This window comes from Lolium perenne, chromosome 1 (genome assembly GCF_019359855.2).
Source record: "Lolium perenne isolate Kyuss_39 chromosome 1, Kyuss_2.0, whole genome shotgun sequence".
Classification (NCBI taxonomy): domain Eukaryota; kingdom Viridiplantae; phylum Streptophyta; class Magnoliopsida; order Poales; family Poaceae; genus Lolium; species Lolium perenne.
Window position 1 is genome coordinate 222,269,606 of NC_067244.2, and position 72,089 is coordinate 222,341,694.

Genomic DNA, 72,089 nt, shown 5'->3' on the forward strand with positions numbered 1-72,089 from the left:
GCCAACAGGATCCAACCAACCATGTGAGCAACCAGTCAGTAGCAAGGCTACTGAGGTCACATCACACTTAGCATCAACTAAAATGAAGCCAAACATAGCACATCACTATCCAGAAATGGATTCAGACTCTATTTGCTTGTAAAAGAATCATGAACAGCAAATTCATATACAAGCAAGTAATTAAATCATTACTGCATAAGCAGTTCATCATAATTTAATTAATACAAGCATGAATTTATCACAGATCCATGCTAAGCACTGATAGCAACATAATATAAGGCAACACAGTTTAATCCATAGCCACTAGAGCAAGTCTAGGTAGCTAAGATGAGCAACAGCACAAGTAAGCAACATCATAGTGATGCTTGAGCATCAGCATCACAAGATAATTGAATCACTTAGTCACAGTATTAGCCAGTAAGCTATCACTAATAATTGAATTGATCAAATGGATCAATTATAGCAAGCCAAGCTACACAGAGAGGTTAGCCAACAAGCAAGGAATGATCCAATGGATCATTGGCTTGCATAGGAAGCACTGAAGCATATCACAGGCATCACTGGCCTTCACAAGTGTCACAGATGCATAGCAGTACACCTAGACAAGCAAGTATAATATGCCAGTAAGCATAGCAAGCTCATAAGCATGAACAGCATGGCATAGCAAGCAATAAGCAAGCAACACATGACATGCACAGCCAGCAACACACACTGGCCAGTACCAGAGATTGGTAAATTGGCCAGAGCTTGCAGAAAATGAAAGCACAGGTAGCTTAAGCAGCAGTAGCAAGGCTCTGCATGATCACAGGATCATCAGAGAGCAGTAGAACAAGAGAAGAAGGAGCACAGAATCTTGGGAGGCGCACAGGCATGGAGAGGAGAAGGAGAAGGAGCAGAGCAACTTACACGCGCCTGGTGGCAGAGGCTATGGCATGGCGAGGCAGTGCTCGCGCGGCCATAGCAGCTGCAAAGCCAGGGAAGGCGCCGGCGTTACGCCGACGAACACCACCACAGCAGCACGGCACGGAGACGACAGCACTGGTACTGCGAGCAGCACCCGCGCCAGGTCAGTCTCAGAGGCGCACACGTCGACGGCGAGGGCGAGAGCTCGTCGGAGATCACCCAATCGCCCAAGGCGATTCTCCACGAGATCCCGAGAAGAGGCGATTCGCCAGGAGAGGAAGCAATCGGAGAAACCACGCGAACAGATCGATAGATCGTCTCGCGGCAATCCAGATTAGGTAGGTGGCGAGGTCAGGGAAGCACGGCGATGGCCGGAGCAAGGCGGCGGCCATGGCGGCGACGCCATCGCCAGGGCGTCGCGAGAGAGGTTAGGGTTAGGTCGAGCGAGTGAGAGGGCCGAGTGAGTGAGAGTGAGGTGGGCCGTTCGGCGCCACCGAACCCAAAAAGGGATTAGCCTTATTGGGCCGTCCCTGGGTTTAGGTAAATGGGCTGGGCCCAATAGGGGTCTAGGGGGTATTTTGGTCTTTTAACATTTAATAAAAGGCCAGAACTTTACCAAATTTTATTAAATCAAATACAACTCTAAAAATCCATTAAAAATTGGATTAATGAATGAAAAATAAATCTTAACAAGAATAAAATATGAAATGGAATTTATGAAACAAATTCAAAATTATGAATTTTAAGAATTCAAATAATAACTTGGAATTTAAAATTATTATTTACTTGTATTTAAAATTCAAGGAAAAATCTCAAATAAGTTCAAATACTTATTTTCAAACATTTCAAAATGAGATTCTATTATTCCAAGTCATTTCTTTTGAAAAAGGGTATTTTTCCCAGAAAAATACTATACTCCTTTTTATTCCAAAAACTATAGAGGTAACTCTATAATTTTCAATTATTTTTGGAATGATTAAGGGAATCAACAAGTAAATAGTTTTACTTTGAATTGTTGTACTTTGTGTGAATTAAAATGGTTTATACTTTTAAATCAATTGTAAATTACTGTCAAAGACCTAAATCTTAAACGCAACCCTAAATTGATATGACTCAGCGGGGTAAAGGGATACAACATAAAATAATACATCCATGATTGCATTATTTGGATTTTATAACATTGTCCTTACCGGGCAATGATGCTTCTTACAGAACCCGAGGTCCAGGTTCCATCAACTGCATTGAACGGCACTATCTCGCAGTCCACAGGCAAGTTCACCCTTGCTCATGTCAACTTGAGTATTTTCTACTACTTTAATGCAAAGCTATATACTTATCATTCCTGCATCGCAAATGAAATGTTACTTTCCAACTATGAATATGACTATGTGGCTGGCAATGGAACCATGGTATGTGTTGATATGGTGGAGGTTCCATTGCAATGGGTTATATCACCCTAGGATTAATTACCAATGCCGTCCAGTGATTCTAGCGCCGTACAAACCGCGTTGACCATGAGATCTATAATGGCTCTGGGGAAGCCAGCCGTATCTTTTCCCTTCTGCACGCTAACGGATCGGAGAGCCGGTGGGGTGCTGGAGGCACTGCCGCAATAGGTTGGGATATCCTTTTAAATCCCCATCCATTAGTGATGATAAGCTCTACGATCTATGAGGGATTGTCCAGAGTACACCATGAGTAAAGCCGTATTATCGGGGGAAGTCTACTGGAGGTGTACGGTTGGACAAAAGGGTGGGTTTGCAGTCGCGGAGAAGGCGGTGTGGGCTTGGATCTTTATACCTGGCCTCACACCAAAGGAAGTGTGAACGGGGGCAAGTCCCTGCGGATGGCAAAAAGGGTGAGATCTCTTGTGGGAAAAGTAACGCACCTCTGCAGAGTGTATCAAATTGTGGCTGTCACTCCTTATTCCGGGAAGGGAACTGCGAACGCGGCAGGAAAGGAACTCCACGAAGTTCTAGTCAACCTGTGAAGACTGACGGGCATAGTTTTCATAATAAAAGCAACCTTTTGAAGAAATGATTGCAAAACATGCATTGACCTGCGATTTCCTGATCAATGGTCGTAGCTAGTGCATCAAACACCTTTTTACTCTTTTAGAACTTGCTGAGTACCCCTGTACTCACTTTCTTTCGACACCCTTGCTAGACTGTGATCCGGAAGTGGAGGCCATCAACGATGGAACACCAGAAGGAAGTTACGAGCTGGTCTACGAAGAACCTGATCTTACCGGCGGAGTGGAAGGTGTAGACTATGGGATAGTCTACGGACCAGATGACACGGAGGTGGAGGAGTAGTGACATACCCTAGCATCATAGAGCCGAGCAACGTAGAACTTACCTAAATAAGTTGTTGAGCTCTCTTTATATTTGTTATGAGTTGTAATCGTACTTAAGTAGTATCTTAGGGTGTTCTCATAGGACCTGTGAGAATACCAACTTGTTAAGACAATGTTTGTAATAAAGTATGGAGTGTTATGACCTGCAATGTTTACGTTGTACCACTACGAGGGATATGGCAACTTGTGAAGAAGTCCCTTCGCAAAGATCATATCAACGACTTGTATACTACAACATGCGGTGGTATCTTTGGGTCACCGCAGCTGGTATCAGAGCAAATGTTGCGACCTTAGGTTGGAAAAACCTAGTATAGGGAAGAAACCTGTAGGAGTCTAGTAGAAATAGTAAATGATTCTCTAGAAATATGGTGATTATTCACTTGAGAATAGCAAAACCATATGTTTTAGTGCGATAATTATTTATTATAGCTATTATGATGCATTATCACTACTAATATTCTGTTTTTGTATACAGCCATAATGGCGAACACTTTTCCTAAGAGGACTTTGAGGAAGGTTGAGGGTTGGCTCGGTGATTATGATGGACCAATAACAGCTCTCCTGTGTGGGATGCTGAAGGAACTTCATTGTGACCCACGGATACCTGTTATCAAGTATACCTACTATGATGGGGAAATCCTAGCCAAGTGCAGAGTATCGGTCCAACTAACGGAAAAAGCTGGCGATGAGTCGTATAATGCCATACGGAGAAGCCAAAACTATCACCACAGCCTACCACATGGGCCTATTCAAGGCAATCCTTGAGATAAGGCAGCATAAGTCAGTAGAACTGCTATGTTCAGAGTTTTCTCATATACCTCATGCCGAGGAAGATGAGGATCCCACTCTAAATCATTTGGTGTTAGCACACAGAAGTCCTGAAGCTGCAGCACAGCACATGGATAGCTGTAAGTCTTTATTGACCACGATGTACCTTTTACACATGAAGATGAGAGGTGAGATTGACCACATGCTAGCTGAGTTCACAGACCCTGATAAAGTCCAAACTCGGATGCGTGATTTGAGGGCACAACCACAACATACTACACCTTTCTTTAGCCTAGACAGCTATGTAGATTTGAGTGACCAGTTATCCCATAAAGATCCACTCACACCCAACTTTGTTCCACATTATCCACATGTGTCAGCATCATATGAGTCTGGATATGGGGGAGATAATTCCAGGAACCTAAACTGCTCGGAGTCACCAATCGAGAATTCGACTGGTTGGCGTTTCGGGGAACCATTTGGAGATGAAGGAGAACCCATCACTTGTGAGTCAGAGGATGAAGGAGGCACTTCACTTTTCTTTTTGGATTTTCTATTTGTATAACACTCGCAACTATGTAGCTCTTTTTGCTTCTTTTCAATTTTCTCTATTTTTTTTTCTGACACAACTCCTTGATAACACGGCCAACAGAAAATATGCTAAGCACCGATAACCTAACGAGCAGCCTGTCGAGCGGTAAAACTAGTCTCTTCTGGGGAAGTTCCTAGTCACTTTATATCGAAAGGCCGTGTCTATGGTTGGGAACAAGCACACTGTACGCTATGTGGACTCGGAGTAACAAAAAATGACACCACAAGATAAAGAAACACAAGATGGTAGAGTAAACTCAAACCCTAAAAGACTAGATGGAAAGAAAAGATATGCAAAAACAACTACGAAAAGCAACTAAAACTTGAAATTAGAGCAATCTAAGGCTATGGCAAACCCTAACCCTAACCCTAACTTTTTATGGCTTTTTCAAGATAGGAAAACACTCACAACTCAACTATGGGGTGGATTGTGGATGGCTTACCGAGGAAAACTGGAAATCTGATACTAAGATGATAAGGGGTGTCCCGATCTTCTCAGTAAGCAACGGTGGTGATGATGATCACGGGGTGATGGCAGCGGAGAAACACGACGATGAAGTGGATGATAACTTGTATGACGCAACGAGATATCTCGATTGGTCCCTGTCGCCAATGCAACAGCTCTCAACCCTGCAAGATATTCGCAACTCCACACACTTGCGCACGTAGCCGCCGACCACGAAGCGGTAAGTTGCAACCGTCTAATTCCCAACGGAACAGCAGATCACACAAGACTTTTTCAGGATCTACACGATATCAAGCAATATGGTGTAGGGATTCAATAGTTTTGCTAGAGCAAACAACTAAGAACTAGGGTTTATCTTAAACGTGGTCTAAAGCAGCTAGGGGGCGTCCTGGGCACTTATATAGGCGTCCGGGACGAGTTCTGGTCGAAAAGATACAAAAATAACCGACCCAGAATAGATCTGGTCGAGACAGACTCGGACAAATCCGGTCTGAAATCCGGTCAACCGGGCCAGGGACCGGGTCGGCCGGTCTGGGGTCCGGTCAACCGGGCGGCAACCGGATAGTTGCGAGGTTTTCCGGTTTTCACCCGGTACGATAAATCCCGTCCGGTTGGCGCCCGGTCGACCGGGTCAGTGACCGGGTTGGCCGGTCTGGCGGCCGGTCGGACCGGGTGCTGGACCGGCCTGGACGTCTTCTTCTCCTCTCGCGCATGCCTCCCGCTCCTCCCTCACGCGTCCATGAGATATCTTCATGTCCAGCTCCATGTCCAGCTTCACGTCCATCTTGACGTCCGTCTTCATGTCCAGCTGCTCCTCTCCTTCTCGTGCGATGCTCGTCTCCTCTTGATACCTGATGATACATAAGTAATAGGACTTAGGCAGTATAAAGTTCTCATCAATCAAAGTACCGTTTAGAAACAAGTTCACCTGTTGTTTAAGTAGCTTCGCACGAGCACTTGTAATTGGTCCAATCCGAACTTCATTGGACTTGAGCTCCACAGCAGGTTCATCTTCATTTATCAATGACGGAGGTAGTGGTGTAGTAGGGATGTCCTCATCATAAACTTACTAATTTTATGCTCTAGAAACCTCTAAAGAATTATTTCTTAGATTTACACACGGTATAACAATAGATCTTGTAGATAGTTTATGATGTAAATGCAAAATAATAAATTACATTAAGATGCATAAATTAATTTGTGAAGTGTAGTATTTTTCTATCTGCCAAAATTTATGGCAATATCTGTTGTACGTAATAAAGAAAAATCTTACTCGTCCCAAATAAAATTAATAAACTAAAACATCATTTGCAAAATAATGTGATAAACTTTCAAATTTTATTGTGCGAGTACTTAATGTAATAACTTAAAATATGTATCGCTGAAAGTGTCATGTATTTGCTCGCAGATCATTCATGAAAGAAGTAAAAATGTTCAGTATAAATAAAAGACTCCATCCAAGTTTTGAAAGACTCAACATACAACAAGTCGGACGAAACAACCGGGAAACCAAAACAATCATCTTCTTACATTTCAAACCATTGTTCCACCAATGCATTGCGGAAAAGCACTCCAAGAAATATGTTTCCACAAGTGGTGAACCAGGCGATCCACTATCTATGCCATTAATAATCTCAAAATATTTTGTTTTTTGTATGAAAACATAGTAATAAATATGGAAAATGTAATAAAGAGCATCATTTTTTCTTTAATAGGTCACTTTTTAGTGCGCGGAAAGACCAAGTCGAAACTTCTTGTTAAATATGGGAAAAACTTTGTTGGAGTTGAAGAGCAAAACTTGACTTTAACGGTATTATGTTAGTTCATAAATGGACAACATTAAAAATGTGTGCAATTAAATGTTATAGCTTTGAAATATATTTGAGGTCAATAAGAACTGATATTGTTAAAATTTTAATGGAAATATTTTCATAATATATCAATTAGAAATTATTCACATATTCATCTGAAACATAATATGGATGGTCGTTGCATATTGCACCCTGTCCAAATTAGTTTTTTTTATTTGGGAACAGCATGAGTAGTTGGGAAAGCAACATAAACATATACTGAACGCGAATTTTTGGCACATGGGTGCTATGCATAAAGTCCAAAATTCGCAGTAATTTTAAATTTTGAAAGAAAAAAATCGAATTCTCCTGGAAACAAAATATGATTAAGTATTGTAGTCGTATAAAATTATTTGGTCTCGAAATGATTTTCATGGTATCTTAGGTAAAAAACGAAAGATAAATTTATGAAGAATATAGCCTAAATAGTACATGAACATGGAGCTTGTTCGATTTTGTCTTTTTTTTCAGGTTCCCAAAAGAATTCGGATTTTTTTTGCCTTTTTTGAATTAATATTTTTTTTAGAATGCATGGATGTATTTTCCTACATATACTCCTATATCTTCTTTACTTGTAGAGAGGAAGGGTTGGGAAAAGCTGTTGATCTATGGCTGGTGCGCACAACCGGTATGTAAGAGCATCTCCACCGGCGGCCACGATAGCGGTCCAGCTAGCATTTTGGGAGCCGGCATTAAAAATGGGCTCGTATCGGTGCGCCTCAAATAGCGTCGGCGGTTTTTCGAGTCCAATAGAAGCGCCGACAACCCTGTACCGGCCCCTTCGCGAAGGGCGCGAATCAGGTGCGCTGGCACCTAGCTGCACGGCGGTTTTCGCGGGTGGGGGTACCTTGTCAGCGAGTGGACGCGACGGTTCGCATCGAAAGTGAAAGATCGAGATGTCGCCTAGAGGGGGATGAATAGGCAATTACAAACTCTTGCGGATTTGTCTTGTAAGAATGCGGAATTAAACTATCGTTTAGTTTACAAGCACAAACCCTAAATATGCTAAGCTCAACTAAGTGTAACAATAGCAACTAGAGTTAAGCAAGATAGGCACAAGATATATGTAGCACAAGTGATAGCAAGATATATGTACTTCAAGCACGATGGCTATCACAAGGAAAGAGAGCTCGGGTATAGAAATAACCGAGGCACGCGGAGACGAGGATGTATTCCCGTGTTCCCTTCCTTTGCAAGAAGGTACGTCACGTTTGGAGGAGTGGAGGTCCCACGAAGGATTCCCCGCGCCACGAAGGCTCACCCTATTCTCCGAACCACACCCACGAAGGATAATGGCCCTTTCCTTATGGTTAGCTTTTCCTCCGCTCCGGAGATGGCAAGCTCCACAACCACTTCACAAGCTCCACGAAGGAGAAGCCCGGGCCTCTTCACAATCTTCTTGAAGAGATCACCGGAGCACCAATCACCAAGCCAACTAGGAGGTCTCCCTCCAAGAGTAACAAGCTCACGGTCTCTCACTCGAACTAATCATGGTAGAGAGCTCAACACTATGCAATGATGCAAAGCAAGAACACTAGAGGTGTTCAAGTCCTTCACACTCAAATCCCACCAAAGCAACGAATGCTAGGATGAGATTGGAGAGGAAGAACAAAGGGGAAAGTCAACCAAAGACTCCAAGATCTAGATCCCAAGAGATTCCCTCACTTAGAGAAGAAATGGTTTGGTGGAAGTGTAGATCTAGATCTCCTCTCTCAAATCCTCAAGAATGAGCAAGAATGGTTGGAGGAATCAAAGGGGAGAGCAAGTTCTTCAAATGGAACAATGGAGGAGAGAGAATAGGAAAAACTACTTGCTCAAGGTGGAAGAAGAAGCTATTTATAGCTAGGGAGCAAAAATACCCGTTGGGGAAAAAAGACAGAAACGCGCAGTAAAAAAAACAGGCAGAAAAACGGGCAGAAAACAGCCCAGCCGGCCACCAGGCCGGCCGACCGGAGCAGCAGCCGGACAGGCCAGCGTGCAGCCCGGCCGGACCGGTTCCCAGGCCGGATGGGGCGGGTGGGCCGCGTGGAGGAAGGCAGCCCAGGCGGAGCAGCGCCCGGTGGGCCGTGCGCGGGGCAAGTGAAGCCCACCGGCGGGGAGGCTGGTCCGACCGGGCTGCACCGGGCGGGCCGGTCGGTGGCCGGCACTGGGCCGGAGGAAGCGGCCAGGCCGGTTTCGACCGGGTGGGCCGGTGCCTGGCCCGGTCCGGTTGGCGCCCGGTCCTGGCCGGGTGGGCCGGCGCATGGCCTGGCAGGCCGGGTGGCCGACCGGCAGCCCCTCCTCCTTTTTTTCTTTTTCCTTTTTATTCTTTTCCCTTTTTCCTTTTTCTTTAATAACTAATGCTCTCGAACTCCGATTCGAATGAAACTAATTTTGTTTGGAAGATAACAACAAATGCTATCCTATAGAAAGTGCAAACTCAATAATCTGTAGAAGGGAATTTTATCATGAATATAAAAGGTAGAACCTTATATCATGAATAACCGGTAAAATCACCCAACCTCGAAAACGCAATAGAAGATGCATGCGAAATCAGTTTTCGATGAACTTGGGCTTGTTGTAAAGCTAGCAACAAGCTCAAGAACCTCACACAAAGAAACACCAAGAAGCAATAAGGATATGCAAAGTATGCAAAGGATTGAGCTCCCTAAGACGATGTGATCAAGTTACTCAACCGAAAGCCCCTCTTAATAGTGCGGCTATCTATCCTATAATCCGGTCTCCCAACATCCACCTTGAGACCGGTAAAAGGAAAACCTATCCAGGTCATACCTTTGCCTTGAGCATCCCGCTTGATCTTGATGATAACTCTTCAAGCTCTACACAAGCCGGAATGCCTCACTTGATCAATGTTGCTTCGTGAAGACTCACAAATACTCCCCCATACACTATGATGGGAAAGCTCCATTGATGCACATCTTCACATGTCCATTATCACCAAATGGACGGCAAGCTTCAAGCATGTGATTCACTCAAGATGCTCATCTTGAACTTGCCCAACTCAACCTTGTATCGATGGTCTTGATGCCAATACACAAGGTATACCTTTATCTTCATGGCATCCATACTTGAATCCAACACATGGAGTACAAGTAGTACCTATGGAATATTCCTTCATATAAACTTCAATGAAAACATTAGTCCATAGGGGTTATCATTAATTACCAAAACCACACATAGGGGCAATATACCCTTACAATCTCCCCCATTTTGGTAATTGATGACAACCACAATAAGAGGGTTTATATAATGAATATTAGAAACAAGTACGCAACTTATCCGAGAATAAGTTGTATACAAGAGGTTGTATTTGATATGGTCAAGTAACACAAAGCTACTAGCCCATATCAAAAACCGGCTCTACTCACACAACTACCACAAATGCACGGAATGTGAGTAGAACCAATATATATAGAGAAAAACTCCCCCACAATGTATGCACGTGTGATGAACATGAATTCATTGCATACATTGTCAAGATTAACCTTTGGGACAATTTCCACTATATATATACAACCATGCAAGACATATAAATATGGAATGCATGAGAGGCAAAACACTTAAGCACAAACCAAACTTAAGTATAAAACTGTACCCTTAAACCCTCTAAACTTCTCCCCCATTGGCATCGATTGTCAAAATGGGTGAAAAATTTAGAAGGCCAATATAATGTGAGTTCCTCCCCAAAGTGTGCACTTCTCATAATTTGAGTGGAATCAAATGCACATATCCAATGATGAATACTTGAAGGAAGTCAAACTATATTGAGGATCAAAGATTGCATAAGAATAACATGATGGAGAAAGTTTTCACAAATAAAGCAAGCAATCAAAGATCCAATTGGACAAACAAAGATATCATGATAAGAGAGATATAGTGCTCTTAAATAAAATAAGAAAACTCCCCAAGGTTCGTGCACAATTTATAATGTTTGCATTTGAATACAATATGCACAAACATGGAATCCTCACTCCCTATATATCATTTAGAACACAACTAAGATAAAGAGAATATGCTTATCAAGAACAACTTTAGTCCAACAATTACGAGATATGAGTGCATGAAGAAAATAAATAAACCAAGCACTCATAAATCTTCTTTACCAACCCACTAAAAACAAAGGGGTAAAAGATGGTCAGCAAAGAACAAGGATATCAAGGTGATGGATTAACGCTCTTATGTATACGAGTTTCTAAAGTGGACAAAGTGATCCATAAAGAAACATGCACACACAAGAGGTTAACAAAATAGATAAGACAACATATCCAAGATGAAGTCATAAGATATACCAAGGATGTTTGCTTAGGAAGCATATATAGCCTATGGCTCCAATTTTCACTTATGGTATATGAATGAGCTTCAACCAAGTTAGATCTCAAAAACATCACAACTAACAATAAGGGAAGTAGAGCTAGTTGGAGTGTTTTGAGAAAGGCAACAAGTATCATAAATATGGATTTATTTCGCAATTTCATCAATATTGCACATAAGAGCTCTTTGAGGAATTGATATGCAATAAATTGCTAGAGGGCATATTTGGGTAGGTGAATCATAAACATGATATATATATATATATATATATATATATTCCCAACATATGCATCTTCTCAAATTACTCAAATGTACAATAAGAAGTTTTACTTTAAAAATGATTTTTCAAGAACCGCAATATTTTCGAAATAAATAATTTCATGCCAAGATACAACCTACAAGAGGTTGGATGCTATATGAGAATGCATGAATAAGATACTTGTTACCGAGATAGCAATGGCTTGATATAGTAGATAAGAGTTCATCGATCATCCTAGCTTGACTCCAATTCTCATATGGTGACAACACCTTCCTTATAGATGAGACAAGCCTCCATTGCATCTCCAATGTACCTAAAACATCATTCAAGTACATCTTGGTCCCCAAACTTATTGGGTCCACATGGTTAGACTAACCACAATATATAGGACACACTCCATATAAACATGTGCATATTTAGATGAATTTTGAATTTCATGCACATCTTAGCCATTTAGGATTTGATGGAGTATATCCTACATAATGGATCAAAAGAAAGCAAGCATGCTACAAGTATAAACAAATTACATATAAGCATGCACCAAAACTTTTAAAGATCCAAGAAAGATATACTTTGGACAAAACCCCAAAAGAATTAAACAAGGCATAGAGGTGTCACAAAACAAATTTGTTGTCCAAATTATATCAAGGAAGCAAATCACAAAAGATTTGTTCAACAAAGTTCAACAAGTGAACTAAGAAGAAACCATTGAGCATAAAGGATGAAATAAAGCAAACATGCTCAAAGATTTATCTCATTCAACAAATAAAGCATAGAAGAAGGAATGAGATAGCAAAACTCCCCAAAAGAGCAAGGTTCGAACAAATAAACCAAACCCTCACTTTTCACAATGGCACAATGTACCATAAAGAAAAGGTATGTATTCCAAAACAAACACTTGATATGAATCAAGAGGATTTATCAAAGGATTTTTCAAAGGGACAAGGAAGACATATGGGAGCAACAAAGATTTCTTGGAAATAAAATAAGAAAGTAAGAAGCAATCCAAGGTGAAGGTGATCCATAAATTCAACCACATATAAGGTTATCAACTGTCAAAGACAATGAGTATATTGGAAATAATTTCCGGTGGTGAATTGACAAAGATAGTAAGGATCAACTTCACAATAAAAGGTATAGGATAAGTATATAGAATTAAGCACTATGCATGGATGAAGATTCTTGATAGCTTCAACTAGTCAAACAATCATGCACGGCAATGATTAGAATAACTTGAAGCAAGCGGTGTCCCAAATAAGATATAGAGATATGTATTTGAGGAAAAACCGTACCAAGAATTTCTTATTCAAACAAGAATTCACAAGATGAGTAATAAAAGATTTTTATTAGGAATGGAGCTTGTTTGAGCAAACATGCCACCTAGGAACAAGATAATTAAGAGCATCAACTCTAAGTGGCATAACCTCATATGTTCACATTTTCTAGGCTTGTGATATGTACAAGACATATTACTCCCCCATAATGTGATAAAACATTTCTTCTAAACAAGAGGCAACTAAAATTCGACTAGAGATGATTAATGGATATTTAGAATTTGAATTTCTCATGAGTATGACACACCACATAGTGACTAGATAATCTTGCAATATCAATACTAAGTGGTGGTACCCATGTACACACATTTTAAAGAAAGAGAGATGCACAAAGCATATCACTCCCCCAAAATGGGATGTTCCATTAATCACTTCAAAGAGAGCCAAATAAGATATCATCAAGATGCATTAGGCTCAAAACAATACACAAGTATATGATGAGTCAAACAAACATACTTGAATACACAAGATAGGCAAGTAAGACACAACACATACATACACATATTTGGTACAAAACCAAACATGTAAAGGGGCAAGTAACTTACAATAAACATGAAGAGTTGAGGTATAAGTCACCGCAAAGAGGAACATTGGATATAAGATATAGATGATGATCCATACGACTTGGCTTGGTAAAAATATAATATATGTGTTATCACCAGAATTTGACCGGATCAGAGGTGGGCTGCGATCAAGATTGGGCTTGAAGAATATACATGGAAGATATACATGAAGCGGCCTTGTACACGGAGTTTGGGCTAATTTGCCCTTGTATCTGTAAACATAGTAGGATACATGTCGGTTAGTTAGAGTTTGGCTCGTGCACGGTTGGGATTATTCCCACGTTAGAAAGTCTACGGACTATAAATATGTATCTAGGGTTATCGAGAAAAACAACAATCACGTTCATCACAAACCAATCTAGGCGCATCGCCAACCCCTTTGTTTCGAGGGTTTCTTCCGGGTAAGCATCATGCTGCCTAGATCGCATCTTGCGATCTAGGCAGTACACGTTTATTCGTTGTTCATGCGTTGCTCGTGCTGAAGCCTTGTTGATGGCGAGCAACGTAGTTATCATAGATGTGTTAGGGTTAGCATTGTTTCATCGTGTCACATGCTTTCGTCCATGCAACCCTTAGACGGCTAGCCGCCCTTACACCTATCTTAGGTGTAAGGGCGGCACCTTGCTTGATCATTATTTAGTAGATCCGATCCGTTATGATTGCTCCTTGTTCTTTAAGGATTAGTTTAATATCTGCATAGTTAGGCCTTGCAAACGGGTTGAAGGATCCAGTGGCACGTAGGGTGTAGTTTGCTAGTCCTAGATAGGATGTTCCGGGGATCAGCTTCATGTTGGTTTTTAGGCCTTGTCTAGGGTTGGTTTATTATCACCGTGCGTGGCTGCCAGGCTCAATCACGCGTAGGATGTTCCGATTATGCGGTGAAAACCCTAAATCGTCGTAGGTCGTTTTAGCTATATATCGATCAAGCAGGACCACCATGTGATCGTAGACCTCATACGAACCATGGGTGGATCGGCTCCTTGAGCCGATTCACAGGACAACCTGAGAGCCGATCGAGGCTCGTATTTAATGTTTACGTGTATGCCATGCAGGAAACTAAGCGAAGCAAATCCATCACCTTCCTGATCAGGTATAGATCAGGTGGCACGCCCTTGCACCAGCATCGGGACATGCGTACCAGAGGCTTTGCGGGCCGTCGCTCGAGGGACCAGGGCCAGCCGCAGCTCTGAGTTGTTCCCGGCTCTACGTGTTGCCCGTCGCTACTCGCCGGTGGGTTTCTGACGCCAACACATTCTGGCACGCCCGGTGGGACAGTCTTCGACATCAACTACATCGCCATCTACATCTGAGATGGCGGAAGGTACTCCAGTCACGTACGAGGATCTGACCGAGGAGCTCAAGAAGAAGTATGACGAGGTCAAAGCTATCCTCGAAGCCGACCTCATCGGCTCTTTCCAGAGGACCCGCTCACATGGCATCAGGTGGAAAGGATTCACGCCTGAAGGCGCGCTCGATGGAGTGGACCTGTCTACCCCTTCAGAAGAACGCACCAGGTCTCTGCGTCAGGAGATTAATTTCATGGTAGCGCATTCGCTACACCGCCATTCTGAGAATCTGGTGAACACGTTGGAGCGTGTCGCCCTTCGGGTGATCCAGGAAATCATGAGGCATCAGTACTCTCCGTCAGGACCTGCTCTAGGGACTCACCAAGGAGAGATACCACTCCAGTCCCGACCACCGCTGCCGTTCGCGTTGGCAGCACCAGAGGTGCCGAGTTCACCGGCATTCGTCGTCCACAAGATCGGTGGTGACCCTAGTGATTACCAGTTCTTGTATGAGGCGCCCAAGGAGATCCCTCACGGCTACACGTGCACATACGTGCCAGACTGCAGTACCTGGGCACTCACGAACCAGACTACAACAGCAGGGACTTCTGGAACAGCAGGAGGAGCTTCTGGATCAGAACTTGAGAAGCAGACGTGGCTAGCTAAGTATGCCACTCCGACGAACCTCTAGATCTCAACTCCTGCAGCTGGCTCAGATCGTGAGAAGCAGACGTGGCTAGCTAAGTATGCCACGCCAACAAACCTCCAAAGCTCAACTCCTGCAGCTAGCTCAGAGCTTGAGAAGAAAGCGTGGCTGGCTAAGTACGCCACTCCAGCGAATCTTCAGAGCTCGACTCTTGCAGCCAGCACCACGGATCAGATCAGTACAATCTTGAGAGACCAGTTCGGCATGGTGCCGAAAAGGAGGGCAATCGGCTATTCCAAGCCGTACCCCAACGAGTACGATTTGATCCCACTTCCACCCAAATATCGGCTCCCTGAATTCTCCAAGTTTAGTGGGTCAGATGGCTCCAGTTCAATCGAGCACGTGAGCCGATATTTGGCGCAGCTGGGCACGATCTCAGCATCAGACGAACTACGTGTGAGGTTCTTTGCACAGTCCCTCACAGGATCGGCTTTCGGGTGGTACACGTCGCTGCCACCAGACTCAATCCGGACTTGGAAGCAGTTGGAAGAACAGTTCCACATGCAGTATCATTCAGAGGCTTCCGAGGCTGGCATTGCCGATCTAGCACAAGTACGTCAGAAGCGCGGAGAAACAGTGTCAGAGTACATCCAGCGCTTCAGGACCGTTAGGAACCGATGCTATTCGGCTCGTTTGACTGAAAAAGAAGCAGTCGAGTTGGCGGTAGTGGGGCTCGCATCGCCGATCAAGGACATGGCTTCCCAAGCAGATTACCCTTCACTGGCGCATATGGTTCAGAAACTGACGTTATATGAACAGCGCCACCCAGAGTTGTACCAGGATAAATTCAAGCGTGCGGTAGTCCTGGTTGAGACAGAAGAAGATGAAGGCTCTGCGGGAGATCAAGAGGTAGCAGTGGCTGAATGGACTCTGGGGGCAAGCCCCGTGTCCTGCAAGTGGGTTAAGCCACAAGGTCCTCCAAAAGGGTTCGACTTCGACGTGACCAAAGCTGAGCAAATTTTCGACCTCTTACTCAAGGAGAAGCAGCTAAAGTTACCCGAAGGCCTCAAAACCCCCACGGCACAGGAGTTGAACGGAAAGCCATACTGCAAATGGCATAACACGTTCACCCATACCACCAACGACTGCAGGGTGTGGCGTCAGCAGATCCAAATGGCGATAGAGCAAGGGCGTCTAATCTTCAGCCAGTACGCCATGAAAGTTGACACTCACCCCTTCCCCACCGTTAACATGGTGGAGTGCACTTACCCTGGGAGGTGCCAGCCAGGTTTCTCGTTCAGCGTCAACATGGTAGGGCTTGGGCGCCACTCTGGTAAGGACAGAGACGAGGGCAGCCGCTCTCGTAGCAAGGACAAGGAAGAAGCCGTTCCGCGCGATCGGCTCCGACACGATGGCAAGCGCTACATCACAGAGGGAGAAGTGAAGAATGTACGATATCAACGACCTCTCTCTGATCATCTCTTCAACAAATATGTGAGTCGGTACGACCAACGCCGATGATATGACGACGGTGACGAAAGAGATCGTCTGGCTAGCAGGGACGCCAGGAGACATCGTCGGCATGATCGAGACGAGGAGAGATATGAGCGCCGTGCCAAGGACAAGACAAGAGAGCCAGACGACGTGGACAAGCACTGGGACTGTCCCTTCTTCAAACACTGCTGGGATTCAGGAATGAGCCGATTGCCTACAATCGGCAACTGCCCAGAATGTAGACAGAAAAAGAAGAGCACAGGAGACGTGTCAGTGTTCAAGCGTCTAGGACCTCTCCCATCTCGGAACAAGCAAGCTGAGTCCTCTCGGGTGGAAGATCTCGAGGTGTTAGGAGATGACGATGAAGAAGAAGAAGATAAGTACCACCGGCCAAGGTGGTGCCCTGATGGACTCAGCCGTTCCCAAAAGCGTAGGGTTCAGCGACTACGTGGCCTGGAGGAAGCCGAAAGGTTATACCTGCACACGTTAAGGAAGGCGCGGCCCGATCTGGCCGCGAAAATTCAACGAACCCTGGACGAAGAGGGTCGACCACAAAAGATGGAGTGGCGCCCCAAGCAAAGGAAAGCCGATGACGAGACATCGGCTGGTACAAACATGGTGTTCATTCTTCCAGCAGAGTTTTGTGCTCCTGGAATAGACGAAGCACCTGTGGCACAACTTGACTGCGGCCCACGGCCAATTATCTTCGAGAAGCCACGAGAAAGAAGCTACAGGCACCTGAAGGCCCTGTACTTACGAGGTTACATCAATGGGCAGCCTGTCAACAAGATGCTGGTGGACACCGGAGCGGCAGTCAACATCATGCCATACTCCATGCTACGTCGGTTGGGACGCTCTAGCTCAGATCTGATCAAGACCAACATTACACTGAGCGATTTCAACGGCCAAGCATCTGAAGCACAAGGTGTTCTGAACGTGGATCTGACCGTAGGGAGGAAAACCATCCCTACAGCATTCTTCATTGTCGATAGCAAGAGCACTTATGCTGTCTTGCTAGGGAGAGATTGGATCCACGCCAACTGTTGCATTCCATCCACGATGCACCAATGTCTGATTCAGTGGGATGGAGATGAAGTAGAGGTCGTCCACGCAGATGACTCAGCCAAGATTTCAACGGCTGGCATGAATGTTTGGGAGACGGCAGGCCAAGAGCCACTCTCAGGCATCACTTTGGACGACTGCGAGCGCATCGACGTGACAAAAAACGGGGTGAGGCTGGTCTTATCCACCGGCCTGACCGTGTAACAAGAGCAAAAGCTATGGACGTACGTGGCAAGGCCGATCCTTGTGATCGGCCCCAAAAAATAAAAAGTGATAATCTTGTCTCAAGCATGTCACGTAGTCATAGTAAAGCAAGACCACGATGTAAACCTTCATTGAGCAAGGCAATCAAAATGGGGGCCGATTCCAGCAATCGGCCCATATTATCCTTACCACACATTTTCCCTGTGTTCAGTGTCGATCTAACAGGTGACGGAAAGCTAGGGTATGGGTTTACATCGGCTGATGAGCTAGAAGAAGTCGACATTGGTCCTAGGGATAAGCCACGACCAACTTTCATCAGCAAAAAGTTAGATCCACATCTCAGGAGCCAGATGATAGCTCTGTTAAAAGAGTACCCAGATTGCTTTGCATGGGATTACACAGAGATGCCTGGGTTAGACAGGAGCATCATTGAGCATCGGCTCCCTCTCAAGAAAGGATTTCGGCCATTCCAACAACGAGCACGTCAGATGAAGGCCAAAATTCTCGAAGAAGTCAAGAAAGAGATCGAGAAAATGTTGACCGCTGGGTTCATCAGGCCATGCAGGTATGCTGAATGGATCTCCAGTATCGTACCTGTAGAGAAAAAGGACGGCCGATGGCGTGTGGCAATAGATTTCCGAGATCTCAACAGAGCCACTCCAAAGGATGAATATCCAATGCCTGTGGCAGAAACATTGATCAATGCAGCTGCTGGCCACAAGGTGTTAAGCTTCATGGATGGCAATGCCGGCTACAACCAAATCTTCATGGCTCCAGAAGATATACACAAGACCGCATTCAGAGTACCAGGATCAGTGGGCCTGTTTGAATATGTGGTCATGACTTTTGGGCTGAAGAATGCCGGTGCAACGTACCAACGAGCCATGAATTATATTTTTCATGATCTGATCGGCAAGTTGGTGGAAATCTACATCGATGACGTAGTGGTCAAATCTGTCTCCATGGAGGGACACTTGGATGATTTGCGACGCATCCTAGACCGAACTCGGAAGTTCGGACTGAGAACGAATCCAAAGAAGTGTGCCTTTGGTGTGACGGCCGGTCAGTTCCTAGGGTTTCTGGTCCATGAACGAGGAATTGAGATCGGTCTGAAAAGTCAAGAGGCGGTACGTACCATGCAGCCGCCTACCACGAAGAAGGAGCTCCAACGTCTTATCGGCAAGATCAACTTCGTCCGACGATTCATCTCTAACCTGTCAGGACGAATTGAGCCGTTCATGGCGTTGGTGAAGATTAAATCCGATGACGAGTTTCACTGGGGGGCAGAACAGCAGCAGGTGTTTGACGAGATTAAGCGGTATCTGACAACGCCGCCTATGCTAGTTCCACTTCAGCAAGACAAGCCGTTCTATATCTACTTATCAGTAGCTGACACGTCCATTGCTTCAGTGGTGGTGCAACTCTACGAGGGTGTTGAAAAGGTCGTTTTCTACCTCAGCAGAAGGATGTTGGATGCAGAGACAAGGTATCCTGAGGTCGAGAAGCTATGCCTTTGCCTGTTCTTCACCTGCACCAAGCTTCATCACATCCTTTTGACGGCAGAAATCATCGTCATATGCAAGTCAGACGTTGTCAAGCACATGCTGTCGGCTCCTGTTTTGAAAGGCCGACTTGGTAAGTGGATGTTTGCATTATCGGAGTTTGATCTTCGGTATCAGCCTGCGAAAGCAGTCAAGGGACAAGCGTTGGCCGATCTCATAGCTGAACGTATCAATACTAATATAGCAGCACTATCTATACGTGCATGGGCTATGTTCTTCGATGGATCGGCTTGTGACGAAGGTTGTGGCATTGGCATTTTGCTCGTGTCGCCTCGGGGGGCAAATTATTCCTTCTCCATCAGGCTATCTACCCCTTGCACTAACAATGTCGCCGAGTATGAGGCAGTACGCAGGGGAATGGAGTTGCTTTTGGAAGCCGGGGTAGAGGCGGTGGAACTTTTTGGAGACTCGAAGTTGGTGATCTCCCAGCTCACGGATGAGTACAAGTGCGAGAGCGAGTCACTCTTCCCATATTGGATGGAATGCCGCGAGCTAATGACAAAATTTCGGTACATCAACTTCAATTGGGTCCCAAGATCTCAAAATACCGAGGCCAACGATCTCGCACAGATGGCGTCAGGCTACAAGGACATACCAGACGGGTCAGAAGTTCAGGTGCAGTTCTTAGAACAGGATGACTGGAGAGCCGATATCTTCAATTACTTGAAGGATTCGGCTCGGGGGGCACCTAAACGGATAAGATACAAGGCCATGAAATATGTCCTTATAGGCGATGACATGTTCTACAGGACGTTGGAAGGGTTGCTGCTCAAGTGCCTGGGACCAACTGAGTCTAATCGGCTCTTACATGAGGTGCATGAAGGCGCCTGTGGAACTCACCAATCGGCTCATAAGATGAAGTGGCTGATCAGGCGATCATGATTTTATTGGCCCACCATGCTTGAGGATTGCTTCAAGTACTACAAGGGATGCCAAGCGTGTCAGATGTTCGGGAAGATTCAGATGGTACCCGCATCAGCAATGAATCCCATCATCAAGCCTTGGCCATTCCGAGGTTGGGGCATGGATATGATCGGCAAAATCCATCCTGCGTCGAGCAAAGGCCACGAGTGGATCCTGGCCATTACAGATTACTTCACCAAATGGGTGGAGGCCGTCCCTATGAAGAAGGTAAAATCAGAACATGTTATCAAATTTGTGAAAGAACACGTCATTCATAGGTTCGGGATTCCTCAAACCATCACGACCGATGGAGGTTCGGTCTTCATCTCTAAGGAATTCAGAAAATTCTGTGATGAGAAGGGAATTAAGCTGATCCGATCATCTCCATACTATGCCCAAGCCAACGGGCAAGCTGAAGCGTCCAATCAGAGCCTGATCAAGCTGATTAAGAGGAAAATCGACGAGAACCCTAGGGTTTGGCATGAAACATTGTCAGAAGCTTTGTGGGCCTATCGCATGTCATGCCATGGAGCTATAAAAACTTCGCCATACCAGCTCGTCTATGGGCAGGAAGCCGTATTGCCTTGGGAAATTACGGCTGGATCGAGGCGTGTCACGTTTCAGAATGACCTGACAGCTGAAGAATATGCAGCTCTGATGAGTGATACTATTGAGGATGCAACGGAACTTAGACTTTGGTCGTTGGAGAAGATTAAAGAGAACAAAGCCAGGGTAGCTCGTGCATACAATAAGAAGGTGAGACCAAAGGAGTTCCAAGTTGGGGATCTAGTATGGGAAGCAGTGTTGCCATTAGGAACCAAGGATAAAGCATATGGCAAATGGTCTCCTAATTGGCACGGTCCATACAAAGTCGTCCAGGTTTTGAAGGGTAATGCCTACATGCTGGAGCAGCTGGACGGTGCCAAGTTCCCAGCAGCTTTCAATGGTCAGCACCTCAAGAAATATTTCCCAAGCATGTGGGATGATGGACAGTGAAACATGGGGGCCGATTCATAAAATCGGCCAGTAAAAAAAATTATCACAGCCGATGCGCAGACATCGACTTGAGAAATATGAAAATATGGATACCAGTACAGCTGATGCACGGTCATCGACTTTAGAATAATAAAAAGCCGATGCATTGCCATCGACTCTAGACAGAACAAGCTCAATTGAGCAGGTTAGCAGATCAGTTTCAAGCCAGAACCCATGGCGTTTGAGATGATTTTCTCGTTGGATTTGCTGAATCTGTGCGTTTGAAATTGGAGGATGGCGTAGACACGGATGAGATCTGTTTGACTACATGAATAGGCAACCGATTTGGCCTTAAGATGCGTGTTATGGTAGGAGCCGATGCTCTGTCATCGGCTCTTTGTGCAGCAACTTCGTTTGACAATCGGCAAAATTGGCAAGAGAGCAAAAATTAATAGAGGAATATTTTCTTCATTAATAAAGGAGATTTTTTTACAAGGAAAGAGCCGATTGATCAAGGGAGGAAGAACAAAAGAAGGGCCTATTGGCCAATCTGCTACTACTACTAGACCTATACTAGTAGACCCTACTCTACGGGTCGTCGCTGCCCTCGTCGTCGGAGCTCTCGTCGGCGCTGCTGCCGGCGAGCTCCTCGTCGCTGCTCCCATAGCCCTCTATGGGAGCCTCCTCCTCCTCCTCATCGTCGCCGTCGTCGTCGTCATCCGATCCGGCGCGGAAGCGCTTCACCGGCGGATAGTCCTCGAGGGAGTCATCGTCATCTTCTTCTTCCTCCTCTTCGGAGGAAGTGTAGCCGTCCCAGGAGAACGAGTCGTCCTCGCTCGTCGCCTCCAGCTCCCCATCGGCGAGGAACTGAAGGTCGTCATCGCCACTGGTCAAGGACTTGTCGTCCTCGGACCAGACGTAGGGCTCGTGGTCCTCCTTGTCCCACTCCGATGCGGCGAGGATGCCGTGCGCCGCCAGCGAGCCCCACTCTGGCGTTGGCTCACGAGATGAGGAAGAATCGGAGAAGACTGACGAGGCGGAGGAGGACGAAGAGGAGGAGGACTGGGAAGAAAGATCCGACGAGGCGAAGGAGGAAGAAGAGGAAGACATGGCTACGGGAGATGGGGAATTTTTTGGGTGCCGATGGCCAGAACAGAGCAAGGGGATGAAGAGGCGAACTGTTCGGCGCGGTTAAATAAAAGGGGATATAGTGGAGATTTAATGCCACAGCAGTTTCCGAGGAAGTGGTGCCCAAAAGAAAAAAAAAACAACAACGGTCGAATCACGCGGAGAAGTTGAGAAGGCAAGGCATCATGATGAAGGATACTGCGACGGTTTTGCCCTGCCACGACATGACCCGACGAAGAAAAAAGCAGAGTGATTTTGGAATTATCAATTCCAAAACCAAGGGGGCATGTGTTATCACCAGAATTTGACCGGATCAGAGGTGGGCTGCGATCAAGATTGGGCTTGAAGAATATACATGGAAGATATACATGAAGCGGCCTTGTACACGGAGTTTGGGCTAATTTGCCCTTGTATCTGTAAACATAGTAGGATACGTGTCGGTTAGTTAGAGTTTGGCTCGTGCACGGTTGGGATTATTCACACGTTAGAAAGTCTACGGACTATAAATATGTATCTAGGGTTATCGAGAAAAACAACAATCACGTTCATCACAAACCAATCTAGGCGCATCGCCAACCCCTTTGTTTCGAGGGTTTCTTCCGGGTAAGCATCATGCTGCCTAGATCGCATCTTGCGATCTAGGCAGTACACGTTTATTCGTTGTTCATGCGTTGCTCGTGCTGAAGCCCTGTTGATGGCGAGCAACGTAGTTATCATAGATGTGTTAGGGTTAGCATTGTTTCATCGTGTCACATGCTTTCGTCCATGCAACCCTTAGACGTCTAGCCGCCCTTGCACCTATCTTAGGTGTAAGGGCGGCACCTTGTTTGATCATTATTTAGTAGATCCGATCCGTTATGATTGCTCCTTGTTCTTCAAGGATTAGTTTAATATCTGCATAGTTAGGCCTTGCAAACGGGTTGAAGGATCCAGTGGCACGTAGGGTGTAGTTTGCTAGTCCTAGATAGGATGTTCCGGGGATCAGCTTCATGTTGGTTTTTAGGCCTTGTCTAGGGTTGGTTTATTATCACCGTGCATGGCTGCCAGGCTCAATCACGCGTAGGATGTTCCGATTATGCGGTGAAAACCCTAAATCGTCGTAGGTCGTTTTAGCTATATATCGATCAAGCAGGACCACCATGTGATCGTAGACCTCATACGAACCATGGGTGGATCGGCTCCTTGAGCCGATTCACAGGACAACCTGAGAGCCGATCGAGGCTCGTATTTAATGTTTACGTGTATGCCATGCAGGAAACTAAGCGAAGCAAATCCATCACCTTCCTGATCAGGTATAGATCAGGTGGCACGCCCTTGCACCAGCATCGGGACGTGCGTACCAGAGGCTTTGCGGGCCGTCGCTCGAGGGACCAGGGCCAGCCGCAGCTCTGAGTTGTTCCCGGCTCTACGTGTTGCCCGTCGCTACTCGCCGGTGGGTTTCTGACGCCAACAATATGAAGATCCCTTAATTCTTCATGAAGTAGCCAAGTCTCCAATGCCCTCCACTTGTACCTATTGATCAAGTTTGAGATTGTTGGTCCCCAACCAAGTTAGGTCCTAAGAGGTTAGTCACAATAGGCTTGGCAACCCAAATGGTTCTTTTCTTGAAACCACTTTGAGTTCCAACAAACTTGGCAAACACATTGCCATCCTTATCCTTCCCTAGAGAATAATCATTATCAACAATTATAGGGTTAGATAAGGTACCACCTAAGCAAGAAGAAGCAAAGTGCCCCTTCTCACGACATAAGTAGCAAGTGTTCCCCTTTCTCTTCTTTATTGATTTCTTCTCTTGGGGAACAATATCTTGATTCTTCTTGGGAAGTGGCCTATCTTCAACTTGAGGTCGAGCATGAGCTTGACCTTGACCTTGTGGCCGTTTCCCTTGTTGTTTCTCACTCAAGTGCTTCTTCTTCTTCAATGGGCATGATCTAACATGATGCCCTTCAACCTTGCACTTGAAGCAAACCAACTTGGCCGGATCATCGACTTTATCTTGGCCCTTCCTCTTGTTGCTCTTGCTCTTGGACTTGTTCTTGTTATTGGAGTTGAATCCAAGTCCACTCTTGTCATTGGGGGATTGTTGCACACTTAGCATCTTGTCAAGTGCGGATTTCCCTTCATGACGCTTTTCTAAGTCTTTCTTCAAAGAAAGGACTTGGGCCTCGAGCTCTTTTATTTGCTCTACATGGTTAGTAGAAATACAAGTACTAGAGGAAGTAGAAGCTTCATTGTTAGAGCAACAAGGCAAAGTGAGTAATCCAACACAAGGTGTATCACTAGTTTGACTAGATGGATTACAAGGACTAGCACATGGCAATATAGCATTTGTAGTAGAGATTGTGCTAACATCCATATGAGGCTCACAAGATGTTACCTTAGTGATACTTGCCTCATGAGCTAATTTTAGCCCATCATAGGAAATTAGAAGATCATCATGAGAGCTTGAGAGCTTTTTATGACTTTCTTCCAATTCCCTATAATTGATAGTTAGCAACTCAAGTTGAGCCCTTAGCTCAACATTCTCCTCTAAGGTAGATGCTTCACAAGAATTAGAGTTAGTAGCACAAGCATCAACAATAGTTGTCTCATTTTCATGCATATAGGATTCAATTTTTTGTGTAAGCATAAAATTAGTATGCTTCTCATCTTTTAGCTCATGCTTGAGGAGAGTGAATCTCATTTCCTCATTTTCAACATGGGATTCCAACTCCACTATGGTTTTCCTATATTTATTCAAGGTATCCATAGAGTGTTCGAGATTAGCACGAGCTTCATTATTACCATGAAGAGAAGCATATACCATTGCCATATTATGCACCAAGGTATTATATTCTTCATCATTATCATCGTCATCATTCTCATCATTAGAGGATGTGTTAGGAGTCAAAGTAGGAGATACCTTTGATCCTTTTGCCATAAGGCACATGTGCAAACCGGAGAATGAAGATGAAGATATTCTTGAATCCTCATTTGAAATCGTGTCTTGATCCATAGAGTGTTCGGTTTCCTCTACATTGTTAGTCAACAACCAACTAGAGGAAATAGAAGCATTTTGATTATGGGAACAAGACAAGGTAAGCATATCATCATGAGATCTATGTAAGCAATTTACACATGATATGCAAGGACTATCAACACAAGCATGTAGATTATTTTCAATGCTAGATATGTTTAAGTCCAAAGAGGAAGCATTGCAATGGGATAGAGATGAAGAATCATCACTATTGAGCACAATATCAATATTGCAATTTTCCTCACCACTCACCATATCATTACCTCGTGTCTTGCTACACGTTGGTAAAGTGGAAGAAGATGATAACTCATCACGACCGGAGGTGGAAGCAACTTGGAGCTATTCATGATGTGAAGGGGAAGAGAGCTCCTCGGAGTCACCACCGACCAATTTAGAAGTGGATCCACCAAACATTTCCTTAAGCTTGATCCACATCTCATGAGACGATTTTCGCTTTATATATATCAAGAACCTACGAAAATCGGGTCTCAAGGAAAATAAAAGCTCATTAGATACTTGAGCTTCAAGATGTAAGTTTTTCTCATCCTCTAAAGATAGATTTTGAGAGTCCATCGGAGGAGAAAAACCGACATCTAGAAATTGCTCTATATGTGGACACAAGGTCCGAAGATGACAAAGCAAGCAATTTCTCCACAAAAGATAATTTGTGCCATTAAAGACAATTGTGTCATTGTGCACTATACTAGCCGACATCTTTACTCTCAAGGCGGTGAAGCCTTAAACAAGGAGAGACCTTGCTCTGATACCAATTGAAAGATCGAGATGTCGCCTAGAGGGGGGGTGAATAGGCAATTACAAACTCTTGCGGATTTGTCTTGTAAGAATGCGGAATTAAACTATCGTTTAGTTTACAAGCACAAACCCTAAATATGCTAAGCTCAACTAAGTGTAACAATAGCAACTAGAGTTAAGCAAGATAGGCACAAGATATATGTAGCACAAGTGATAGCAAGATATATGTACTTCAAGCACGATGGCTATCACAAGGAAAGAGAGCTCGGGTATAGAAATAACCGAGGCACGCGGAGACGAGGATGTATTCCCGTGTTCCCTTCCTTTGCAAGAAGGTACGTCACGTTTGGAGGAGTGGAGGTCCCACGAAGGATTCCCCGCGCCACGAAGGCTCACCCTATTCTCCGAACCACACCCACGAAGGATAATGGCCCTTTCCTTATGGTTAGCTTTTCCTCCGCTCCGGAGATGGCAAGCTCCACAACCACTTCACAAGCTCCACGAAGGAGAAGCCCGGGCCTCTTCACAATCTTCTTGAAGAGATCACCGGAGCACCAATCACCAAGCCAACTAGGAGGTCTCCCTCCAAGAGTAACAAGCTCACGGTCTCTCACTCGAACTAATCGTGGTAGAGAGCTCAACACTATGCAATGATGCAAAGCAAGAACACTAGAGGTGTTCAAGTCCTTCACACTCAAATCCCACCAAAGCAACGAATGCTAGGATGAGATTGGAGAGGAAGAACAAAGGGGAAAGTCAACCAAAGACTCCAAGATCTAGATCCCAAGAGATTCCCTCACTTAGAGAAGAAATGGTTTGGTGGAAGTGTAGATCTAGATCTCCTCTCTCAAATCCTCAAGAATGAGCAAGAATGGTTGGAGGAATCAAAGGGGAGAGCAAGTTCTTCAAAATGGAACAATGGAGGAGAGAGAATAGGAAGAACTACTTGCTCAAGGTGGAAGAAGAAGCTATTTATAGCTAGGGAGCAAAAATACCCGTTGGGGAAAAAAGACAGAAACGCGCAGTAAAAAACAGGCAGAAAAACGGGCAGAAACAGCCCGACCTGCCACTGAGCCGGCCGACCGAGCAGCAGCCGAACAGGCCAGCGTGCAGCCCGGCCGGACCGGTTCCAGAGCCGGATGGGGCGGGTGGGCCGCGTGGAGGAAGGCAGCCCAAGCGGAGCAGCGCCCGGTGGGCCGCGCGCGGGCAAGTGAAGCCCGGCGGCAGGAGGCTGGTCCGACCGGGGCCTGCACCGGCGGGCCGGTCGGTGGCCGGCACCTGGGCCGGAGGAAGCGGCCAGGCAGGTTTCGACCGGGTGGGCCGGCGCCTGGCCCGGTCCGGTTGGCGCCCGGTCCTGGCCGGGTGGGCCGGCGCATGGCCTGGCAGGCCGGGTGGCCGACCGGCAGCCCCTCCTCCTTTTTTTCTTTTTCCTTTTTATTCTTTTCCCTTTTTCCTTTTTCTTTAATAACTAATGCTCCCGAACTCCGATTCGAATGAAACTAATTTTGTTTGGAAGATAACAACAAATGATATCCTATAGAAAGTGCAAACTCAAGAATCTGTAGAAGGGAATTTTATCATGAATATAAAAGGTAGAACCTTATATCATGAATAACCGGTAAAATCACCCAACCTCGAAAACGCAATAGAAGATGCATGCGAACTCCGTTTTCGATGAACTTGGGCTTGTTGTAAAGCTAGCAACAAGCTCAAGAACCTCACACAGAGAAACACCAAGAAGAAATAAGGATATGCAAAGTATGCAAAGGATTGAGCTCCCTAAGATGATGTGATCAAGTTACTCAACCGAAAGCCCCTCTTAATAGTGCGGCTATCTATCCTATAATCCGGTCTCCCAACATCCACCTTGAGACCGGTAAAAGGAAAACCTATCAAGGTCATACCTTTGCCTTGCGCATCCCGCTTGATCTTGATGATAACTCTTCAAGCTCTACACAAGCCGGAATGCCTCACTTGATCAATGTTGCTTCGTGAAGACTCACAAATACTCCCCCATACACTATGATGGGAAAGCTCCATTGATGCACATCTTCACATGTCCATTATCACCAAATGGACGGCAAGCTTCAAGCATGTGATTCACTCAAGATGCTCATCTTGAACTTGCCCAACTCAACCTTGTATCGATGGTGTTGATGCCAATACACAAGGTATACCTTTATCTTCATGGCATCCATACTTGAATCCAACACATGGAGTACAAGTAGTACCTATGGAATATTCCTTCATATAAACTTCAATGAAAACATTAGTCCATAGGGGTTATCATTAATTACCAAAACCACACATAGGGGCAATATACCCTTACAGAAAGCGATGCGGAAAGGTTGGTCATTGGCGTTTAACGGTCTCCCGGGCAGAAACTGAGGCGGTGACGAGGGTGGTGACTGGCCACACAGCGTCCGCTCGCCTATGCCGCCATAAATGTGGGTAGTTGGCACCCCTATTAGTATGTACGCCGTCCACCGCCGCGGTGCTATCCTCTCATCTCCACCACCGTAGCCGCGCGGTCCTCTCTCGTCTCCACCACCGCCGCCGCGCCAGTCTCTCCTCACCATCTCAAAAATGCTGCGCCGTCTTAAAACGACGTACTCCATGCTTGGCCTCAACGGTCGCGCGTTGCCTGCAGCGCCTCAACCACCACCACAGCCTGATGCCGATTACATCTCCAACGACGCAGTCGCCCCATGATTCGCGGTGTCGCATGAGGCCTACGTCGCAGACGCAGAAGCTGAGGCGGCGGAGGAGGCGGCGCAGTGGGGCGAGCAGCCGCAGGCCCCCGCCGACTCGGAGTAGGCGGCGATCCTAGCGTCGTTGAACGCGCAGTGCTTCCGGAGGTTGATGGAGGAGGAGCGGAAGTTCTCAACGACGCAAACCTCGAGCACGCCCTCGAGATCTCGCGACAACGAGCGGCCACAGAGGAGGCGGGATGCCTCCCCATGGAGGCGGAGCGACAGAAGCTCATCGCCAAGCCGAGGTGTTCTCCCGCGAGCAAGCGAGGCACGCCGAGAATGAGGCTTCTGGGCAAAGGCTGGCAGTGCGGGGACAGCGCCGCCGGCAAGCTCCTGCGACGCATGCCGCCATGCTCCACCGCCAGATGCGCGAAGCAAGGGCCGAGAGGTGGGCACGAAAGCAGGCGGCAAAGGGGAAGAACAACGACGAGGCAGGCCCGTCGCGCGCCCTAACCGACGGCCAGTAGATTAGGGTTAAGTTTAAGTTTTATTAGGTTTGAATTCGAGTAATTTTGTATAAATTTTATATGAATTTCGGTTTTTAATGTCATTCCAAGTTTAATTTCTATCGGGACTAGCATATGAGGGGCGCCGATGTGGAAGCAGCATTCTCAAATAGAGGTTGCTCTACCGGCGTCCTCCATACGGCAGTGCTGACGCCCCTGCCAGCGCCTATTTGAGGGCACCGGTGAAGATGCTCTAACTGACCGATCTAGCTGAGGTACATGTTTGATGAGCCTTTCAAGTACAGTACTTTGACTGCAATAGTCCTCATCATGTGCATCAATCAAGCTTCAAGTAGATGGATCTGGTCACATCATGTCAAGAAGCTTCCACATATCTCACTGTCCCCACCAACTCTATCGCCATGGTGCTCGCTGAATCTGACAAGGCCGGCGTGCGGCGTGGTCCAGTGAGGCAGGGATTTCAAGGGCCAGCAAGCTGCAGCTCCAACTACCGAGCAACTAGCTGATTCATGACCCCTCGATCAGTAAAAATGTCGTCGACGTCAGGAATAGATCACTCCTCCGATCATCACTTGCGTTATTGACATTTCGGACAAGAAATCGAGCTATGAAATGTGTACATTTTTATTGGCAGAGGCAACTGCTTTTTCCTGCGAAAGGGCCCTCTGTATGATGGGCCAGGCGTGCAGGGTCGAGCGATCATTTGCCCGGCCGGTACGCGGCGTGTGCAAAGATGGAATTCGTTCGTCCATTGAAAGTATCTTTGTTGTAAAGCAGCCGCCTGATGATGGATGCACGATGAAATGCATTGGGGACTCCTCGATCGAGAAGGAAAAGGCAAAGGAAAAAAAAATCCAAAATCGTGTCACCGACGGATTTGTGCTGTGGGTAAGTACTCAAAGATGTTTGGAGAAAAAATATATGTTTTTGAGAAAGGGACAATGTAAGAATCATACTTATACCATTGTGATAATATACAGAAATTCAATTTCTAAGTGTGCATGGTCACTGATGTGTTGATGGTCAGCTAAAATCCATACATTCCAGGGAAATTACGAGTTGACAATTCATACATTCTACAATCTCTATTTGGTTCCACCTATCCTGAATAGTCTTCCTCGTTAAGCACAATTGGCAAGGATATTTGAAGTGTTGTTTTTTGTGATCAAGAGGATCCATATGTTATCTTTTCTCAGTCGGCAGAGCTGCGCCAGGACATGGATATTGGGTGCAACCATTTGACAATGGTAGCACGGGATTCCTACAGCCGGTGCGGCTGACGGTCTAATCGGTGTCTAGCATGACCACATCAAATTACTTTGACGTCGACTGCTTTTCGTAGTTTTTAGGTGGCTGATTCTTGTTGAGACTCCATGTGATCCTTGAACTATAATAATTTATAAGACCTCTTTCATAACAATGAAATAAAAACCACATGTGTCGATGGTTGTGGAGGCCGGGGCTTTCCCCTTTTTGATCAAAATATTTAGATAGTCTTGAACTCTAGAAACCACACTAGGTAATTTGCTGGATTTATACACTTAAAAGATAGTACTTTCTCCATCCTAAAAAGGGTGTCTCAACTTTTCTAAATTTGCATCTACTACACACCAAAACACGTCTAAATACATGCAAATTTAGATAAAGTTAAGACATACTTTTTTCTAGAACAGAGGGTGTAATAAATTCTGTTTTTTCTAAAGATAAGATGAAGAACACTTATAAATGCAGCATAATACACTATAGTTAAATCTATTCTACTAGCATCCCAAAGAACATTAATAAAATAGAACATTCTTTGCAGCAAAAATATAGTTTGAATTTGGCATAAAGAAGCTAAATTTTTAAAAATAGATAATAAAATTCACGATGACCACAATATGAACGAACATGATTGCATTATTTATTCTTATACTCCTACCTAGAAATTTGTATTTAATTAATAAATCAAAAGACATACCACTAAAAATGTCAAACATTTAATCACAAGATCGACCAACATAAAGTAAAAAATGTTCAGTAAAAATACACGATGCATCGTCATTGTTTAAACAGATGGATCGTGGAACTAGACACCAATTATTATTAGGCTATCTAGGAGTATTAGCAGATGTATTAATTGTTTTCTCCAAACCCTAGTTATCATGCCTTGTCTATTCTAATAGGCGCGTACATTTCATTTTATTTATGTCGTTGTGAGTGTAATACACTAGTGGAGGTGATGACAGCGCTATAGCTGAGTGTCTCGGTGAACGTGGTACTGGACTTGTTATTGGCCGATGATATCTGGAGTGTTGTATTGGAGATTGTCGGTAGCATGTCGACTATATCTACAGTTTAATGAATAGGTAAAGTTTATGTCAAAAGAAAATAAAAACATTGAACCAACTAAATGGTTAATACAAGCACCTAATTTATTTCAATAATTTAATTCTCAAAACACATGAACTGATGCTGTTTCGGACAAAAAAAAAAATTGAGCTCTGAAATGTGCACATTTTGACTGGCAGAGGCGATGGTTTTGTATCTGCAGAAAGGTTCTCTGTATGATGGGTCGAGCGATCATTTGCCCGGTCTGTACGCGGCGTGTGCAAAGATGGATTTCGTTCGTTCATGAAACGTAATCTTTGTTGTAAAGCAGCAGCTATCCTGACGATGGATGCACGATGAAATGCAATGCATCGCGGACTCCTCGAGAAGGAAACGGCAGAGGCAAAGAAAATAAGAAAATGAACTCTCGTGTCACCGACGGATTTGTGCTGTGGATAAGTACTCTGCAACCCTGAGAACCAACCTGAGGTTGGGTGGTTAGGAGGGTGGTTGTACCCCCAGCCCACCAGAGTTCAAACCCCAGGTTTGACATCTGTGTGTCTCATAAAGACGGAATATTCATTCAGTGGGAGGCGACGTTCCCGTCGATAGCGAGGCGCATGTGGTGACTTCGTTAATTTCAAGATCCAATCTGCCAACTCGGTATTTCGGAGGTGCTTATAGGGGTAGGGTGTGCGTGTGTGCGTTCATAGGGGTGAGTGTATGCGCGTGTATGTGAGCGCCTACGTTTGTACTGTGTTTCTCAAAAAAAAAAAGTACTCAACCCTGCCTCGTGCCACTCGACGATATGTTGCCGATGACTAGCGTGCGTGTCCGAGTACTGGCTTCGACTCCAAGGTTGCATGCATGCCTAGCAATGATGCACGTATACGCGGGCGGCGCGGCGCATCACCGACCGCGTGCGATCATCATGCTTCTTCTTTCTCCGTCGTGCATGGGCGTGGCCATCATCGCCCCGGCTCTCACGTCCACGCAGCCAGAAGTCCGTCACAAAAATAGAAAAAGACGGAGTAGGTTGGACGGGGAAAGATGGAGCCACCGCCGAAGAGTCGTTCTCTAGGCCGGTCATGCATGGCCCAACCCAATATCAGGAAGCACAAAACAAGAAAAAGGCTTAGCCAGGTCCGCAAATAAGTGTAGACCAAGGCAGCCCAGTTCCTTCAGCAAACAGCTCGACCAATTGAAACGTCAGGCGGCCCAAATGTGCTCACTGCTCCAGAAGTTTAGGCTGCCTTAGCTAATCATAGTCAACTTATTGGCCCCATCTCTCACGTTTGTCCCCATCTGCTCCTCTCTCCGGAGAACTTCATTAAAGTCACCGATACAAAGCCATGGTAGATCGCAATCAGCCTTCAAAAATCGCATCATGTCCCACGTCTTGTATCTTAGGCATCTATTCGCCTCCCCATACCATACTGTCAATCTCCAAGGATCTTTCCCTGGCCCAAGTACTGACATGTCAATGTGGTATTTGGAAAAATTCCGCAAGTTCAGAACTGGAGGAATCTTCCAGAATACACACAAGCCTCCACTTCTTTTGGTAAATGTTCAAGGAGGTATGCATTTCCTTTTTTGTTTTCACATTTTGGTTTTGTATCTTGTTATGGGTAAGGGCAACATCTCAATAAGGAAACAAAAATACGCGACTCAGATATATTTTCACTGATATACGTTGCAGCGTTACAACAGGAAAAACAATAGCAAATTAGATTTTGCGTAACAGGGTTAGGCTACACAGTGCGCGGTTACCCTGTAGTCTTACACGGTGTCCCCTGTTCGAATCGGTTTCTTTCCGAAAATAGCATGTGGGCCCCAAATTTGATAGCGACATCAACCCAAAAAAGAAACATTGCAGGACCACCTTTTCCCCGTTCGTTCCCACGCTTTCGCGAAGGTGGGCCGGGACAACCATCTCCCGATTGACAGCTGGGTCAAACAGGCATGACAAAAGCTACATCCAAAAACCTACCGCCTGCTACCCCTTCTTCCTCCGTTCCCCTTTGTTCCTCCTTCCTCCATTGAAACCAGAACTCCATGGATGGGAGAGCTCGTAGCACATAAATTGCAGGAAATATCTTGAACCAAAAATAAGGAGAAAAGAAGGGCGGAGCAAGATCTACGTCAGGGGCAGTGGAAAAATCAACAAAGAAAAGGCAAGAAAGTTACAGTCAATCAATCTTCCTTGCAACCCCAGATCTGATTTTTATATGTAGAATAGGGCAGGGGTAAAGTAGTTTTGCAACCCAGATTAGGGTGATGCATCACGATCTGCTACCCCATTGCAGACAATCATCTGGCATGCATGTAAAAAAGTGAAGAAAACCAATCACATGAACAACCAGAAAAACATGCTTCTTTAAGACTGAATATGTGCATTATTCTGCATTTAGTAGTAACCAAAAGGCATCAGTTTTAACACTAATTTGTAGATTTAATTAGAACCATAGGCTAGCAAACATGAATTGTGCTCCAGAACAACTAACTTAAGCATCAGAACACCCAAGAAAATGACATGCCACCAGTACTCGTTCCAACTTGGTCATGTAAATCTGCATTGGACAAAATAACCTGGAAAGTAGAACAGGATGTACAATTGTCTCCAAGACTGTATGAACAACTGTCAAATCTTCTTGACATCTACACATCTTGGAACTCTGCTGCCCATGAAACTGAAACAAATTCAAACAAAATAACAACCAAATTAGTAGTTCTCTTATGTGCTTATTTAGAGAACCTACTTATGAAGCATGGCATTTCATAAAATTTTGAAAAACATTGTTGAAAATAAGCATTACATGTAGAATATGATGATGATGTAACATGCTTCTATGTTTTGCAGGGAATAGAATGGATTTCTGGTTTCCTGAATATGATCAGCACAATACAAAAGGTACTACCGGACATGCCAGGCAAGATAATGTAGGTCAGCAACACAATGCCGAGGAAACTATAGGCCATGGGGAGCAAGCTACATGCAATGCACCTATGTCTGGAATGAATGCAAGGGTATCTGTAGATTCAGCAGAGACTGTCAACTGGTGATTCTGGTGGAGATGATGAAGTTCAGTCTACACCAAGCCTAACACCAGTAGAAAAACCATACCCAAATATGTTGTTCGATACCTGGGAGGATACAAAGATGTGTTACAACAAATATGCTAAGCATGTTGGCTTTTCAATTAAGTCTAGTACCTCAAGGAATTCTACCATTGGCAACACAATTGCAAGTGAACAAAAAGAAGGTTAATACAAAAACAGATAATAAACCATTAAAAAGTGGAGGAAAAAATTCATTGGTCCATACCATATATGGACCAGTGGTTTCGTTGAAACAATCTGCGTCTTAAACAAATGAGCACTCCTGTAAGAACATACAAATGAAAAGAAATGTTGGTTAGACTGACTTGGCTAAAAGCCTATCCGTAATTTTCCAGAAAAAATACATTACGGTTAATAAAGAAATGTATGCCATATTTGGGAGCATGTATTTCAAGTAAAAAATATATTACATCCTATTAGCGGAAAAACACAACCTATGTGTATTGAGAAAAAAAAAAGAACATCAAGTTTCGTGGATATGTACTATCAACAATATATTGGATATATACTTAATGCGCACAAAGCACATCCCATGACTGTGTATAGATACAAGACAAATAAAAACTGAAGTACCAACCTACATGAATAAAAAAGCACATTCAGCAAAGGATACAAGTATCACGAACATTCCTCCAGAATGTATTAAGTAATAAAATTATACATCCTATAGAGATTTTTCCACTACGACATAATTACAGCCTTTACAGAATTCATGTAATTTTTAGTAAAAAATACATCCTGCAAAACAAACAAAGTATAAAGTCTGAGCTACCAGGATGTATTTATCACTAAAAATATACATTCTAATGATAAAAACTTCAAGTATTTTTATACAGAAAACCACATCCTAGTAGGAACTAAACAATTGAATATGATGTATTTACTACCAAAAATATACATCCAATATGCTTATGTACCACTAGTAAAAACTTCATGTACTGTACATATACTTGTACAAAAAAAAGGACAGAAACAATCTGATAAACCATGCCAATGATGAAAATATACATCAAATGAGTGAAAAATAGCATATTATAACCATACTTTATCATCATATTAGAACCACTGTGCCTAATAATGCATAATTTGTTTGGATTTGCTACATGCCATACACATAAATACAAGTCTAAAAAATACAGGGGAATTCAACTACTGCACAAAATACAGGGGAATTACTTTTTTTTAATTCCTGTACAAACAACCATTACAGCACGGATCTGAAAGCTTAGAGAAATACCATGACTACCATGATGAACACATAGGGTGAACTACTATACGAGCACAACAACTACTGCACAAATTAAATTAGATTGGCCGTGCCAATCTAAACAAACATTTCCGTACTAGATGGGCACCACCATGACTACTGAAATCAGCACCACCATGACAACAAAACAGAGGTGAAACTTGAACTATCTTCGAGGAAAGCACTAGCAGTAGAAGCAAACAGTGGGTTCAGTAAGCTAGCGAGATTGAAGGACTCACCAGAACCTCAGGCAGCGGCCGCCTCCACCTCAGAGTCGTCGATTCGCAGAGCCGCTACACCGGGTTTCGTCACCAAATCGCTTCACGACGTCCGCCAAGCCCGAGTCTCTTTGATTTGCGGCGTGCTCTACCGAAGGAGCCTCAGTCCACGGCGACCCACTCCCAGGAAGCTTCAGGCGCCGTTGAAACTCCTCCAGCGCTACTCGCCGGGGCTTCGCCCCCGTCGGGCCACTCGACGGCGCTGGAGATCGAGCGGAGCTTGCGGGGGAGAGGGAGAAGGGGAATGGAACAGAGAGAGACAGAGGGGATACGAACAGGATGCGGGGAGGAAAAATCTTCTCGTTATTTCGTCAGGTAGCGCCGCTTCACGCACGCCGCTCGATCGCGATCCAACGCATGGGACATGTGAGCACTGTCTAAGACAACGCAGTGCCCCAGCAAGAATTAGATTTTGCGTAACAAATATCATAGTACGGTTAATAATGCTAACTATAATTAATATAGTGCGTATATCTGTTAATATATTCCCTTTATCGAAAAAAAATATTAATATATCTGTTAAAAAAATTCTTTTGATATTAAAATATTCCCTTTATCGAAAAAAAATATCTATTAAAAATAAAATATCATAAAATAAAAAAATATGTTACTACTACATTAACTTTCAACTCGCCTCGGGTCTGAAATCTAGGATTTCACCACTGGGCGGCATATTTTGTGCATGTTTGATTGCGTTATTTTCCCATCAAGTAGGATGGATTGGGAGAGTTTATTTTTGGCTAGCAGTTAGAATGAAGACTAGCTGCCAGGTACTAAACTACGTCTGTTATCTGACTTCGCGTGTCCAAAGATGGTAGAGACTAGTATTTCCTTCAGCGAATTGGTAAATTCCTTGAGTGGTCAGTATGGGTGTGGAGCCAAGCCAAACACATTTGATCTGAAATTCTGGAATAATATTGCGCAAACATTTACCCATTAACTTGTGACATCCATCTCGGTATCCTTTTTCGTTTGGGCACCCAGTTTAGTAAAGTCTACATGGAAGTTCTTCAACCTAAGAAAGAACCGGGGAATATGAACGTTGGTACAACATCCAATAACTTTTAACACTGAGAGCCCTCACACTCCATGTAGGTCCACACCGTGCAAACTTACTGTCAGTGAAAACCAGGCCAGTCAAAGTGTGGCAACTGCTGAAGACGATGATGCACATGAAGATGAGGTAGCACCTAAAAAGTATGATGAGGATGAGAGACTATATCTAGAATTTGGGGATATATATACAGCAAAATGGCAATGAGAGAGGAGCTCGTCCGTCCGTCCTACTCAGTTTGATCTAACTGATGAGTAAGAGAAGGAGGAAAATATGAAGCCTAGACTGCAGATAAGGATGCCCAAATGTGCTCAATTGCTCCCGAATTTAGCCATCAAGAAATTTCAACTTCCTGTTAAATAAATAATAATTTATCTTGCTGAAAAAATCTAGCAACCAAAATTATCCACATCTATATCTATATGAACTACTCCCGCCGGATCAAATTATTTGTCTTTGGCCAAATAATTTTCCATAGTATATGGGTTACATCAATTAATTTGGATGAATTAATACAAAAAATACTTATATAGGGTTTGATCCAACAGATCATGGCGGTTAAAGACTATGTATTTTTGGCGCCTCATCTCGAATGAATCGACATCATGCACCGCATGACCTTTTTCTCCCCAATGGCGATGGGATGTGCACGTCGTATCACCCATGCCCCGTAAATAAAACCCAACCCTTGGGGCATGTAAAATGCTAGACGCTTGTATAGGCGTACATATGCTTAAGTGTAAATAACTACTAAATATACAATTCCTACAAAACCTAATTATCAGCTAAGAAAGTAGGTAGCAAACGCTCGACGCTAGTTTTGGTTGTTGCCGGAGCAAAACGAAAATACAAAAATGTAGCCCATCGTCCTAACGCCCCAATATGGCCACTAGGGGCACGGACGGGTCAAAGTGAACGGGTGAACATCCTCACTCCCTCATCTCTCTCTCTCTCTCCAAGCGATTGCGCGTGCATGTGTGTGCGTTGATGATCATCCCATGACGGGCCACCTCCCTTCTCCCTGCCAAATATGTGAAGCAGTCAGATCCCATCAACTGCCGTTGTTTCCCCTGCAAGTCGTGCTCTCTCATAAGTACTTTCCGCATCGATTTTGATCGCTATATTAGCAACCAGTAATGTGGATCTCCCGCTCCTCTACACTGCCATCTTCCGTCGGCGAGCCCCATGACAATTGCCATTGTGCTGCCTCGGCGGTGGAGCATAGCTCATCGACACGACACCTAATCTTATGAATCGTACTGGTATTGATCCTCATCTTTTTGCGTAAAAAAAATCATCAATCTATTAGTAATCATTAATAGTAGCCCAAAGAGACCAAAAAGTAATACAGATACAAATAGATTTTTTGAACCACCCTAGTGATCACTAGAGACAGTACACATTCTAATTTTAGTATACTAGTACAGATGGTGCAAAATCTCAATGCAGACTGACTTACACAAAATTGACATAATTTTACAAAATTATTCACTGTAAAATTGGTCATAATATAAAGTAGTTTGTATTGAGATTTTACACCATTGTAGTATACTTCATTGGCTACATCTAGAATTTTGATCCTGATTTTTTAAAATTGAAATATGAATTCTAAGTTTTAAAAATAAAGAGCTACGGGTAGCTCAGCCTCCGTTTGAAGTTTTCCATACTAGTACATCGTTTTAGTGTACATGTACTTTGTTTATATATCATGAAGTAAATGCATTCTACTTTATTTTTTAGTGTAAGTGTACTCCATTTTGTATTGTTACTGTACTTGTACTTTGTTTTTTAATGCACTTCTACCTCTTTTTTATGTACTTGTACTCCTGGTTTAGGTATTTTCGTTACTCCATTTTTATTGTACTTGTATTGTACTCCACTTTTTTTAATGTACTTGTACTTGCACTTGTAAGTATGTGCATTTCTTTTTATGTACATGTACTGTACTTACCAAAAGATCAATAAAAACTTCAGAAAAAGTCAATTAAAGTCAGGTAGCCTGTCATAGATCCACAAATCGCGTATCATAGCAGCTGCTTCATCTCCTAAACCTAGAGCTGTATCCACCTCCTCTTTCATATATCAGTTACCCCTCCTCCCGTGGCCGTTTGGAGTTTTTAATAAAATTAGTGTTTTCTAGGGATTTGGTAGCCGTCTTCTTCGCATCCGCCTCAATGGAGATGGGATCATCAACAATTGATCATATCTTCCTTAGACGACGACATCTCCCTTCCAGCGTTAATGTTGGTGTTAGAAGATTACAATTTTTTAAGTCTGGGTCTTCAGATCTTGCTTCGCCAGATCAATTTTGGATCTTTTCTCATGTTGTTGCGATGAAAAGTGTCTTTGGAATGTTTTTTCGACTGGTACGTTCTCGATAATGATGATTCATACTCTCGGCTTCTGGTAATGTCGACCAGGGTGTTTGGTTGCTTTTCCCTGACATACTGGTGTAGTAGTGTTTGTACTCTATAATGGATATTACACGTGTGCACCTAACCTTGGTGTTGCACCTAAACTATAATCGATATTGGTTGAATACTATAATGGATACGCGTGTGCACATAACCTTGGTGTTGTGCCTAAAACTATAATTACCTTCGTTGGTATTTGTAAGTTTGTGATTTGGTATCTATGTTGGGCTGCATTAAAAAAGTGCAAGATTATATCATGAAAAAAAATTGAAAATCTTAAAGATTTACCCGTTTCTTTTAAACTTCATTTGCAAATCACCGAAAGAACGTATATTTACCGTGTACTATTTGTTACTGTAGTATTACCATCAAGAAAAAGTCAGCTTCTCTGGCTGCAATTAAATGCCTCTGGGAAGGACACCTTCTCCTAGTCCTACTCCCAAAAAAATACTAACTTCCCATCAAAGAGACCTAAACTTTTCCCATTAAGAGTGGTCTACAATACAAAAACAGGTTGATAGGGGTTAAAGGAAAGTATTTATTCAAGCTTTATCCGCAACAATACAAGATTTTACCAAATAATCAGGTTTCCAAACATTTAGAATTACAAAAGCTTTCAATTATTTCCAAAAAAACCAAGCTCATACTAGATCGATTTAGATCATAAACAATCAATGTATCGGGATCGGGCTAGGGTGTTGCGACACCAACCCTAACACAACCTCTTTTGTAGATTCGTCGATGTGTGACACAACATCTAGTGAAGCGATGTTATCGTCGTAGCTGGCCTCCTCCTCCAAGATATCAATTCATAAACCGACCTCAATTTAGCGGTCTGCATCGACAAAATCCAGCGAAAGCGAGCATTATAGGTTGTAGTGTGTGTATAAGAACATAAAAAGATGAGCGGTTTGATGTTGTCGATATCAAAGACGCCTACATGGATAGGCCCAAATTCTTTATCCCACCGATGACCAACGGCGAGGTGCAACCACAAAGCATTCATCTGTGCCTCGTACACCCACCCCCGGTGTGGAAGACGTGGGTGCATGCCTGCGGGGAGTAGTTGCTAAACTAAAGTAACCAATTAGATTTATAAACCTAGGCGAGTTGAAGTTAATATAATAGTACTAAACTTTTGTACTTATTTTTATTTATAGTATTGTATTACTAACAAATTTATGTAGCATATTACTTAGTTAGCATTGCTAAACATACTAAAATATTTAATATTGTCTTTCATGCTATAATGTTACAATTTGTTTCACTGAAAATCTATCTGATTCGCACATTTTTTCCTTACTCAGATATTCTCCTTAACAAGATACAAACAAAATGTGAGAACATAAAAGAGATTGAATATTTACCAAAATTAAATACATAGTGTATATGTACATTATAGATGTGAATGCTCTTCTCTATTTTTAATATTATTTAATTGTGTTGGTACATACTCCAATGCATATAGCCTATTTTTTAATAGAGGCATATAGAGTATGATTAGGTAAGAAAACATATAGAAAGTTTTGGAGTTTAAATACTCCCTCCTTCCTAAATTAGAATTAGGATGCCTACAATTTTCAGTCGAACTTTCTAGAGTTTGAGAAACTATATACAAAAAATATCAACATCTAAAATTTGAATAACACATAATATGAAAATATATTTCATGATGGTTCTAAAAATGTTAATTTTGGATTATAAATTTTGACACCTTTTTCTATATAGTTGGTCAAACTTTGAGATGTTTAACTTTATCCAAATATTATTTGCATCCTATTTTTGGATAGAAGGGGGTATATAGAAACTTCTGTAACCCACTCTAAAGATGGCGGAGTGTCATCTTGGTTTCATTTAAGTAATGAAACCGAGGAGTGTTCCTTTGGACTCCTTGATCGCCGAAAAAACGTGGTTCAAAATAATGGGATACTCTCTTAAAAAGTTCGAATATGAATCGTCTCATTACAATAATGGGGAGGGTTATAGGCTTTCCATCATGCGCATCTGCAAGAATGTCCATGACATCAGACGTTCATATGTTGTCGTTGTGGAGATCCATTATCATTTGGTAATCCTCTTCAAGAACATTTTTTGTGGGACATGTAGTACCTTGTTGGCTTCTCCTGTTACATCATCTTATGAGTGTGCTCTTCAACAAAGTATATCATTGCACAACTGCCTTCCTGGATATCAATAATCATGTGGGCTTTGCAGTCGTGGAGCAACAACCTGCTGCGTTGCCTTGTATCTATCACCTCCATGTCTACACCTCCCTTCTTGCTACCTGATGTGCACATCTGATGCGATGCTCTCAGATGTGCATTCTGGTTTTGTGTTGTCAGCTGCCTTCCTTGAGTGCACACACTCGAACACCCTCTTGATCAATGTTGTAGGACCTGTGTTGGCCATGTCCCAAAACCGTTTTTAGGCATATTCGTTGTAGAACTTCTATGCATCTTCAGGGGTGGTCAGATGTCATTCCTAAATATGGTACGGTTGGTTGTGATGAAACATCATCTTCAATGTCATCAAACTGTAGCTTAACTTTGTCTTCTTGTAACACATCAAATGCAGCTTCTGTTTGGTTAGCATCCTCTTCAGACTCTTGTGCTTTGTAACTGATACGTCGCAAACGTATCTATAATTTTTGATGTTCCATGCTTGTTTTACACCAATTACTATATGTTTTAAGGGACTAACCTATTAATAGTTGCAAAAGTGCACAAGTTCTTGGTTTCAACTTTGTTGTGCAGGAAATAGGCAAATATGGAAGGAAATAGCTCATTATGGTGAAATCTGGAATTTCCCGGAATATGTCCCTGCTGAACACTTTTCAAAGATCGCTTCGACATTCCATCAAAACGACGTCCAATGGAAAAGTCATAAACTACAAAGTTGTAGAGAATTTCAAGACGAACAATTTGGACATCTTATTCGTCCAGAAAGGACAACGGATGCATCCGGCAGAGGAGAATTACTGCGGAGGTTCGTGCAGTCTCGGGACTCCGAAAGTTGGTGACGTATTTGACACAAACTCTTTTCATACCTGGATATTTCGGCCCAGCCACGAGTTGTGAGGCTCATGAAGGACAGAGGGAGTCCTAGGAAGGTTCTAGAGGTGCCCAAGAGCCCTTGGATCAAAGGGGCATCCATCCCATGGCCTAGATTGCATCTCCAACACTATATATTGATGAGAAACCCTATTTTTGGAGGCCCCTAAGCATTGTCACGAAAATCCTCCTGCCAAGGAGGGGGAAACACTCATCTACACCAGCACCAACTCAAGGAAGAAGAAGGCTAAGGGGCGGCGCTCCCCCATGATGTCGGCGGCGGGGAAGGAGTCCCCCGCGCCGCCCACGCCTCCACCTCCCGGCGCTCCTCGCTGAGCCCTCCAACGTCTTCACCGCCATCTCCATCACCAACTCCTCATTGTATTCAGTGGTCCATCCTCTCACAAACCTCTGTAAACATGGTGTTTGATGCTACAAGTTATATTCCTATGATCTATGTCATGTTGCCATAGTTTATTTGTTCTTTGATTGATTGGTTGTTTCTCTTTGGTTCATTAGAGTTGTATGTTGATATGTTACCGTCCTTGGTGCCCATTATATTTGTGCGCGCATGGATCAAGCACCATAGGGTTGGTAGTACTTGTATACTAGAAGGGGGAAGTTCTGCCGCAGTGACAGAAACCTAAGGACGCGAACCGGATAGTTGCATGTATGGGAGTAAGAGGACCATTTACTTAAAGCTATGGTTGGGGAAACCTTAATGCTTGCTAGTATTTACGGATGTTTGCTAGCAAGCCAATCATATAGTACTTGTTATCCCGGAGGGGGAGCATGTATATTTAGCCTCTCCTACATAGAAAGCTGCATCGAAGACATTCAACCCAAGATCTTCACTAATCGATCTTGGACAAAGCCACCACTATTACCACCGTCTTTCCACACTCATGGTAATGTTAGTTTAGTTTGTTTTATTGTTGCAGCATTAACATTTATTCCGTGTATTTTATTGTTCTGCAAAGTAACCTCTCATACTCGTTATCGCTCTAGTTTTATTTCCTAGATATTGCAAACGCTTAGTGTGCGTAGAGTTCTATCAGTGGTTGATAGAACTAGAGAGAATGTTTATCCTACCTTTAGCTCCTTGTTGGGTTCGACACTCTTACTTATCGAAAAGGCTACACGCGATCCCCTATACTTGTGGGTTATCAGTAACCGTCTTCTTCAGTGTGAACTCGATCCATCATCAGCTACATGGATGTAACCCCCACCAAAATTAACCTCGGATTCATGATTTGCAAAAGGTTCCTACATATGTTGAGTATTACAACAATCAGAATATGTAACATTTTTTTGGTTGGCCAACAATGCAAGCGTGTAATATGTGTGAAACATATTAGAGTGTACCAAAATACACCATCCAATTCATCATTTTTTTCTAAATTCAGCAAGTTCTTAGTATAATTTGCAACAACATCTCACATTCATGCTTAATGGTACAAAACGCTGACACTAATGGTACATATGCAAGATCAACAATGCAGGTGTACACTAAACCCAATTTGTAGGCAAGATGAACTAAGCAAGGTGTTTGCAAGCAACATTTGCAACGTTCTATTGGTGGACACCAATTCAACAATTTTGTTTGTTGGGGCAGACGGATGGCCCCTCATCCTATCTAACAGCTAGTGCAAAATACGTGCCATGGCTGCGGATTTCCACCGACGTCAGTGACAACGTCGCACGGCTATTCGTTCAATCTGGCTGGAATAGGATTTGTTGGACACAATTATGATACAAATTTAATTGCATGTTGGGACGTTCGGGGCGAGTCCGTATGGTTTCATATAATAGTTGTAGTTGGTTTAAACGGACGTCGGGGGTTCCTTCGTGGCATCCGGCTAATCGCTAGCGCTCTCCTTTCTCTACTGCAACCAACTAGTACCGGGTTCGATTCCTGGGAACTCATATCGAAAATATAGAATACCAAATTTAATTTTTAACTTGGACTCATTTCATTTTCAAAAATGAAAGTGGGTGAAGCGTGAAGTTGCGATCACCCCGAACTCTTGCGTTGCTGATACGTCTCCAACGTATCGATAATTTCTTATGTTCCATGCCACTTTATTGATGATACCTACATGTTTTATGCATACTTTATGTCATATTTATGCATTTTCCGGCACTAACCTATTAACGAGATGCCGAAGAGCCAGTTGCTGTTTTCTGCTGTTTTTGGTTTCAGAAATCCTAGTAAGGAAATATTCTCGAAATTGGACGAAATCAACGCCCAAGGGCCTATTTTGCCACGAAGCTTCCAGAAGTCCGAGGGAGAGACGAAGTGGGGCCACGGGGCGCCGCCACAGTAGGGCGGCGCGGCCTACAGGGGGCCCGTGCGGCCCTGTTGTGTGGGGCCCCCGTGGCGCCTCCTGACCTGCCCTTCCGCCTACTTAAGGTCTTCGTCGCGAAACCCCTAGTACCGAGAGCCACGATACGGAAAACCTTCCAGAGACGCCGCCGCCAATCCCATCTCGGGGGATTCAGGAGATCGCCTCCGGCACCCTGCCGGAGAGGGGAATCATCTCCCGGAGGACTCTTCACCGCCATGGTCGCCTCCGGAGTGATGAGTGAGTAGTTCACCCCTGGACTATGGGTCCATAGCAGTAGCTAGATGGTCGTCTTCTCCTAATTGTGCTTCATTGTTGGATCTTGTGAGCTGCCTAACATGATCAAGATCATCTATCTGTAATGCTACATGTTGTGTTTGTTGGGATCCGATGAATAGAGAATGCTATGTTATGTTGATTATCAATCTATTACCTATGTGTTGTTTATGATCTTGCATGCTCTCCGTTATTAGTAGAGGCTCTGGCCAAGTTTTTTCTCTTAACTCCAAGAGGGAGTATTTATGCTCGATAGTGGGTTCATGCCTCCATTAAATCTGGGACAGTGACAGAAAGTTCTAAGGTTGTGGATGTGCTGTTGCCACTAGGGATAAAACATCGATGCTATGTCTAAGGATGTAGTTGTTGATTACATTACGCACCATACTTAATGCAATTGTCTGTTGTTTGCAACTTAATACTGGAAGGGGTTCGGATGATAACCTGAAGGTGGAATTTTTAGGCATAGATGCATGCTGGATAGCGGTCTATGTACTTTGTCGTAATGCCCAATTAAATCTCACTGTACTCATCATATCATGTATGTGCATGGTCATGCCCTCTTTATTTGTCAATTGCCCAACTGTAATTTGTTCACCCAACATGCTTATTCTTATGGGAGAGACACCTCTAGTGAACTGTGGACCCCGGTCCATTCTTTTAATCGAATACAATCTAGTGCAATACTTGTTCTACTGTTTTCTGCAAACAATCATCATCCACACTATACATCTAATCCTTTGTTACAGCAAGCCAGTGAGATTGACAACATCACTGTCACGTTGGGGCAAAGTAATTTGGTTGTGTTGTGCAGGTTCCACGTTGGCGCCGGAATCCCTGGTGTTGCGCCGCACTACATCTCGCCGCCATCAACCTTCAACGTGCTTCTAGGCTCCTACTGGTTCGATAAACCTTGGTTTCTTACTGAGGGAAAACTCGCCGTTGTACGCATCACACCTTCCTCTTGGGGTTCCCAACGGACGCGTGTTGTACGCGTATCAAGCTCTTTTTCTGGCGCCGTTTCCGGGGAGATCAAGACACGCTGCAAGGGGAGTCTCCACCTCCAATCTCTTTACTTTGTTTTTTGTCTTGCTTTACTTTTATTTACTACTTTGTTTGCTGCATTATATCAAAATACAAAAAAAAGTTGCTAGCTTTACTTTATTTATTGTCTTGTTTGCAATCTCCATACCAAAAACACAAAAAAATTAGTTACTTGCATTTACTTTATCTAGTTTGCTTTATTTACTGTTGCTAAAATGGGTACTCCTGAAAATACTAAGTTGTGTGACTTCACAACCACAAATAATAATGATTTCTTATGCACACCTATTGCTCCACCTGCTACTACAGCGGAATTCTTTGAAATTAAACCTGTGATGTCTACGGGTGCTTCTATTCTTGTAGACAGTGTTGGGCCTCCAAGAGCAGAGGTTTGTAGAACAGCAGCAAGTTTCCCTTAAGTGGATCACCCAAGGTTTATCGAACTCAGGGAGGAAGAGGTCAAACATATCCCTCTCATGCAACCCTGCAACCACAAAGCAAGAAGTCTCTTGTGTCCCCAACACACCTAATAGGTGCACTAGTTCGGCGAAGAGATAGTGAAATACAGGTGGTATGAATATATATGAGCAGTAGCAACAGCGCCAGAAAAGTGCTTTGCTGTCCAGGACTGGCGTGTGGTTGATGGTGGTAATATTGCGGACAGTACAGATGCAGTAGGACAGTAAACAAACAGCGATAGCAGTATTTAGGAACAAGGCCTAGGGATCATACTTTCACTAGTGGACACTCTCAACATTGATCACATAATAAATAAATAGATGCTAGACTCTACACTCTCTTGTTGGATGATGAACACCACTAACTGTGTAGGATTACACGAACCCTCAATGCCGGAGTTAACAAGCTCCACAATATTCGATGTTCATATTTAAATAACCTTAGAGTGCATGACAGATCAACACAACCAAACCAAGTACTAACATAGCATGCACACTGCCACCTTCACGCTACGAAAGGAGGCATAGATCACATCAATACCATCATAGCAATAGTTAACTTCATAATCTACAAGAGATCACAATCATAGCCTACGCCAAGTACTACACGATGCACACACTGTCACCATTACACCGTGCAGGAGGAATAAACTACTTTAATAACATCACTAGAGTAGCACATAGATTAATAGTGATACAAAACTCATATGAATCTCAATCATGTAAGGCAGCTCATGAGATCATTGTATTGAAGTACATAGGTGTAACATCCCAAATTTCAAAATAAAGCAGGAATGAATTTTTCCTTTTTCCAAAAATGAGAACCAACAAAAACTTTTCTAAATTAGATTGCTATGCTTAGGGCTCCACCCTATTGCTTGTGCTTCTACCCTGCTGAGTGTTTGTCTGCTTAGGGGTAAACCCTAAAACCCTATAGTGATCAAGTGAAGATCACAAACCAAATAAAATTTAAAGAGAAAGAAATCAAATAAGAAGAACCCTAAACCTTTTCCAAAATCATTTGGATCTTGTTTTGAGAAACCCAAAATAGAAGAAAGCTATATGTGGGCCTATAGCCCTAATAGGTAAATCTTGAACCCTCCCTTCTCTTATTTTGCTAAATGGTAGTGAACCATTGTAAAACTTGTTAAACCCTAAACCACATCCCTCTTGACATCAATCTTTGAAAAATAAAATAAAAAGGAAAAAAATCTTATTTAAGAAAAGAGGCAGATATGCCTATGGCCCTTTTTGTAAAACTTTCCCTAGGCCTTTCTACTTGATGTAGAGAATTGGAAAACCTTCTTAAACCTTATCTAGTACTTTTCCAACACAATCCTAAGTGGAACACAAGGTTTTCAAAAAGAGAGTAATAATGCCATAGAGGCATATGAGAGCAAAATATCAAATTTATGAAATTGAGGATCTTGACCCTAGACTTGAAGTTGAATGGTTGGATCACTCCTATATGCCATTTCAACACCCAACAACATCTTTGGGTCAAGCCAAGTTCTATTAAAAATCAAATGCCACATATGCATAGAGGCATATGTGACCCCTAGCCATTTTCACAAATTCTTGTCCTATGCACTTCTACCTTTACCAAAATGGTGTGAAACCATCTCTGAACCTAATCTAAACCTAATTTGACCCTTCACCCTTGCTCAAGTAAAGCAAGGGGAGCACCTTACAAGAATAAGAAAAATTGACTTGTCATCTCCTATATGTTTTGGCCAATTTTACAAATCTTTGAGCTAGACCTCTTGGAAAGGTTTCAATGGTTTGAAATTGCATCTAAACTAATAAGAATGACATTGGAGTCAAGTCAAGTCCAAACAAATGGAGAGAAACCCAATAGTGGGATTATTCCATTTTTCCCTCCCATACACATGGGGCCAATTTATCAAACCTTGACCCAGGCACCAACCTTGTCTCAAAATGGTTGGACCCTTTCATCCAACCTCTTCTAACACCAAATAAACCTCACCCTTGTCAAAGCAAGGCCAAGAAAAATAAAAGTTTAAATAGTTAGAAATTCACAAAACCCTCCCATATGGCTTATGCCATTTTTCTAAATTTTGACCTAGACCATTTTGGCCTTCACCATTAGTTGAATAATGTTACTAAACATCTATTCCAACTTTTGGAATCCAAGAAACCCAATTCAAATCAAATTCAAACTCAATTGGGGATCACATGCAATAATGGTCAAATCTGCCATAACTATTCTGGTCCCTACTTTGAGCCTCTCCATTTCAAGTTTTTCAAACTAGACTTTCCCAACTCTTTGCCTGTCATCCAAGAGGACATCAAGGTGAGCAACTTTTGTAAAGACCACCTTGCCAAAATCATTCTTGATCAATTGCTAGGCCCATCCAAAGTTGGCACTTTTAATTAAGTGGAACAATCTCCCACTTAGGGAATTTGCTATATTTTGATTTTCTAAATTCCACCACCACCTTTCTTTGCCTCTGGTCAGTTAGAACCAAACCAATTACACCCCTTTCAAAATTGTCAACCTTTTGAGCCAATTCAAATTTGGGCAAAATTTGATGAAACATAAATAGGGAACCACACACACTATTTGAAATAGTGTCCTACACTACCCATAATCTACCCCAACCTACCCCATTCTGTTCCCTTGTCCCCTCTCACCCTACAACACACAAAAACCCTAGAGGAGCTAGCTACACATGGCCTAGCCATGGCCATGCCGGCCATGGACATACCCTCTTGCTCCCCCTCTCTTCTCTTCACTCTAGCACCGACCACCTTGCCCTACTGCCTCCCCTTGGTCCCCTGAGCAAGCTCATACGCGCCATTAGTCGAAAGGTGGACCACAGAGCCCAGGCCAGCACGCGCCCACGACGCACTGGTGCGACAGGAGCGGCATGGCCATGCCATCGCATGTCTGCCGACGCGCGCACCGCGGCCAACCATCGACTCGCCGCCCCGCTCCATCCCTGGCCCCCTCTCTTCTCCCTGAGCATCAGCGCCGCACCGCGAATCCACCAGACACGCTCGCAACCACGGCCCTGGACCGCCGCCGCCAGAGACGGCGACACAATCCCGTGGACACCGCCGCGGACACGGACGCAAGGCGTCATCACCAGACCGTCCCCCACCTCGCCTTCACGCTCGTTAGCTTCGCCTAGCCGCCGCCACACGACGCTCCCTCTAGTTTGCCCCTTCGAGCGCCGGAGACGCCGCCCCGCTGTCGCCCTCGCCGCACACCACCCGGCCATCCCGCCAGTATAAATAGAGCACTCCACGAGCCTTCATCTCCACACCAAACTTGCTTCCCTCTCTCTTCTGATCCTCCTCGACCCTCCCTCTCCCTCAATTACTCAACGGAGCCCACCAATTTCTCGCCGGAGCCCGCGGAGGAGCTGAGATCGCCGCCGACGAATCCAAGCACCCTCGACGACGCCACCGGTACCAGCGCGCTCGCCGTCGTCTACAACGACGACCTGCATCAACGCCGCCGCTCGCCGACGTCCCAGCTCGCCGTCGACCCCCGACCTCCGCCGTGCCCGCGTCTGCCTCTCGTCGACGACGACGACGATCCCCAGCCGTCCGATCGGCTTCTGATCCAACGCCCCTCAGCCCCCGTACCGATTCGGGTAAGTAAACCCACTGACAGGTGGACCACCTGCTGTCAGCTGGCCCGCGGCGTTAGCTGGGCCGGCCCAACTCCTCTGTGCTGCGTTTCAAACTAAATCGGCCCACTTCGTTTCCCGCCCAGTTTAAATCTGAAATTCGTTTAATTCTTTTTAGATAAATGGCAAACTGATGCAGTGTTTGAAATTGAATAGTTTCCAATCTACCCAACCAATTTTGGTGAACTTTATATTGTTGGAAAGCTTAGGAAAAGATCTACCCAATGCCACTGGTCCCATCTCAAAATTGTTTGTAGAATTAATGTAGCAAAATAAACAAGACAGGGACTTTTCTGCCTTAGATTAATTCCTAAAAATCAACCAAAATAGGTATTGAGTGAATTCCAACTCCTTTAGCTCACTTTTGACTTGCACTAATTGTTTATGCAAGAAAATGGTGTGGTCACTTTGCATGATCATGCCCTCGTTTAAGAAAGGTGCAATATGGCTAGTTTAACTAGTTGATATTGTCCAAAATTATTAAGTAATTCATATGAAGTCTTATGCTTCATTTAAATCTTGTCCCAAATGAATTCATGTGATGTTTGGACCCCTGGCCCAAACTCACCTATATGAATTCCTTAGAGATTTAAGTCTTTTGTAGTGTTAATAAATGGCATGAGGTACTTTACCTCATTTAAATCTATTTCTCAAATAATAATGATGAATGGTTGACTTGGGTCAACATGATTTCAGGCAGGATTGTTTGAGAAATTAAATCTTAAGAAGTTTTAAATAAGAGAAAGGTATCTCTCCAACCCTAGATGGAAACTATCATTTCCATGTAGGGAGAGGAAAGTATTTTCCCAAACCACAACCAATGCACTCTAAGTGTAGTATTGGTGTGAGTCCAAGTATTGTTAGAATAACCAATGTATTGTTGAGGTGGTGCAATCACCTCAATGGTAGTTGCTAACCTAGTTACAACTATGTGTTAAAACTTATGAGAGGTTTCTCTCTCATTTAAATCTTGGTCCCAAGTACTCCAACATGAGTTATGGACCATGGTCTATATAATCTCATATTGAGTATTGGGTGACCTTAAATCATTACCCTTGTTAAGATTAAAATTGTACGAGGTATGGAACCTCATTTAAAACATTTTCTCAAATGATGAGTATGAAGAGGTTGACCTTAGTCAACCTAGGTCATATCTTGTTCATAAGAGAAATTAAATCTTAAGAAGATAATGAGAAGAAAATAGTTGTTTGTGAATAAGAGGAACCCATTCCCCCCACTGATTAGTAGTGTGTGATGCTAGTTTAAGTTGTGTAAAACTTGTGTGTGCTTAGTAGTATGAAGTTTGGTATGATGATTGTGTACCCCGTATTCGTATTTTAGACGCTAGTACCGGAGACCATCCGGAAGAGGAGGACTTCTACAACAAGGAAAGAGAAGAGAACTTGGACCCTCACTTCAACCAAGGCAAGCTAACCTTAAGAGAAACTATTCTATCGCAAGCTATTATCAATGATATGTTTGCAAGTTAGTTGGCAAATTATACTCTTGCAAGCTGATAGTCTTGCAAGTTACTACCAACGCAAGCTAGCGCTGATAGAAATTACCTTTGCAAGGTGATATTGTTTGCAAGCTAAGATATTGTTTGCAAACTAATATTCTTGCAAGGTGCAACGCCCCTTGGGGCAAGGCACCATGTTTCTTACCTTTTATTCTATGAACCCATCCTAAGTTTTGATTTTACAAATTCTTACTTGTTTTCTAGATGGGGTACTTTTATAGTTAACTTTGGTCAAAGTACAAGTTGGTGACTAAAGTAGTAAAGTTAGCAAGCTACCACCAATGCAAGCTAGCTTGAGGCAAACCATTTTGGTTGCAAGATAATAATCTTGCAACTTGCTAAGCTCTCTATGAGCAAAGCCTTCCCCTATTTTACTTTAGGCTTATGATCTTAATTTCCAGTTTGTACTTACAAACTCTTTTTACCTTTGTTTTATCAAAGTACTTTTTGATTCATGATTCACTTGGCTAGTATTGGACTAGTACAAGAGTATCAAACTTAGCCTAGAAGCAAAGCAAAATACTTAGCACCCCTCATACATAGATGCTAGTGCTGATTTGAAAGTGACTCCTCCATGTGGGAGACTGGGAACTGAAATGATTTCGAAAACCTTGGAATGACGAGTCATTCTATTGAGAGATTTTTAAAGGAGTTTCGAAACCTTGGGATGAAGATGCATTCCATTGAATGATTTCTTTTGAAGGTGAATATGACTGGTGAATGACTTGGTGAATGTTTCAAAAATACTGATGGTTGGGTTCGGATGCGATACCATTCCAATTTTACCGTACCCCCACAATACCTGAATCTGGGTAGGGCTTAACTGGAAGTTTGTGTGTCTTAGTATGGGTTCCCTCTAAACAAGCATCATCGGGGTTATGCCGAAAGCTGCCTCTACCACAACAACTGAGAAGATACGATATGATGCGCGATGAGGTGAATGTCCGGCCCAAGCCTGTGCGATTCCCTGTTGACAGTTGGTCTTCACTGGGAGGCCAAGCTCATGGGGAGAGGTGCCTATACTAGGATGTGTAAATGAAAGGTTATGATTGGTAGTTCGCGTACTGCGTACGATAAATCAGGGCCAGTTACCCCTGACGAGCTATTGCAATTGTTGTGGCACAAGTGTACAACCTCTGCAGAGTTAAACCTATTCGAATAGCCGCGTCCTCGGTTATGGACAGTTGGAAAGGCCATACTGTTCCGTCATCAGAACTTTTCGAAAATTATGAATGGTGAAGTGTGACTTATGATTTTGAACTTGAATGGAGACTTTGACTTAGAATCACAACCTGGTTGTGGGAATGACACTAATGTTCCCACTTGAGTAGTTGGTACATAAAGAGTTGTTTACAAAAATGTTTGTAAAACAAAATCTGCTTTATGCAAAATAAACTAGAGTTTAGCACCCCCTTACTAGGATTGTGAGCACTTACCTTAGTATTAGTTTGCGAGTACTTTAAAGTACTCACGGCTGTGTCCCTGGCTATTCAAATGGCCAGATTATGAAGCAGAACCACAGCATGAAGAAGACGACCCGCAGGACGCCCACGACAACTAGGGAGCCTTCTGACGTCAAGCGTTGGCCTGTGGACTAGAGAGTCCCTTCTACGTTACGCTTCCGCTATGAAACTATGAACTTGGTGAATGTTGATCCCTAGATCAACTCTGTGTGTAATATGGGATCGTGTGACCTCCATTTGTAAGACGACTATGGTATGTAATGAATGATGACTTATGATATTCAACTGTTATGTCTCGCAACAACAATATTCCTGGGATTGCGATGTATGGCATGACAGGCATCTGGACTTAAAAATCCGGGTGTTGACAATAGGAGAGAGATTAACCACATAGCTACCGGTACAGCCCCTTAGCCTCGATGGAGAACTACTCCCTCCTCATGGGAGACAGCAACGGTGATGAAGATGGCGGTGGAGATGGCAGCGGTGTCGATGGAGAAGCCTTCCGGGGGCACTTCCCCGTCCCGGCGGCGTGCCGGAACAGAGACTTCTGTCCCCCAGATCTTGGCTTCGCGATGGCGGCGGCTCTGGAAGGTTTCTCATGCCGTGGCTTTTCCGTATCGAAGATTTAGGTCGAGGAGGCTTAAATAGGCGAAGAGGCGGCGTCAGAAGGGGTCTGGGGCCACCAGACACTAGGGCGGTGCGGGCCCTAGCCTGGCCGCGCCAGCCCCATGTGTGGGCCCCCTGTGGCCCCTCTCTGGTGGCTCTCGGGTGTTCTGGAAGCTTCATGCAATCCTAAGATGCTGGGCGTTGATTTCGTCCAATTCCGAGAATATTTCCTTACTAGGATTTCTGAAGCCAAAAACAGCAGAAAACAGGAACTAGCCCTTCGGCATCTCGTCAATAGGTTAGTTCCGGAAAACGCATAAATATGACATAAAGTATGCATAAAACATGTAGATATCATCAATAATGTGGCATGGAACATAAGAAATTATCGATACGTCGGAGACGTATCAGCATCCCCAAGCTTAGTTTACGCTCGTCCAAGGTAAACGATAACAAAGATAATTTCTGGAGTGACATGCCATCATAACCTTGATCATACTATTGTAAAGCATATGTAATGAATGCAGCGATCAAAACAATGGTAAATGACATGAGTAAACAAATGAATCATATAGCAAAGACTTTTCATGAATAGTACTTCAAGACAAGCATCAATAAGTCTTGCATAAGAGTTAACTCATAAAGCAATAATTCAAAGTAAAGGTATTGAAGCAACACAAAAGAAGATTAAGTTTCAGCGGTTGCTTTCAACTTGTAACATGTATATCTCATGGATATTTGTCAATGTAAAGTAATATAACAAGTGCAATATGCAAGTATGTAGGAATCAATGCACAGTTCACACAAGTGTTTGCTTCTTGAGATGGAGAGAAATAGGTGAACTGACTCAACATAAAAGTAAAAGAATGGCCCTTCGCAGAGGGAAGCATCGATTGCTATATTTGTGCTAGAGCTTTGATTTTGAAAACATCAAGAGAGCATAAAAAAGTAAAATTTTGAGAGGTGTTTGTTGTTGTCAACGAATGGTAGTGGGAACTCTAACCCCCTTGCCAGACAAACCTTCAAAGAGCGGCTCCCATTTTATTTTATTTTTGGGTGGCACTCCTTCCAACCTTTCTTTCACAAACCATGGCTAACCGAATCCTCGGGTGCCTGCCAACAATCTCATACCATGAAGGAGTGCCTTTTTATTTTAGTTTTATTATGATAACACTCCTCCCACCTTTGCTTTCTCAAGCCATGGCTAACCAAATCCTTCGGGTGCCGTCCAACAATCATATACCATGGAGGAGTGTCTATTTTTGTTAATTAATTTGGGACTGGGAATCCCATTGCCAGCTCTTTTTGCAAAATTATTGGATAAGCGGATGAAGCCACTAGTCCATTGGTGAAAGTTGCCCAACAAGATTGAAAGATAAACACCACATACTTCCTCATGAGCTATAAAACATTGACATAAATCAGAGGTGATAAATTTTGAATTGTTTAAAGGTAGCACTCAAGCAATTTACTTTGGAATGGCGGAGAAATACCATGTAGTAGGTAGGTATGGTGGACACAAATGGCATAGTGGTTGGCTCAAGGATTTTGGATGCATGAGAAGTATTCCCTCTCGATACAAGGCTTAGGCTAGCAAGGTTATTTGAAACAAACACAAGTATGAAGCGGTGCAGCAAAACTTACATAAAAGACATATTGTAAACATTATAAGACTCTACACCGTCTTCCCTGTTGTTCAAACTCAATACTAGAAATTATCTAGACCTTAGAGAGACCAATTATGCAAACCAAATTTTAGCACGCTCTATGTATTTCTTCATTAATAGGTGCAAAGTATATGATGCAAGAGCTTTAAACATGAGCACAACAATTGCCAAGTATCACATTATCCAAGACATTTTACCAATTACTACATGTAGCATTTTCCGTTTCCAACCATATGACAATTTAACGAAGAAGATTCAACCTTCGCCATGAATATTATGAGTAAAGCCTAAGGACATATTTGTCCATATGCAACAGCGGAGCGTGTCTCTCTCCCACACAATGAATGCTAGGATCCATTTTATTCAAACAAAAACAAAAACAAAAACAAACCGACGCTCCAAGCAAAGTACATAAGATGTGATGGAATAAAAATATAGTTTCACTAGAGGAACATGATAATGTTGTCGATGAAGAAGGGGATGCCTTGGGCATCCCCAAGCTTAGACGCTTGAGTCTTCTTGAAATATGCAGGGGTGAACCACCGGGGCATCCCCAAGCTTAGAGCTTTCACTCTCCTTGATCATGTTGTATCATCTCCCTCTCTTGATCCTTGAAAACTTCCTCCACACCAAACTCAAAATAACTCATTAGAGGGTTAGTGCACAATCAAAATTTACATGTTCAGAGGTGACACAATCATTCTTAACACTTCTGGACATTGCACAAAGCTTCTGAAAGTTAATGGAACAAAGAAATCCATCCAACATAGCAAAAGAGGCAATGCGAAATAAAAGGCAGAATCTGTCAAAACAGAACAGTCCGTAGAGACGAATTTTTACGAGGCACCAGACTTGCTCAAATGAAAATGCTCAAATTGAATGAAAGTTGCGTACATATCTGAGGATCACTCACGTAAATTGGCATAATTTTCTGAGTTACCTACGGAGAATTAGGCCCAGATTCATGACAGCAAGAAATCTGTTTCTGCGCAGTAATCCAAATCTAGTATGAACCTTACTATCAAAGACTTTACTTGGCACAACAATGCAACAAAACTAAGATAAGGAGAGGTTGCCACAGTAGTAACAACTTCCAAAACACAAATATAAAACAAAAGTGCTGTAGTAGAATAAACACATGGGTTATCTCCCAAGAAGTTCTTTCTTTATAGCCATTAAGATGGGCTCAGCAGTTTTAATGATGCACTCGCAAGAAATAGTATTTGAAGCAAAAGAGAGCATCAAGAGGCAAATTCAAAACACATTTAAGCCTAACATGCTTTCTATGAAAAGGAATCTTGTAAATAAACAAGTTCATGAAGAGCAAAGTAACAAGCATAGGAAGATAGAACAAGTGTAGCTTCAAAAATTTCAGCATATAGAGAGTTGTTTTAGTAACATGAAAATTTCTACAACCATATTTTTCTCTCTCATAATAACTTTCAGTAGCATCATGAGCAAACTTAACAATATAACTATCACATAAAGCATTCTTATCATGAGTCTCATGCATAAAATTATTACTCTCCACATAAGCATAATCAATTTTATTAGTTGTAGTGGGAGTAAATTCAACAAAGTAGCTATCATTATTCTTCTCATCATCAAATATAGGAGGCATATTGTAATCATAATCAAATTTATCCTCCATAACAGGTGGCACTAAAAGGCTACTATCAGTATAATCATCATAAATAGGAGGCAAAGTATCATCAAAGTAAATTTTCTCCTCCGTGCTTGGGGGACTAAAATGATCATGCTTATCGAAGCCAGCTTCCCCAAGCTTGGAATTTTCCATATCATTAGCAACAATGGTGTTCAAAGTGTTCATACTAATATGTTCCATGGGTTTTTTAATTTTCGGATCAAACCATCCATGTCTTAAATCAGGAAATAGAATAAGAAGCTCATTGTTGTCTGATGACCCACAAGTATAGGGGGTGTATCGTAGTATCTTCGATAAGTAAGAGTGTCGAACCCAACGAGAAGCAGAAGGTGTTGACAAGCAGTTTCGATGAAGGATTCACTGTAAATGCTCACAGACAAGTATTCAGGGAGTTTTGATGTAACAGTTGAATAAAGTACGAGTAAGTAAAGTGCGAGAGTAACAATTGCAGCGAGTGGCCCAATCCTTTTTAGCACAAAGGACAAGCCGGTTTGTTTACTTATAATGACCAAACGTTCTCGAGGACACACGGGATTTTAGTCTAGTGCTTTCGCTACATACGGCTAATTAATCTTCATTGTTTTGATAAGTGTTGTGTGGGTGAACCTGTGCTAATGTACCGCCCTTCCTAGGACTAATACATACTTGTGATTATACCCCTTGCAAGCATCCGCAACTACAAGAAAGTAATTAAGAATAAATCTAACCACAGCCTTAAACTCTGAGATCCTGCTATCCCTCCTGCATCGATATACCAACGGGGGCTTAGGTTTCTGTCACTCCGGCAACCCCGCAATTGCCAAACGAGTACAAGATGCATTCCCCTAGGCCCATAAAGGTGAAGTGTCGTGTAGTCGACGTTCACACGACACCACTAGAAGAATAACACCACAACTTAAATATCATAACATTGAATATTACTCAACCATACTTCACTACTAACATTTAGACTTCACCCATGTCCTCAAGAACTAAACGAACTACTCACGAGACATCATATGGAACATGATCAGAGGTGGTATGATGATGAATAACAATCTGAACATAAACCTTGGTCCAACGGTTTCACTCAATAGCATCAATAACAAGTAGAAATCAATACCGGGAGAGTTTCCCCTATCAAACAATCAAGATCAAACCCAAATTGCTACGGCGGTGACGATGTCCAGCGGTGGAGATGGCAGTGATGATGGTGGAGATGATGATGGTGGTGATGGAGATGATGTCCAGCTCGATGACGGTGGCGATGGCGTCGATTTCCCCCTCCCGGAGGGAATTTCCCCGGCGGATCTCAGCCCGCCGGAGAGCTCTTTTCTCTCTCGTGTTCTCCGCCCCGCAGAGGCGGCTGTAACTCTTCGCGAGGTACCCTCTGTGGCTTAGGTCTTCGGGACGAAGGATTTCGCGAAGAAAAGGAGGCGAGAGGGGCTGTGGGCCCCCTCCTCACTGGGCGGCGCGGCCAGGCCATGGGCCGCGCCGGCCTATGGTCTGGGCCCACCTCGGGTCCCCTCGGCTCCCCCTTCTGGCTTCCTTCGTCATCTGGAAAAATAGGATTTTTGGTATAATTTCCTTCAACTGTTGATCTTCCGAAATATTGCATTCTGACGGTGCTTTTTCCAGCAGAATCCTGGCTCCGGTGCTCGATCCTCCAATAATCATGAAACATGCAAAATAGATGAAATAACATAAGTATTATGTCCAAATATGAAATATATCGATGAATAATAGCAAATTATGATATAAAATAGTGATGCAAATTGGACGTATCAACTCCCCCAAGCTTAGACTTCGCTTGTCCCCAAGCGAAACTGAACTCGGTAAACAGGACCACATGTTTATGGAGTGAAGAGTCGATCAATAAAATACGGACAAGAAGCATCATATTCATTCACACAAGATATTCTAGTAAACAACTTCCTCATATAACTCAACTTGAAACAAGTATAAGGTAATCACAAATAAATGTGCATAAGAAATCATAATTGGTGATGGCAAACTTCGTTCTTGGTCAGAGAACAATTAACAGGTTATTCTTATCTATCGAGCAGCGCTCTCATGTTAAAGTTTATATTGCACAACTTGCATACTCAATCATAATAGTCTCCTCATGATCATTGATAACTTGCAAAGCTATATTCATTCAGATAAAACTTGTACATAAACAAGGAAAAATAAAAGACATGATGTAGTAAATCACAGTATAATGGTTTGATCACAACTACTCAAATGCTTGCTTGAGATGGAGGGAAATAGGTTTACTGACTCAACATAAAGTAAAAGACAGGCCCTTCGCAGAGGGAAGCAGGGATTAAATCATGTGCTAGAGCTTTTTCAGTTTTGAAATCATATAAAGAGAATAAAAGTAATATTTTGAGAGGTGTTTGTTGTTGTCAACGACTGGTAGTGGGTACTCTAACCTCCTTGCCAGACAACCTAAAAAGAGCGGCTCCCATTTTATTTTTATTTTGTGTGGCACTCCTTCCAACCTTTCTTTCACAAACCATGGCTAACCGAATCCTCGGGTGCCTGCCAACAATCTCATACCATGAAGGAGTGCCTTTTTATTTTAGTTTTATTATGATGACACTCCCCCCAACCTTTGCTTACACAAGCCATGGTTAACCGAATCCTTCGGGTGCCGTCCATCAATCACATACCATGGAGGAGTGTCTATTTAGGTTAATTAATTTGGGACTGGGAATCCCATTGCCAGCTCTTTTTGCAAAATTATTGGATAAGCGGATGAAGCCACTAGTCCATTGGTGAAAGTTGCCCGACAAGATTGAAAGATAAAACACCACATACTTCCTCATGAGCTATAAAACATTGACACAAATAAGAGATAGTAAATTTTGAATTGTTTAAAGGTAGCACACGAAGTATTTACTTGGAATGGCAGGAAATACCATGTAGTAGGTAGATATGGTGGACACAAATGGCATAGGTTTGGGTTAAGGTTTGGATGCACGAGAAGTATTCCCTCTCAGTACAGGTCTTTGGCTAGCAAGGTTAATTAGCAAGCATAAGATTTGAAGGAAACAAACAAATATACATGTGATAGAAACAATCATGCATCTTCCTTGTAAGCACAAACAATTTTAACTTCAGAATAATAAGCTATGAGCTAACAAGAAAGAAAGACAATGAAACAACTACATGTATTTCTCTTTTCTACTTAAACCTCAAAGTGTTGTTGCTATTGACCAATGCTAAGTTTGCCAAAACCAAATAGATTTATTCAATGCACCCAAAGTGATACCAATACTAATGACAAGATAAATCATATAATAGAGATTGCAAACTAAAATAAGATGTGCAATATGTAAATGATAAGACTTCTCATTAATATTCCATAACGATAACTCACACCAAGGGATACATAGACAACCAACTAAAGGAGAGATACTTCCAAACTGCAACCCATCTTATATGATAACTTCCCTACTCATGATATGACACTACTTGACAGTAAAAAGTAAAAGGTAGTGATAATGTGATACCGCGACACTCCCCCAAGCTTGGAACAAACCAAGGGGATGCCAATACCGATGATGAATTACTCCTTCGGCGATGGTGGTGATGAACTCCCGTCATCAAACTTCCAAGGAAGAGGCTCCCCATCAACAAACGACATCTTGGTCTCGGGAATCCTGAAACTAGCAGCATGGCTTATGTATTTAAACCTGTTTTCATACTCACAGTTCTGATTCTGAACGTCATAGAGTTGAGCTTGGAGTTTGTTGGTGGTGTCGTGAAGTGAGAGGATGTCGCCCCATAGCTTTGCAGTTTCCTTCTCGTGCTCAGCAATGAGTTCAGACACAATCTTGTGGAAGATATCCACCTCACACTCAGCCATCTTCTTGTATTTGAAGACCTCTTGTTCTAGCTTCTCCATCCTGTCTTCCAAGCTTCCTTCTCCTTTAGGCCCCTGAACATCCTTGATCTGCAGTTCTCACTCAATGAGCAGCAACTCCTTGGGGTGCATCCTCAGCTCCTCCATGTACAAGTTGTCAACATCCTTGCAGGAGCTGTCCTTCGGGGTTTCCGACGAAGACATGATGGCTCTAGATCCGAAGCAAATCCTGGCAGAAACAGCTTGAAACAAAACACGTCTAGAAAACGGTATACGGACCTCCAGGGGTCCGGGGGATTATATAGCAAAAAATTTCACGACAAAAGGAAAGTACCAGGTCGAACCAGAGTCGGAAAGGGGCGACGAGGCGGCCAGCGCATAGGGCGGCGCGGCCTGGCTGGGGCCCGCGCCGGCCTATGGCGGCACGCCCTCGTGCGTCTCCTCCACTCCGTTTCGATCTCGTAATTTTTCATATTTTCCAAAAACAGTAAAAATATTGTTCAGAAAGTAAATTGCGAACTTTTTATTACCAGTACTCTTACCTATTCAAAGTCGAGTTCTGGCGGACTGTCAATTTGTCCTTTGATGAAAGCCTCCGGTGTTTCCACTCGAATAATATCAACATCTAGATTATAAGAATCACCTGAGATATAATGCTTGAGTCTTTGTCCATTCACCACTTGCGTGGCATTGCCTTGGAGAGAGCTAAATTTAATTGCTCCTGAATGATACACCTCCTCAACAACATATGGTCCTTCCCATTTTGCGAGTAATTTCCCTGCAAAGAATCTGAGACGAGACCGATACAATAGGACTTTATCCCCAATATTAAATTCTCTTTTGATAATCCTTCTATCATGCCATTTCTTAACTTTCTCTTTAAAGAGTTTAGCGTTTTCATAGGCTTCACTTCTCCATTCATCTAGAGAACTCAATTGCAGCAATCTCTTATTACCGGCAAGTTTAGGATCTTTATTTAATTCTCTAACTGCCCAATAAGCTTTGTGCTCTAGTTCTAAAGGTAAATGACAAGCTTTCCCATAAACCATTTTATAAGGTGACATTCCCATGGGATTTTTATAAGCAGTTCTATAAGCCCATAGTGCATCCTTCAATTTACTAGCCCAATTCTTTCTAGTTTTATTAACAGTCTTTTTCAAGATAGATTTAATCTCTCTATTTGATAGTTCTACTTGCCCACTAGTTTGAGGATGATAAGCGGAAGCAATTCTATGATTAATACCATATTTAGCAAGAGTTTTTCTAAAACCACCATGAATAAAATGAGAACCTCCATCAGTCATAATATATCTAGGAACTCCAAATCTAGGAAAAATAATATCTAAAAGCATTCTTAAAGAGGTCTCACCATCAGCACTTTTTGTAGGTATGGCTTCCACCCATTTAGTAACATAATCAACAGCAACAAGTATATGAGTGTTACCTTCTGAAGAGGGAAAAGGTCCCATGAAGTCAAATCCCCAACAATCGAACGGTTTAATAACAAGAGTATAATTCATAGGCATTTCATTGCGTCTGGAGATATTACCAACCCTTTGGCATTCATCACAAGATAAAATAAACTTTCTTGCATCTTTGAAGAGAGTTGGCCAATAAAAACCTGATTGCAGAACCTTTTGCGCGGTTCTTTCTCCGGCGTGATGTCCTCCATAAGCACTACCATGACATTTACTCAATATCTCTTGTTGTTCATATTCGGGAACACATCTTCGCAGAATACCATCCACTCCTTCTTTATATAAGTGTGGGTCATCCCAGAAATAATGCCTCAAGTCATAAAAGAATTTCCTCCTTTGCTGGGCTGAAAAGGTTGGAGGCAAGTACTTGGAAACAATAAAGTTAGCATAATCAGCATACCAAGGACTGTCTCGCGAGCTCACCTTCACTACAGCCAATTGTTCATTTGGAAAACTATCATTAACAGGAACAGGATCATAAGCAATATTTTCCAATCTAGACAAATTATCAGCAACAGGATTATCAGCACCTTTCCTATCTACAATATGTAAATCAAATTCTTGCAACAGAAGTATCCATCTAATAAGCCTTGGCTTAGCATCTTTCTTTTGCATAAGGTATCTGATTGCAGCATGATCAGTATGTATAGTAACTTTTGAATCAACAATATAAGATCTAAACTTATCACAAGCAAAGACTACAGCTAACAATTCTTTTTCAGTAGTAGCATAATTTCTTTGAGCAGCATCAAGAGTTTTACTAGCATAATGAATAACATTCAGTTTTTTGTTTACTCGATGTCCAAGAACAGCGCCTACAGCAAAATCACTAGCATCACACATAATTTCAAATGGTAAATTCCAATCAGGAGGTTCAACTATAGGAGCAGTTGTTAAGGCTTTCTTTAGAGTTTCAAAAGCTTCCTTACAATCATCATCAAAAACAAAAGGTACATCTTTTTGAAGAAGATTAGTAAGAGGCTTTGAAATCTTGGAGAAATCTTTAATAAACCTCCTATAAAACCCAGCATGACCAAGAACACTACGAATACCTTTAACATCCCTAGGATAGGGCATCTTCTCAATTGCTTCAACTTTAGCTCTATCAACTTCAATACCTCTCTCGGAAATTTTATGTCCCAATACAATTCCTTCATTAACCATAAAGTGGCATTTCTCCCAATTAAGAACAAGGTTAGTTTCTTCACATCTCTGCAAAACTTTATCAAGGTTCCGCAAGCAATTATCAAAAGAATTCCCATAGACAGAAAAATCATCCATGAATACCTCTACAATACTCTCGCAAAAGCCATGAAAAATAGCAGACATGCATCTTTGAAAAGTAGCAGGAGCATTACATAAACCAAAAGGCATACGTCTATAAGCATAAGTTCCATAGGGACAAGTGAAAGTGGTTTTCTCTTGATCCTTAGTTTTAACAAAGAATTTGCGAAAACCCAGAATAACCATCAAGAAAACAAAAATGAGTGTTTTTAGATAACCTTTCTAACATTTGATCAATAAAAGGCAAAGGGCAATGATCTTTTTTAGTTACCTTATTAACTTTCCGATAATCAATGCACATTCTATACCCTACAACTACTCTTTGAGGTATGAGCTCATCATTATCGTTGGGCACATCAGTCATTCCTCCTTTCTTAGGAACACAATGCACAAGACTAACCCATCTACTATCAGCAATAGGATATATAATACCAGCTTCAAGGAGTCTTAATACCTTATTCCTTACCACATCCTTCATCTTAGGAATTAGACGACGCTGAGGTTCAACAACAGGCTTCGCATCATCTTCCATATTAATGGCGTGTTGGCAAATAGAGGGAGAAATCCCCTTCAAGTCATCAAGAGTGTAGCCAATAGCTCCTCGGTGCTTCTTCAATATTTCCAATAACCTTTCTTCTTCAAACTCTGTAAGCTTAGAACTAATAATAACAGGATATATTTTCTTATCATCAATATGAGCATATTTAAGATTATCAGGCAAAGGTTTTAAATCAAAGACAGGATCTTCCTTTGGTGGTGGTGTTGTACCCAGATCTTCCACCGGTAAATCATGCTTAAGAATAGGTTGGTGAAGAAAAATTTCATCAAGCTCATCTCTTTCTTTCCTAAAAACTTCACTCTCGCTATTCTCCAAATGTTGCTGCAAGGGATTATTAGGAACAAGAACAATAGATGCACACTGTTCCATTTTAAAATCATTATTAGGCAAATCAGCTTTATAAGGAGTTTTGGTAAATTTAGAGAAGTTAAACTCATAAGATTCACCAGCAAATTTAGTCAAAATTTTCTCTTTCTTGCAATCTATAATAGCTCCACAAGTATTTAGAAAAGGTCTACCAAAAATGATAGGACAATATTCACTAGCAGCAGAACCAAGTACCAAAAAGTCAGCAGGATATTTAATCTTACCGCATAGAACTTCCACATCTCGAACAATACCAATTGGAGAAATAGTTTCTCTATTAGCCAGCTGAATAACCACATCAATATCTTCAAGTTCACAAGAACCAATTTCGTGCATAATCTCCGTGTAAAGCTCATAAGGAATAGCACTAATACTTGCACCAATATCACATAAACCATAATAACAATGATCACCAATTCTAACAGATAGCATAGGAACACTAGCTTGTTTGGGTTTATTAGGATGTGAAACAATATTAGAAGCATCTTCACAGAAAATAATATGACCATCCTCCACATTTTCAGTCACAAGATCTTTAACTATTGCAACAGCAGGTTCAACTTTTATTTGTTCTTCAGGTTCTATAGGTTTCTTTTCACTTTTATGAACCGCACTATTTATAACAGAGTACTCCTTCATTTTAGCAGGGAAAGGAGTTTTTTCAATATAAGCTTCAGGAATAACATGATCAACAGTTTCAACTACAACGCATTTATTAATAGATGAATCAATTTTATCTTTATACGGTTCATGATACTTATCAAAATTCTTCTTAGGCAATTCATAATGAGAGGCAAAAGCTTTATAAAGATTTGCAGCAACTTGAGAATCAAGACCATAAGTAGCACTCATATTATGAAATTTATCAGTATCCATAAAAGCTTCAATGCATTTATAATCATAATTTATACCTGATTCTCTATCTTTGTCATTCTCCCATCCTTCAGTATTTTCATGGATCCGATTAAGAAGTCCCTTTTAAACTCTTCTTTGTTGCACGTGAATGATCCAGAACAAGAAGTATCCAGCAAGATCTTGTCTTCAAAAGAAAGTTTTGCATAGAAATTATCAATAATAACATTACCAGGAAGCTCATGAATGGGGCATTTGAGCATTAAAGACTTCAATCTCCCCCACGCTTGGGCAATACTCTCTCCATCATGAGGCCAAAAATTATATATGCGATTCCGATCCTTGTGAATTTCACTTGGAGGATAGAACTTAGAATAAAACCGGGGCACAATATCATTCCATTCAAGAGAATCCCCATTATCCAGTAATTTATACCAATGCGCCGCTTTACCAGACATCGATATAGATAATAGTTTCTTCCTTACTTCATCCATAGCAATACCTGCACACTTGAATAAACCGCATAATTCATGCAAGAACAGTAAATGATCTCCAGGGTGGACAGTTCCATCCCCTGTATAACGGTTACCCACTACGCGTTCAATAATTTTCATAGGTATTTTGTATGGTATCTCTTCCTTACCTGGCGCCTCATCCACTACCTTTGCAGTAGTAGCAGATTTCCCAAATAAACATTCAAAAGGAGATCTCTCCATAATGATTTATGGCAGCAGGCAGAAATAAAATCAGCACAAATAGTAGAAGTTTCCCTTACCAATTCCACTTACCAATAGCGCTTCACTCCCCGGCAACGGCGCCAGAAAATAGTCTTGATGACCCACAAGTATAGGGGGTGTATCGTAGTATCTTCGATAAGTAAGAGTGTCGAACCCAACGAGAAGCAGAAGGTGTTGACAAGCAGTTTCGATGAAGGATTCACTGTAAATGCTCACAGACAAGTATTCAGGGAGTTTTGATGTAACAGTTGAATAAAGTACGACTAAGTAAAGTGCGAGAGTAACAATTGCAGCGAGTGGACCAATCCTTTTTAGCACAAAGGACAAGCTGGTTTGTTTACTTATAATGACCAAACGTTCTCGAGGACACACGGGATTTTAGTCTAGTGCTTTCGCTACATACGGCTAATTAATCTTCATTGTTTTGATAAATGTTGTGTGGGTGAACCTGTGCTAATGTACCGCCCTTCCTAGGACTAATACATACTTGTGATTATACCCCTTGCAAGCATCCGCAACTACAAGAAAGTAATTAAGAATAAATCTAACCACAGCCTTAAACTCTGAGATCCTGCTATCCCTCCTGCATCGATATACCAACGGGGGCTTAGGTTTCTGTCACTCCGGCAACCCCGCAATTGCCAAACGAGTACAAGATGCATTCCCCTAGGCCCATAAAGGTGAAGTGTCGTGTAGTCGACGTTCACACGACACCACTAGAAGAATAACACCACAACTTAAATATCATAACATTGAATATTACTCAACCATACTTCACTACTAACATTTAGACTTCACCCATGTCCTCAAGAACTAAACGAACTACTCACGAGACATCATATGGAACATGATCAGAGGTGGTATGATGATGAATAACAATCTGAACATAAACCTTGGTCCAACGGTTTCACTCAATAGCATCAATAACAAGTAGAAATCAATACCGGGAGAGTTTCCCCTATCAAACAATCAAGATCAAACCCAAATTGCTACGGCGGTGACGATGTCCAGCGGTGGAGACGGCGGTGATGATGGTGGAGATGATGATGGTGGTGATGGAGATGATGTCCAGCTCGATGACGGTGGCGATGGCGTCGATTTCCCCCTCCCGGAGGGAATTTCCCCGGCGGATCTCAGCCCGCCGGAGAGCTCTTTTCTCTCTGGTGTTCTCCGCCCCGCAGAGGCGGCTGTAACTCTTCGTGAGGTACCCTCTGTGGCTTAGGTCTTCAGGACGAAGGATTTCGCGAAGAAAAGGAGGCGAGAGGGGCTGTGGGCCCCCCTCCTCACTGGGCGGCGCGGCCAGGCCATGGGCCGCGCCGGCCTATGGTCTGGGCCCACCTCGGGTCCCCTCGGCTCCCCCTTCTGGCTTCCTTCTTCATCTGGAAAAATAGGATTTTTGGTATAATTTCCTTCAACTGTTGATCTTCCGAAATATTGCATTCTGACGGTGCTTTTTCCAGCAGAATCCTGGCTCCGGTGCTCGATCCTCCAATAATCATGAAACATGCAAAATAGATGAAATAACATAAGTATTATGTCCAAATATGAAATATATCGATGAATAACAGCAAATTATGATATAAAATAGTGATGCAAATTGGACGTATCATTGTCCATTATGCCTTACTAGTGTAAACAAGAAACAAAAAGATGCAATTACAGGATCTAAAGGAAATAGCTTCGAGCACACACACAATGGCGCCAGAAAAGTACTTAGTTACCTGGAACCGGAGTATGAGTGCCTTTTACCTTTCCTCCCCGGCAACGGCGCCAGAAAAGTGCTTGATGTCTACGGGTGCTTCTATTCTTGTAGACAGTGTTGGGCCTCCAAGAGCAGAGGTTTGTAGAACAGCAGCAAGTTTCCCTTAAGTGGATCACCCAAGGTTTATCGAACTCAGGGAGGAAGAGGTCAAACATATCCCTCTCATGCAACCCTGCAACCACAAAGCAAGAAGTCTCTTGTGTCCCCAACACACCTAATAGGTGCACTAGTTCGGCGAAGAGATAGTGAAATACAGGTGGTATGAATATATATGAGCAGTAGCAACAGCGCCAGAAAAGTGCTTTGCTGTCCAGGACTGGCGTGTGGTTGATGGTGGTAATATTGCGGACAGTACAGATGCAGTAGGACAGTAAACAAACAGCGATAGCAGTATTTAGGAACAAGGCCTAGGGATCATACTTTCACTAGTGGACACTCTCAACATTGATCACATAATAAATAAATAGATGCTAGACTCTACACTCTCTTGTTGGATGATGAACACCACTAACTGTGTAGGATTACACGAACCCTCAATGCCGGAGTTAACAAGCTCCACAATATTCGATGTTCATATTTAAATAACCTTAGAGTGCATGACAGATCAACACAACCAAACCAAGTACTAACATAGCATGCACACTGCCACCTTCACGCTACGAAAGGAGGCATAGATCACATCAATACCATCATAGCAATAGTTAACTTCATAATCTACAAGAGATCACAATCATAGCCTACGCCAAGTACTACACGATGCACACACTGTCACCATTACACCATGCAGGAGGAATAAACTACTTTAATAACATCACTAGAGTAGCACATAGATTAATAGTGATACAAAACTCATATGAATCTCAATCATGTAAGGCAGCTCATGAGATCATTGTATTGAAGTACATAGGAGAGAGATTAACCACATAGCTACTGGTACAGCCCCTTAGCCTCGATGGTGAACTACTCCCTCCTCATGGGAGACAGCAGCGGTGATGAAGATGGCGGTGGAGATGGCAGCGGTGTCGATGGAGAAGCCTTCCGGGGGCACTTCCCCGTCCCGGCGGCGTGCCGGAACAGAGACTTCTGTCCCCCAGATCTTGGCTTCGCGATGGCGGCGGCTCTGGAAGGTTTCTCATGCCGTGGCTTTTCCGTATCGAAGATTTAGGTCGAGGAGGCTTAAATAGGCGAAGAGGCGGCGTCAGAAGGGGTCTGGGGCCACCAGACACTAGGGCGGTGCGGGCCCTAGCCTGGCCGCACCAGCCCCATGTGTGGGCCCCCTGTGGCCCCTCTCTGGCGGCTCTCGGGTGTTCTGGATGCTTCATGCAATCCTAAGATGCTGGGCGTTGATTTCGTCCAATTCCGAGAATATTTCCTTACTAGGATTTCTGAAGCCAAAAACAGCAGAAAACAGGAACTGGCCCTTCGGCATCTCGTCAATAGGTTAGTTCCGGAAAACGCATAAATATGACATAAAGTATGCATAAAACATGTAGATATCATCAATAATGTGGCATGGAACATAAGAAATTATCGATACGTCGGAGACGTATCAACCTACTTTACTGAATCTTGTTATGAGAGAGCAATTTTCTGGTGTTAGTTCCGATGATGCTGCTGCCCATCTTAATAATTTTGTTGAACTTTGTGAAATGCAAAAGTATAAGGATGTAGATGGTGACATTATAAAATTAAAATTGTTTCCTTTCTCATTAAGAGGAAGAGCTAAAGATTGGTTGCTATCTCTGCCTAAGAATAGTATTGATTCATGGACTAAATGCAAGGATGCTTTTATTGGTAGATATTATCCTCCTGATAAAATTATATCTTTGAGAAGTAGCATAATGAATTTTAAACAATTGGATAATGAGCATGTTGCCCAAGCATGGGAAAGAATGAAATCTTTGGTTAAAAACTGCCCAACCCATGGACTGGCTACTTGGATGATCATCCAAACCTTTTATGCAGGACTAAATTTTTCTTCGCGGAACCTATTGGATTCAGCTGCTGGAGGTACCTTTATGTCCATAACTCTAGGCGACGCAACAAAGCTTCTTGATAATATGATGATTAATTACTCTGAATGGCACACGGAAAGAGCTCCACAAGGTAAGAAGGTAAATTCTGTCAAAGAAACCTCTTTCTTGAGTGATAAGATTGATGCTATTATGTCTATGCTTGTGAATGGTAGGACTAATGTTGATCCTAATAATGTTCCGTTAGCTTCATTGGTTGCTCAAGAAGAACATGTTGATGTGAACTTCATTAAAAATAACAATTTCAACAACAATGCTTACCGGAACAATTCTAGTAACAACTATAGGCCATATCCTTATAATAATGGTAACGGCTATGGTAATTCTTATGGGAATTCTTATAACAATAATAGGAATACACCCCCTGGACTTGAAGCTATGCTTAAAGAATTTATTAGTACGCAAACTGCTTTTAACAAATCTGTTGAAGAAAAGCTTGGGAAAATTGATATACTTGCTTCTAAAGTCGATAGTCTTGCTGTTGATGTTGATCTTTTGAAATCGAAAGTTATGCCTAATGAAGATAATAATAATAAAATTGTTACTATAGCAAATGCCATCCAAGTTAGAATTAATGAGAATATAAGATTGATGGCCGAATTGCGTGCTAGGTGGGAAAGAGTAGAAAATGCTAAAGAAGATAATATAGCTAAAGTTTGGACTATTACCACCACTAGCAATGCTAATTCTCCACATGTTGCTGCACCTCCTACTATTAATGGTAAAATAATTGGTGTTGGCAATGTTTCCACTTCTAATGCAAAGCGTGAAAAACTGCCTGAAACTGCTAAAACTGCTGAAACTGCCTGTGATAAAACTGCTGAAATTTTTTCCAACATTGGGGACAATGATCCCATTGCTTTAGATTATAATGGTTTGGATTTTGATGATTGCCACATCTCTGAAGTTATAAAGTTCTTACAAAAACTTGCTAAGATTCCTAATGCTAGTGCTATAAATTTGGCTTTCACAAAACATATTACAAATGCTCTCATAAAAGCTAGAGAAGAGAAATTAAATCGCGAAGCTTCTATTCCTAGGAAGCTAGAGGATGGTTGGGAGCCCATCATTAAGATGAAGGTCAATGATTTTGATTGTAATGCTTTATGTGATCTTGGTGCAAGTATTTCCGTTATGCCTAAGAAAATTTATAATATGCTTGGCTTGCCACCATTGAAAAATTGTTATTTGGATGTTAATCTTGCTGATAATTCTACAAAGAAACCTTTGGGGAGAGTTGATAATGTTCGCATTACCGTTAACAATAACCTTGTCCCCGTTGATTTTGTTGTCTTGGATATTGAATGCAATGCATCTTGTCCCATTATATTGGGAAGACC

At 42.8% G+C, this 72,089-nt stretch overlaps 1 long non-coding RNA gene across 1 annotated transcript; it reads right to left on the reverse strand.

Moving 5' to 3' along the window:
* Positions 1 to 33,801: 33,801 nt before the first annotated feature.
* Positions 33,802 to 36,887, reverse strand: LOC127325595 (uncharacterized). Its single transcript, XR_007867312.2, has 3 exons — positions 36,566 to 36,887; positions 35,286 to 35,342; positions 33,802 to 34,650 (listed from the first exon to the last, which is right to left on the reverse strand). It is a non-coding gene; the product is annotated as an uncharacterized lncRNA (long non-coding RNA).
* Positions 36,888 to 72,089: the final 35,202 nt, after the last annotated feature.